The sequence below is a fragment of the Hyaena hyaena genome, unplaced genomic scaffold (assembly GCF_003009895.1).
Source record: "Hyaena hyaena isolate Hyena2069 unplaced genomic scaffold, ASM300989v1 scaffold_6, whole genome shotgun sequence".
In the NCBI taxonomy this organism is placed as follows: Eukaryota; Metazoa; Chordata; class Mammalia; order Carnivora; family Hyaenidae; genus Hyaena; species Hyaena hyaena.
Genome location: NW_024080638.1, coordinates 8,596,377 through 8,668,465, shown reverse-complemented (window position 1 = coordinate 8,668,465; position 72,089 = coordinate 8,596,377). Strand labels below are relative to the sequence as shown.

General features: G+C 42.8%; 1 protein-coding gene across 1 annotated transcript; it reads left to right on the top strand.

Moving 5' to 3' along the window:
• The first annotated feature begins 36,005 nt into the window (after positions 1-36,005).
• Positions 36,006-61,871, top strand: TNFSF8 (TNF superfamily member 8). Its single transcript, XM_039241002.1, has 4 exons — positions 36,006-36,464; positions 47,872-47,914; positions 59,601-59,672; positions 61,291-61,871. Exons 1-4 carry the CDS (start codon positions 36,270-36,272, stop codon positions 61,683-61,685), a joined length of 705 nt encoding a protein of 234 aa, XP_039096933.1. The 5' UTR covers positions 36,006-36,269; the 3' UTR covers positions 61,686-61,871.
• The last annotated feature ends 10,218 nt before the right edge of the window (positions 61,872-72,089 follow it).

Sequence of the window (72,089 nt, the reverse complement as noted above, 5' to 3'; positions counted from 1 at the left end):
GAATCCTAGATTGTTAGTTCTGGAATGAATTCTTAGCAGAGACTTCTAATTGTTCTGCAATATCCATTCTCCTCTTCTCTCAAAATGAGGAAACCTCAATTTTTAGTTGGCATCATAGCAGCTAAGGATAAAAACTATGTTCCCCAGTCAACTTTGCAGCTAGAAGAGACCATGTGACAAAATTCTAGCCAAGGGGATGTGAGTTGAAATGCTGTGTACAGCTTCCAGGTTGCATATTTAATCTTTAGGGGTGGTATGTTCTTGGCTTTTTATAATTTCCTGCTTTCTGGAAAAACAAAAGTCTGAGTCCTGGAGGATCTCTTAAAGACATTTTGCAGCACACAGGGAATGCATACTCTAAATCAGTGACTATGTCTTTGAAGGAAGAATATATGTATTGGCCAACAGCCAACCAAGGGTCTTAAGACCTCTCCATGAGGAAAAAGTGGATTTCTATCATATTTAAATCCCTGCTTCATACAACTAATTTAGTCTTAGTTGCTACAGATGCTTTAAGACCATTTTTCTTTAACACTTCTATATCACAAGACAATTACATATCAAAGAGGGCTGGAGGACCCAAATTCATACAGCAACTTAGCATGAGAGCAGGTTCTTGGACCCAGAGCTTCTGTTTACCCTTTCGTACCACACATTGTACTCATCCAGCTCATCCAATTACAGTCTATAAAAATACAATCCAGCAGATACAGTGCATAAGTGAACTGTTTGCATTGGATTCAAGACATTAGAATCTCCATTTGCTCATATAATGGCTATTTTAAACTACTTCCTTAAAAGCTCAATGATTTGTGTAAAGTACCAGCAATGCAATAGCAGCTTCCTTGAGCATGATACAGACAGCCATAAAATAAACTTATCAACGGCATCTTGCTGGAGGCACCAGAATAATGAAATGCAATCTTGATGTTACTTGCTTCCTCCCTGCTCTCTAAAATCCAGATCAAGTAAGCTGAAATCATTAATTCCATGCTCCACAGAAAACAGAGGCTGTAAAATTTCTGTAGATTTCCTGGGGGAAGGGGTGTGTGTGAGGGGGGTGTGTTCTGATGTCTCCAAATGTGGGTTCCTGATTCTGCAAGTGCTGCTTATGACACATTGCTACAACCCAGACAAGGAATCCAACTTTTCCTCAATGTCTACACACACACAGCATCTTGCATAGAGCTAATAAGTACAACACACTTACTTGAAGATTTACCTAGGAGACAGGAAAAGGGTCACATACTAACAACTTCAAATCGAGTATTTGACATGTCCCCTGTGAAACTTCTTTATGTCCAGCCTGCCCCCAAGGAATTCCTGTGAGATGCTTTTCCCAAGTTCAACACCTGGACAGATTATCCATGTGTCATAGACCAAGGGGGCATTAGTCAGAGAGCAGAGCACTGGTTCATGGTAGCCCCAGCCTGCCCCCTCAGCCAGCCTGCTTCAACAATGGCACCCTGAACAACCTGCACCCAGTTGTTCTGGCTTTTACCCAGGTAGTCCTCAGCCACAGGCCATCTCTCTAGTCCCTTCTCCCCCACTCCTTTACACACCCAACCTCTCCTCTTCCTCACTGACGTAGAGATAGAGACATCCCTCTAAGCTCCTCTTATATCCCCAGTCTGGACAGCTTAGTCTTTCTTTTCCTTGAGCTCCTACCAAGCCCTTTGTATGTGGTCTGCCTCTGTGAAGGGAAGCCTGATCTTGAGCGAGGCAGCTTTTTCTTGTGGAGGCCAATGACAGGCGATGGCTGATTCCCAACAGGATTCCTCACTTCTGAGGAAATAGTCTTGAAAGGAGATCTGGGTGGCAGGCACAGCATGGCATTCATAGAGTCTACTTCTTGTGCTGTTTGTATCCACTTCATGTAAATTCTGAGAACATTCCTTCAGGAGTCTAAAAGGCTTATGGGAAAACCACAGCCCCTACCACACTACAGATTGTCTCAGGGCTTTAAGTGATACCCGTCATTTCCTGTTCTGCTACGCATGCTAGATTCCCCTTGCCCGCAGCTACAACCTCTGCTACTCTTGGTGGCTTACCCAATGGCGTGACATACTCATTCTGGAACAGTCTGAGGCCATGGCCACCATGTCCTTCTTAATGTGACTGCTGCATTTGTCCACTTACTATCAGGATGGGGCAAAGGAACACCAAGGGAATCCAAAGTGGATCACCTGGAGACCAAACCTTCCTTCTTACCCCTACTGAGCAACTCCCCTTCCCATGATAAGAAATTATTACCCCTAACAGGATGGTGACTCCTATTCTTCTTGCCTGACGGTCTCTTGGCACAAGATGCCCAAAGCACCCTGGAAACAATTGTAAGATATTTCAATGGGTCTCTCCCTGTGTTCCTTTGTAAGTATTCTCCTTTGACAACCAAGACCTTTAAACACTCAGAATTCAGATTTGCCATGTATAAATTTGTATAAATTCCCCAAATGAAGATTACCCCCACAGGTACTCCTTTGGTCACCAATCCATATATTCTATCTCTGAAGACATGGTAACATAGAAAGATCACAAATGTAGAGAATGCATTTGGTATGATTTTGCTTTCACTCACTGAGGATTTTTACAGAAGTTTGATGAACTTTGCAAATAGAAATATATTTTATATTTACCATTTATAGGGTTTTTCATTCCTTTCTGCATATCCAAATTTCCATCATTATCATTTTCCTTCATTCTGAAGAGTTTATTTTTTTATCTTATAATCCAAGCCTACTAGCCACAGACTCTCAGTTGCTTTCTGAAAACAAAACAAAACAAAAATAAAAACACCTTTATGTTGCCTTCAGTTGTTGTTGTTTTTTTTTAATGTCTATTTATTTTCGAAAGAGAAAGACAGAGCACGAGTGGGGAAGGGGCAGAGAGAGAGGAAGACACAGAATCTGAAGCAGGTTCCAGGCTCTGAGCTGTCAGCACACAGCCTGATGCAGGGCTCAAACCCATGAACCATGAGACCATGATCTGAGCCAAAGTTGGACGCTCAACCAACTGAGCCACCCAGGCATCCTTGTTGCCTTCAGTTTTGAAGGACCTTCTTGTCATATATAGAAGTATAGGTTTACTTTCTTTTCTCTTCCAGCACTTTGCATTCTTCTGGCATGCACAGTTGCTGATGAGAAACTGAATTTATATATTTGTTCTCCTATACAGATTTTTTCGGCTGATTTTAAGATTTTTCCTTTCAGCATTCATTTTTAGAAAAAAAAATTTTAATATTTATTTTTGAGAGAGAGACAGAGCATGAGTCAAGGAGGGGCAGAGAGACAGGGAGACACAGAATCTGAAGCAGGCTCCAAGCTCTGAGCTGTCAGCACAGAGCCTGACACACGGCTTGAACCCTGAACCACAGGATCATGATCTAAGCCAAAGTGGGACACCCAAACCAACTGAGCCATCCAGATGCCGTAGAAATTTAATTAATACATTTCTTTGTGTGATTTTGTGTTTTTCCATCTTAAGATGTGTTGACCATCTTGAATTTATATTTTTTATCTAATTTATAAAATTCCTAGCCATTAGTTTTCTAATACTTATCAACATGTAGAAATTTAATAGATGGCTATTGTGTCTTTTAAACGAATGACAAAAAATATATGCTATGAAATAAATGGTTTGAAACAACAGGTTATCTTTTCATTTTTTCCTCAACCTCACTCCACTCATAGTAAATGAGTTGCTTTTATATTAACAAACTCATGTAATGAACTGAAATATAAAATTTTTTTAGTGAAAGTAAAAGGATCAGTTGAGAAACATGGTGTAAAATATTCAAGTTGTTGCCCTAGCAAAACTTGTATGAATTTATACAAAAATTGCTGGCCCTGCAAAACATTAACTATTGGCCAACTGGGTAGGCATTCCCTGGCCATCCCCCAAATCAGATACACTGTATATAGTTGTGAATTTATGGCAACCATCCTCAAAATACTTTTTTATTAGCTGCTCTTTGAAAGAATAATTATGAAGATCATATGTTTTAACATTCTCTTATATTTTGTCCAGCTATTCAACAAATAGTAAACCAAAACCAATAATTTTTAAAACAAAATAGAAATATTCTTCTGTCCCATGTTTATGTTAACATAGCAGTTCAAGGGGCACCTGGGTGGCTCAGTCAGTTAAACATCCAACTTCAGCTCAGGTCATGATCTCATGGTCCATGAGTTTGAGTCCCATGTTGGGCTCTGTGCTGGTGCTGATAGCTCGGAACCTGGAGCCTGCTTTGGATTCTTTGTTTCCCTTTCTCTCTGCTTCTCCCCAATTTGTGCTCTGTCATGCTCTGTCTCAAAAATAAATAAATGTTAAAACACACACACACACACACACACACAAACAGCATACCAATTTCAAGACTTGAATATCATCAGATACCCAGACTCCACCCTTTTTAGTGCTCTGCAATTCTCAACATATAGCATCCAGCTTGTGATCCAAGAGCCAAATAGTTTTTTCCATATATCTGTTTTATCTTAGTCAGCAAGAAGGACAAATAGGAAGGAGAAAATCACGTTCCTCTCTTTAAGAATATTTCTTGAAAAGCATGCCAACACTAATTCCATGTACATTCCATTGGTAAGAATTTAATAACGTGGCCACATTCAACTCACAAGGAAGTCTAGGGAGTGAAATTTTGTCCTGGACTACTGTTTCCAGTAACTTTTATATACCACATTACTGAGGGAGAAGGGGAGGATGGATACTAGGAGACAAGTAGCCCTTCTGCCTTTCATTCTTTCCTTCAACAAAATAGTTTGGCCACCTATATATAAGGCACGAGTGACAGACTCTGAGATGTAGGATGAACAAACATACCATCCTAGGCCAGTCCCTCCTACGTGAATCGTACAGTTGAATGAACTAAGAGCATGCATCTATCTCCTATGCCCTTCCTACGGCCTTTTTCCAACCACTTCTGTGTGTAATGCTACTCTGTTGATTTAATTCCTTCAAGTCACAAATATCACATTATCATCGTATCGTATCATCATGAAGCTCCATAAGAACTAAGCATCACATTAGGCAGTACAAGAGATCCTTTCTAATTAAGGAAAGCTTCAGAGATTGTGAATCTTTTGTGGTTAAGAAAACTGAGGACCAGAGAGAAGGGGACTTACACAAGTCCCTCCTCCAATCTCTTTGTTGGCAAGGGTTCAGATGGCTATCTGAGCATCTGTCAGGACTCTGAAATTCAAGAAGTAAAAGCTGAGCTTCCCTCAGGATTCCCCTGCCGTGTATGAGTCATAGGGAAAAACCCCTGTGGATAGCCACCAACTAACTAAGGCTGCTGCTATAAAACTGTAGCTTGCTACACACTTGAACTTCTTACTCTTAAATGGGAACTGATCCCACTACACTGCTGAAGTACCTTTTGAACCAGCCTCTGTGCCTGGAAAGAAATCATGCTTGAGAAGGAGATCATGTGGGATCTAACTCCCTGCACCAACACTTACAAGCTCTGAGTCCTTAAGAACATTATTAAACGTCACCGAGGTACAAGTTGTTATCTCTAAGTTGTGGATGCTTATCTCTAAGCCCGAGCCCTGAAAGGATCCAGTGAAATACATTAGATGATACCTCTATATACAAGTACCACACCTGGTACTTGTCAAATGTTATTTTCATTCACTTACATGTATGTATCGTTGGTTCTTGAGAGAAACTCCTCTACCTCTGTTTTAACCACTTCAAATCCTTCAGTGGCTCCCAGTCACTTGCAGAAGAAAGGAAAAACCACTCGGCATGATTTTCAAGCTCCTTTCCTTTAAAAAAAAAAAAAAGAGAGAGAAATTTTGGAAAATCAAAGATGGAACTAAAACATAAGTCCACTGACTCCTATCTGAACAATCTCTGAACAAATAACTATAATAAATAGTTATTTACAAAGAGTTATGGAAGAAATAATTATAGTAAAATATAGAAAGTTCTACAAGAGAGATTTATATAAAGCACAGTGGTAGAGGAGGCTCATTTATCATAATGATGCATATGTCTTTTCAGCCATTCTCTCCAGGGAGTGAAATACATTCTAAAACATGAACAGGAATCATCTCTGGGTGACAGAGTTGTGGGTGGTTTTTAATAATTTGTTATCAGTTTGAATATTTTCCAATTTTTCAACAGCAAAACCTTTTTCACCTGTGTACTAAAGGTAAAATGGTAGTGATAGTTGCATGCTGTGCCTTGCTAAAAATTAGATAGGCGAAGGAAGTGATAAAGGGGAAGTTTCTGAGTGAAAGCAAAGGCCAGGAGACTTAACAACTAGATGACTCCAGTGGCCCTTGGGATCATAAACAAGTATCTGTCACACAGAGGATCTCCAGCAGTATATTTTGTCTCAAGTCTCAAGGTCCTTTTTTGTTGTTGTTCCTGAGACTCTACGGCTGTCTCTTGAGGCAAGGCTTGCATTTGAAGGGCATTCCCCAGTTCTCAGATAAGCAGCTAACAAGAGATTAATATCTAAAATATTTTAGAAAATCATGCAAATCAACAAGAAACAGAGAGCTGCCCCAATAGAAATACGGCAACAGGATGTGAATAGTCAATTTCAGAAAGGGAAGCCTCAAAAGCTAACGAACTGATGAAGAGGTATTCAAAAGCATCAGCATTGAGTGCCGCCTGGGTGGCTCAGTAGGTTGAGCACTGACTTCAGCTCAGGTCATGATCTCACGGTCCGTGAATTAGAGCCCCACATCAGGCTCTATGCTGACAGCTCAGGGCCTGGAGCCTGCTTCAGATTCTGTGTGAGTCTCTCTCTCTCTGCCCCTCCCTCACTTGTGGTCTGTTTCTCTCTCTCTCTCAAAAATACATAAACATTTAAAAAACTTACAAAACAAAATCATCAACATTTAAAGAAACACAGAAGACATTTTGGACCCAGGAAACATTATAAATGTTTCACACTAGCAAAAACTAGAAAATGGTGTTTTAAAAACTTTGTCAGTGAAGATGTGGAGAAATTGGAATCCTGTACAATATTCACTGTTGGTGGTAATATAAGATGGTGTAGTCACTATGGAAAACAGTATGGAAGTTCCTCGAAATATTGAAAAGAGAACTACCGTGTAATTCAGCAATCCCACTTCTGGGATATATACCCAAAAGAATAGAAATCAGGATCTTGAAGAGATATCTGCATTCTCGTGTTCGGGACAGCATTACTCACAATACCTAAATGTTCACTGATGGATGAATGGATTAAAAAATATGGTATGTGTGTGTGTGGGGGGGTGTACACACACAATGGAATATTAGTCAGCCCTAAAAAGAAAGAAATCCTGCCATATGCAACAACATAGAGTAACTTGGAAGGACATTATGCTAAGTCACAGAAGGATAAATACTCCATAATTCCACTTATATGAATTATCTAAAATAGTCAAATTCATAGAAGTAGAGAATAGAATGATGCCTGGGAGGAGGGGAAAAGGGGATAAAGTTTCAGTTATGCAAGATGAATAAGTCCTAGATATCTATAAACCACAGTGCCTATGGTTTATAATACTGTACTGTGCACTTAGAAAATCTGTTAAGAGGATAGATCTCATTTCATTGTAAATATTCTTATAAAATAATAATAAGAATTAAGAATAATAATCTAAAGAGACACAAGAAAACTTTTGGAGAAAGAAAGAAAAACAGGAAGGAAGGAAGGAAGGAAGGAAGGAAGGAAGGAAGGGAGGGAGGGAGGGAGAGAGGGAGGGAGGGAGGAAGGGAGGAAGGAAAACTGAATTAGCAAGGATGTGAAAATACTGCTGGCATCACGTCTCAGTGATGAGACATTACGAAGGGCAAAGTATCAATACTTAGTCCCGTTACATATCCACATACCCAGCAATCTCTCTACAGGGTATAAAGCACAAGAAATTCTCACAGAGTTTCATCAGAGGACATGTCTGGGGGGATATGTATTACTGTTTTTCTTTTTTGGGGCAAGTAAGAGGAGGGGGTGGAAAATAATTTTGATGTCCTTCCCTGGGACAATGGGTAGATAAAAGTAGGTTAATACACACAATAAAACACCACAAACTATCAAGCAGGAGTTTAAAAGAGTGGCTTAGCTTATTATCATAGCAACATAGATCTTAAAAACATTGCCTTTAATTAACTGGAATTTAAAATTTTTTAATAAAATAAAATAAACATTACCCTGGTTTGGGGGGGCAAAGAAAACCAGAATGGATATGTTTATGGAGATTCAAACTACGTGCATATGTTTTGAAAGAACTCATGCAAAGAAAGAGAGGGACATAAACTGAATAGCATCTCTTTGGTTTACATCCTCCCACACTCCCTGCTTGTCTATACTTTCCAGGCCAACAATACTGAATTGCCTATAGTTCCACCAAGTCAGCATGCTCTTTCACTACCATCTGCCCTTGTACCTGCTGTTCCATCCTCCAACCTTCCCCTCTAGTATGGGGGGTGGACACACTGAATCGTCTTCACCATGGAATCGTTAGAACTTATAGCTTGCTCCATGGTGCAGGTACAGCTGCTCAGTAAATAGTGCTGGCAGTTTGGACACCGTCATTAGGCCTTCCCTGCATCACAACCCCCTCCATCCTTTGCCAAGTCTTTTGTGTAATAGCTATAGGATGTTGAGTCCCTTCTAAATCCCAACACCATACTGCTATCTGGAAAGCACACACTTGAAGGTCAAGAATCTGGGAGCTCAGTATGGGAAGAGGACTGGAGGTATAAAAGCTCCATATGTGGACTGTCATTTCATGCCCCCACCCATTTTCTAGAAGGTACTCCTTCTTCCAACTGGTACACACTATTTCAAAGAGTCCTCTTGACTTGCTTCCTTTATGAGTAAATCTCCTGCTATGGGCCAGGAGTATATGTCAGCTGATGTGGTTGGGGGTTAGGAGTGGGAGCGGGCATGATCTAAGGACCCTTTGCTTTTACAGATTTTCTTTTAAAAAAAAAAATGTTTTTTTTTTCCCTAGGAGAGAAAGAGAGAGACAGCGTGAGCAGGGGAGGGTCAGAGAGAGAGGGAGTCACAGACTGAAATAGGCTCCAGGCTCTGAGCTGGCAGTCAGCACAAAGCCCGACGCGGGGCTCGAAACCACGAACCGCGAGATCATGACCTAAGCGAAAGTCGGACGCTTAACCGACTAAGCCACCCAGGCGCCCCGCTTTTACAGATTTTCAACCAGTTGCCTGTTTCAAGGTTCACCTTTACCATTTGGAAGTCCCAGAATCTAGAATCCTTCAAGGGCTCTATGGTGTGAATGAATCTCTTTGCTCTTGCTCTTGTGCTCTGCCAAGCTTACACATCAGACTCTCGGGTCTGCCAGGACCAGGTGTCTATCTGCTTTCCAGCCTCTGATGTTCTTCCCATCCCTTCTTCTCTTCTTTTTGTCTTTGGGAGTTTATGCCATACATTATGCTAAAAGCTCAGTCACTGTCATTTTATTGGTGTTTCAGGAGAGAACAGGGATAAATGAGTATGTTCAGTCTATCATCATTAACCAAAACTCCCCATTTTCACATAGTTTAAATAGTTTTTAAAAAGTCTAGCTTCATCTGAGACGAACGTAGGAAACTCTGGGAAACTTAGTAAGATTCACTTCCTGTTCTTGTCTGGACACAACAGATATTAAGATGTTAGAGAAAACCTTGATTTTCCTCTTTAGATTCCTCTCTTCTCCCAAGTAAAACAGGACTCCCCACTCTAGTATTCATGAAATTATTTTGTATGTGAGCAATGGAAACTACATCTAGCAAACATACACACAAAAAAAGGTTAAGGGTAGATGGGTACATCAGAAGAAAGAATGCAGAGATAAGTCAGTTGTGTATGCTTAGATGGGTGATTTTCAGTGTGAACTCTCAGGCTAGCAGCATCAGTATGCCTCGGAATTTTCTGAATTGCAAATTCTCAAGCTCCACCCCAGACCTACTGGATCAAAAACTCAGGGGCTGGGCCCCAGCAATTCCTGCTTTAACAAGGAGATTCTGATGCACGCTCAGGTTTGGAAACAACTGCCTTAGATCAGCTATGGCCAAGGGTACAGGGAGATGGAGAACACGTCTGGCCACTGGGCTGCAGTCAATTATAGTATCTGAGAAAGAATGACTATAAACTGAAGGCCCTCGCAATTGATACCAATTACACTCCAAACTTCCAGTAATTAGTAGTACTCCTATGGAAGAGACAGCTAACCTCAAGTCAGTCTATATTAAAAATGACTGCCCTCCATTTTTGTCCACTTTTGTCTCATGGTTTCACTTGCTCTCGATACATCCTGTGCATGAGAGTCTATTCTAAGACAGCTGACCCAGATTTTCCCCATCCCCTCCATTGGGTATCCTTGGGGCTACTCGTAATTACAGGCTGGAAAACAGCTTAGTGCTGAAGGCGTGGCTGAAAGCCTCCAAAGAGCTTTGTTCTCAGGAGCTGAAGCTTGCGTTTTTCACCAAGAGGTAATCTACAACAACGACAGTGAATCTCTTACCTTTGGTTTGATTTCATTCCAGCCATAGGAAATGGAGGGAGATGGACTCCAATGGAAATGTTTGACATTGATATCTGAGTTACCGTGATTCAGACAAGTTTCTAAGGTGTTTCAACAGGCTGGTTGAAAAGTTGTACATAAAATGTAAGAGTCTACTAACTCTACTAACTAACACTAAGAGTCTACTATACCAAAGATCCAAATACTGAAATGAAAATAATAGTTTCAGTACTGTATCCAGCAGTGTACAAAGCCTTTACATATATTATGCCAATTCACTTAAAATTTACAACCTTCCTGAGTTTTAACCTCTTTGTCAATGTAAAGAAGCTAGGGCTCAGAAAGGATGAAGAGTTGACCAATGCCGCAGGGCTAGTAATCAGTATAAACCTATATCAGTGCTACAATACCTATGGTCTTCACCACCTGTCACACTGGCTCCATGACGACAGAGAGCTATGTTTCAAGTAAACCAGCTCCCAGTTCAGACAGTTCTGGGTCACTGCAAAAATTGTTCTAAAATTTTCTGTGCCCAGAACACACTCCTAATCTGCCACCCAACAATCTTTTCTGTCTGACACATTACTGCATGTCCTTTGAGACCCCATATACAGTCACCTCCTCTGTGAAGTCTTTCCTACCACACCCCAAATCTGAACCAGTCACTTATTTCATTCTGCTGTTATGTAATTTGCCCTTCTGTCATCTCATGAAACTGTGAGCTCTTAGAAGGCAGGACTGACTTGATGGCTTGTTTTGCTAGCACCTAGGACAGGGCTAAACACAGTGTATAGTTAGTGGTTGTTGATTCAAAAAATAAAGAATGAGGGGTGCCTGGGTGGCTCAGTCAGTTAGGTGTCTGACTCTTGATTTCAGCTCAGGTCATATTCTCATGGTTCTTGAGTTTGAGCCCTGCATCAGGCTTCTTGCTGACAGCAAGGAGCCTGCTTAGGATTCTCTCTCTCTCCTCTCTGCCCCTCCCTCACTCCCTCTCTAAAAATAAATAAGCAAACTTAAAAAAAGAATCAAGGGATGGATAGATGGATGGTGGGTGAGTGGGTTTCAAAGAAAAGTGATAGCGGCAGATTATATGACTTTAGTATCCTGTTAATTAAGGCAAAACCAAATATTTATCTTCAAACACTGGTGCCTAAGCCCACTGAATCTGGCCCTTGCTGTGTCTTTTTTGTCTCTGTCAATTTTGCGTGTCTTCTATCTCCCCCTTCTCTTCCTTCTTCTCTCCCTATCTCTCTCCCTTTCTCTCCCTCTTCCATTTAAATGCCTATAATACAGGACAGAAACCATACATGCAATATTTTCATTTGCTGTAATATATGATTCAGATATAAATAATGTTCCCCATTCTTAATTTCAAGATCCAGTGGATGGAACATTTTTGTAATGTCTAAAAATAAGACCCAAAACACAAACACCCACAACTCTCTCCCTTGAATTAAGAACATACACTAAACTGATTTCTTTCTTTCTTTTTTTCTCTTTATTTTTTGTGAGTCAGGGACTAGCAATAGGAAAAAAATTATCCAACTCTGTTCGATGGTAGGAATTAACATGATTTCAGTACCTAGTAATTACCAGCAATGCATTAATTCATATACATATGAATTATATATACACATACATTACATTATGTAATTTATATATATATGAAATACATATACACATCCAATAATTAATCATAGATATAATATATAAATAATATATAAATAAAATTAAAAATATATAATAAATAAATTTATATGTATAATGTATTAAATAATCTATATACATGTATTCTTTTTTAAATTATTTGAGAGAGAGAGAGAGTACGCAGGCTGGGGGAAAGGGGCAGAGGGAGAGGAAGAGAGATTCCCAAGGATGGAACATGGAGCCCAAGACAGGGCTTGATCCTCTGACCCTGGGATCATGAGTCAAAATCAAGAGTCAGACGCTCAACCGAATAAGCCACCCAGGCTCAGAAATATTCTTCTATAAGATGTTTTCTCCATCTTCTTACTTCTATTTATAGGGAGACCACTGAGGCTCAGAGAGGGTAAGTGATTGTCAAAATATTACCCAGAAGGAAGAAGAGGAGGGATTCAAACTCAAGACCCATGCTTTCTCACTGGATTAAAGATTTTTTTACATGAAATCAAAGAGATCGTATTGGTAAAAGAAAGGAAGAGGAAATACCCCAGCTAAAAACAAAAACTGAGGATTGAGGAACACGTTTTTCAAGGAGAATATCAAACACTCAGCCATGGTTTTGTAATAATGGGTGTAGGGCTTGCATGCTGACACTCCCTATGATTCAGCTCTGCCGTCTTACTCGGCTCTTTGCGAAATTAAACCACATTTTAGAAAAGGAAACAATATCAGACTGATAATAATTTCTGTTTAAAATCTGATAATTTAAAACAAAGGTGAAAGCCAATGGAATGACATAGATTTCTATCACCCCTTCTAGTCACAGAAACGTTGAGTGTGAAAAACATTTGAATTCCGAATTCCAGAAACAAAACTTTCTTTGCTGGTTCTGGAGGTTTCTCATACGGTTTCACAACCTACATGCCCCACACCCCCACTCTCACGGCGTCTGTTTCCTCTTCCTCCCTCAGCCCATGCCATGAACCCGAAGGCGTGCTACCAGATGAGGCTAGGTGGGGAGAAACCCAGGAGTCCTTCCCTGCATGGACCACTCCTGAAAGTCTCCAGAGGCCACTTTCTCGTGATTCTCCCTGGCTGCTCTGGGCTGAGCAAGAAAGGAGGAAAACAGGCAAGATATTAGCTCCACTTGGATTTTGAGAATTGCTATTTGGCCATAGTTTTCTCTGATTTAAACCATAGCAGCAGGAAGGGTAGAAAGCATAAGAAAAGAAAGTGCTCTTGGGAAAGCCATCAGAGTGAAAGCAGGTGGGATCTGTGGTAGACCTCGGCTCTGGCCATGGCCAAGTTGGCTGAAGCTGCCAGGCCTCCCTCCTGCCCAGACCATGGGTCATCTCCCAGTGCCAGTGTCCTTCTCTCACACCCTGTTAGCTGCTGAGTGCATTTTGTACCTTCATTCCTTAGAAGTCACGTATCCCATTAAATGTGAGCTCGTCCAAGGCCAAAAGAAAGCCTGTACTCTTCTGCCTCTTGACAAAGTTTTAGACTTAGTGCAGTCTGAGGTTGAAAATAAGCTATAGATTTAGTTCTAGATCTGACTTCAGATGCAGAGTCTATCTATCCCCATCTATGTGCCTTTGAGCAAGCAACAATTTTCCTTCATGGGACTCTCTCCTATGACTTCTCTGTGAGAATGACTCCCTAACCTCCATCTTCATTTCCCACTGATATAGCCAACTGCCTGCTAAACACATTCACCTGGAGGTTCCTTTGATGCTTCAAATATGAACAAAAAACCATTATCTCCCCCCCTCCTTCCAATATCCTTTGTCCTGTTCTTTCTTTCTTCCCATGGACCCTTAGTCATGTTGAATCAGAACATAAATCCTGCTGGTTCTTCCTCCAGAGCTCTACAACACACCCCCTCCTTCCTCACAGGTTCTAATCACTTCATGTCGTTTGATTCCCTTGCCTGGGTACACCTTTAAAATTAGCCTTTAAACCATAGCCAGAAAAATCACCTTGACCAAAATACCTTTCCACCACCTCCACCATTGAAAAGCCATCAATGACCTTCTGACCAGGAAAAGAGTACACACTCTTCGGCCTGGCCTTCAAGGCTCTTCATAATCTGGGCTCACCTTCTTCCAGCATAATCTCCCAGGGCTCCCCCACCCAAGGCCTCTGTTCCTGTCAAACCATTCAATCCATATGCATGCATTCATTCCATTCACTAAGTATTTGTGGAATATCCCCTGTGAGCCAGGCATTAGGAATATAGTGGGTGAATAAGCAGAAACGGACTCTTTGTGGTGTAGACAGACAAATGACAAATTGTGAACTACTGGTTAAACATGAAAGACTGACTACAGCATTTACATGTTTTCCTTCCCCTTGTGAAATGAAAAAAAATGTTTATGGTATGGAATACTACATGGCAATGAGAAAGAATGAAATCTGGCCATGTGTAGCAACATGGATGGACCTTGAGGGTGTTATGCTGAGCGAAATAAGTCAGGCAGAGAAGGACAAATATCATATGTTTGCACGTATAGGAAGATTAGGAGGAACTTGACGGAGGAACAAGGGGGAGAAGAAGGGCGGAAATGGTGGGGGAAAGGGAGAGAGGCAAACCATGAGAGACTCTTGAATGCTGACAAAAACTGAGGACTGATGGATGTGGGGGGGAGGGGGGGATGGGTATGGAGGAGGACACTTTGGGGATGAGCACTGAGTGTTATGTAGAAACTAATTTGACAATAAACTATTTGTAAAAAAAAAAAAAAAAAAAAAACAGGGGAAAAAAGGTATATGTGAGTATGTAGGAAGGACAATGGATTGTAATCCTATGCCTCCTAAAATATTTTAATAATAAATTTAAAAAAAATGTTTATGGTATAAGTGGACAACAAATTATAATGAAAGTTTGGAAGACAATATAGAGACAGATGAGCAATGATCAACTTAGCAGAATGGAAAAAAAACTTCAATGCAAAAGCCTGAAGACATGTATGCTGACAAAATTCAGTCTTGTGCCTTGCTGAATCAGGTCTCTGAGGGCAAAGTGGGGCCCTCAGAGACCTGATGCTCTACAGAAACAAGGAACAAGACATGAGGCTGCCTATCTGAGCACAGGAAGGAAGAGTAAGACCTTAGATTCCCCCCTTGGTTCCTGATGGCCATCCTACAGGCAGAACACAGAAGAGATAGTATCTGGAGAAACTGTTGGAAGCAGGTTCAGACTCATGCACATTAGGCACAGAGCAGAACAGAGATGATGCATGGGGCTAAAAATAATCATGCCACAGCACATCACCGTGAGATGTACTGATAAAAACATGATCCTAAAAATTCCTAGATGGGGGTCGGGGGAGAGAGAAGAAGATCACATACAAACATATACAAATAAACACAATTGCATTCAGTCATCTACCAGAAATTCTAGAAGCTGGAAAATAATGGGAGAAAGCCTCCAAAGTTCTGGGGAAATTTTTAATCTAGAACCCATGACTTAATTCCATCATCAACAAACCAAGGGGTGGGGTATATAGACATTTTCAGACATAGGAAGACTCAGAAAATTTACCTCCCATACACACCCTCTTTTTTAGGAAGTTACTTGAGAATGTCCTCCAGCTAAGCAAAGGAATAAAGCCAGAAAGAGGAAGATGCAGAGACCCAAGAAATAAGGGGTCCAAAACAGGAAAGCAATGAAGGGAAATTCCAGGATGCTAGCAGGGCAGGACATAACGAGAACAAGTAGACAGACAGCCTCAGGGTGGAAGGCTCCAGGACAAGAGATGCAAGAAAATAAAAATAGCACACATTAATAGCTGATGTATTTTATCATTTAGGACAAGGGCTTGCAAAGTCTCACCCACAGGCCAATCCTACCAACCCTACTTGCCACTTGTTTTCCATAATAAAGATTTATTGGAACATGGCCATGCCCATTCATTTACATACTGTCAGTAGCTAAATTACATGTTGTACTTGACCTAGTTCCCTCCGTAACAGCACTGAGCTGAGTAATTGCAACAGAGACTGTCTAGACTGAAAAGTATAAAATTCTTACTATGCGATACTTTACAGAAAGATTTTGTCAACCCCTATTTAAAAGGGAGAAAAGGGGGGGCACCTGGGTAGCTCATCTGGTTAAGCAACCCAAACTCTTGATTTTGGCAAAGGTCATGATCTTATGGTTTGGCTCCTGGGACCCAGCCCCACTCCCAGCACGGAGCCTGCCTGGGCTTCTCTATCTCCCTCTCTCTCTGCCCCTCCCTCATTTGTGCATGCTCTCTCTCTCTCTCTCAAAAAATACATAAATAAACTTTTTAAATTAAAAACAAATTACTTATCTGATAGAATAGGTAAAAAAAAAAAAAGATAAGAATAGGTGTAGAAAGAAAAAAACCACACAGATTAGGGGGTCAAAAGGCCATTATAAACTCAGGACATACAAAGTTGTGCAAGAAGAGAAAGGAGGCTAAGATAGTACTTGGACTGTGCAGTGAATAACATTTGTATGATTGTAAAAACATATGCACCGATTCTGGTTCATCCAAAAATTATGATATAAATATTCAGGGAAAAGGAGAGGACAAATGAGATGTATAAAAGGTCAAAATTGTCATCCTACTATAGCAGGAAGTCAATAGAAGTCTAACCTTGATAAATCAAGAGATTAACAATATAAACATATTTCCTGGAAATATAGAGGCACATGCCATAGGGACTGGTAACCAGGGCACTGCTCTTTTCATTATAAATCTTTCAATGCTGTTTTCTTTAAACGGTGTATACATATTATTCGATGAAGTAACAACTTTCAAAAATACACAATATCAAAAATTACAAAAAATACTAGGTTGGAAGCCAGCCAGCTAGGCAGTTTAGGTGAAAGGGCTTCTCAGACAGGACTAGCATGTGCAAAGGGACAAGGGTAACATCAAGAGCATTGAGTAAAATGACTGGAAGTGGATGGAAATGGTTGGAGTTGAAAATGTGAATATTGGGGCGCCTGGGTTTCTCAGTCGATTAAGCGTCCGACTTCAACTTAGGTCATGATCTCATGGTTCGTGGGTTCAAGCCCTATGTCGGGCTCTGTGCTGACAGCTAGCTCAGAGCCTGGAGCCTGCTTCGGATTCTGTGTCTCCCTCTCTCTCTGACCCTCTCCTGCTCATGCTGTCTCTATCTCTCTCTCAGAAATAAACAGAAAGACATTAAAAAAAAAAAGAAAGAAAGAAAGAAAGAAAGGAAGAAAGTGTGAATATGGAAGGGTTCAGAACCAAACTAACAAAGACAGCAATAAAGAGACCATGATACGACCATGAAGCACCCAAAGGCATTGTTCAATCACTGGCTGATAATATCACCAATGGATTCACATAAAATGACCAATATTTGGAGCACATTTCTTCTTTTCATGATTTTTGCACTAAAATCCATGACCTAATGATAGAAGCTACTGTACAATCATTAAGTAGAGCCAGGATTTGTTTCCTTCAAGAGGCTATGTCCAATTCTTCTGTAAGCAATGAAGGGATCTCCCAAGGTCCCTGTCAGCTTTGAAGTGACTTGCCTTTCTCAAGTCAACTCTTGCTCCCACACCTACCTACTCCATCCCCTTACTGTTCCCTGGAATTTTAGATGCAGAATTCCCTCCTTTTTGAGCTCCCACTTGACACTCTTCCACTGAGTCCAAAATCCTAGTCTTTGCCATCATTTGACTGATTTCCTGAGTGTCCTGTTCTCCATTCCCTTATCATTCTGTTCTAGATGTCTTCTTTCAAGGAAGGACCCAAGAGATGCTCTCTCCCTACCCTCATGAGATAAATGGGCCCCAAGAAAAGAAATTATTTTCCCTAACACCAGGCAGCAAACTGAGGGCAGAATCAGGATCACAAGGCAGACTACACCACTTTTGGTTTGTGAGGGCCGCCCTTGGGACTTCAGGGGAAAAAGCTACTACACATAAGTGGGCAAGAGCCTGAGAATGGGAAATTCTCCAAAATGAATTTCCTTCCCCCCCTGCCCCCAGAGGAAAATCCAGAAGATTTTTCCTCCATTAAATAAATAGCAATTAATACTTGGGGAAATGTGTTCTAATTATATTTGACAATTTATGTGCTTGGGTTAAGGTATACCCAGATGTAATTATTTTTGTGAAATAGCAGTTAAGATTCTGCATATTAACTCCTACTTCGTTTAGAAATAGCAGGAGGCCTCCACATTATTTTGCTGCTGACGATTTCTTGTAGGAATTCCTAGGACTTAATTACAAATTATTTTTATTGGACTGGGATAAGGCAGTGCTGAATTAATAATGTGTCCTACATATTAGTCAGTGGTGTTCAGTCATTTTGGGTTCAAAGCTCTTTAGTGTTTTAGGCATCAAAGACCCCCAAAAAACATGTGTTGCTATGGGTTTATCAATTGATATTATTTGAAATAAAAACTGAGAAACTTGACTTATTCATTCATTTAAAAATACCAATGATAAATTATGTGTTGACATAAATGGTATTTCTGTTTTTACAAAGCACTATATTTTCAAAAAAATAGAAGAGTGGCATTGGTTTTACATTTTTGCAAATCTCTTTCATGCCGGGCTTAGTAAGAAACTGTTGGAAAATCACATCTGCTTCTTCATTCAGTCTTTTGCAGATATCCCACATCATTTAGCCTCTGCAAAAACACTTACATTCATGAGTAAATGAGCTTGAAAGACACCAACAACATCTCAGGATTGTTCTGAAAAATAGCTTTGACTTCATGGGAACCCTAAAAAGTTTCCAGGGATCCTCAGGGCTCCCTGAACCACTTTTTAAGAACCTCTGGTTTAATTAAAATTAAAAAGGAAAATGTATTTAGCGACTCAAACATTTGTGTTTTTACATGAGAGGTTTCACTTATCCTTCCCAACCAGAGAGGAAATATGTGTATATCCCACTACATGTAAGAATGTGTTTGTTAGTAAGGACATTGGTGAATTTGTTTTTAACCATTTAAAAAAATTTTTTTTAATGTTTTATTTATTTCTGAGAGAGAGAGAGAGAGAGCGTGAGTAGGGGAGGGTCAGAGAGAGAGGGGGAGACACAGAATCCAAAGCAGGCTCTGAGCTACCTGCCCGCACAGAGCGCCATGCGGGGCTCGAACCCACGAACCGTGAGATCATGAACTGAGCCAAAGTTGGACGCTTAACTGACTGAGCCACCCAGGCTCCCCTGTTTTTAAACATTTTGGATGCATAAGCCATGACTCAGTGTCCGTGGGACTTTCTGGGTGGACACCCAATGGCCAAAGTTAGTAAGTATTTCTTGAATATTCATTTTGGGCAATTCATTTGGATCCATCACTCATTCAATAGCTTACCCCAATTCTATTCCATCTGTGTGAAGTATAGATTCCTATTTCAGGAAGCAAGTATCTTATTTTGGAGCCTTCTCTTTTCTTGTTTGTGTCACTTTTGGTGGGGAAGCAATGGCCTAAAGTTGGCACCTGCAGAGCAAAGCAATAATCATACCAATAGTAAGCTGGGCAAATATCAATTTGCACTTTGCTGAGTGCTGGAGTTGAGGGTGAAGAGGACCATGGCAAGAAGTAATATGTACAGTATAAGGACTGAAGTTGTGCAGTGAGATGGAACTGATTTCCAAGCCCTTTCTGCCACTTTCTGTGACTTGTGCAAGCTACAGGATTCTGGGAGCCTCTGTATCTCCCTTAATAAAACTGGGATGACAATGCCAGTCTCCCAGGGTGGCTGGGAGGTTCCTATAGGGTGATGCATGGAACATGCCTACCTCTGCACCTGACCCACAGGAGAGATCTTCGTCAGTGGCAGCTGTGATGATATGGTTCATGGTAATGATGATGCAGCAACAACCCTGTGGTTGGCACAGCTGGTTGACTCGAAGACCCATAGAGGGGTTTCAGTGCAGAAAGAAGCCTCCCTCCCCTTCTATGTTCTAGCCGCGAAAGCCATCTTACAGATCCTCAATTATGCCAGGCTCCTTCCATCTCAGGGCTTTCTCCTTAACACTAATCCCTCTGCCTGGAAGAACCCCTCTGTACTCACAGTCACCCAGTCTGCCATGTGTGTTCCACAGGAAAGCTCTTCAGGTTTTCCAGAAAATCCATAAACAACTAGAAAGGTTTTCTTTGACCCTCCTACCCAGTATCCTCAAGGACACAATCACCCTGACCTAACTGCTTGATGCCAGCTGATCTGTTTATCGAAAAAATATGCACATGAGAGCCCCTCTTCACAGACAACCTCTTGGGGATTTGGGCGTGCCCCAAATCTCTCCCTGCCCCTTTTCTTCTGAAATCTTGTTTGGGAACTTTGTTAATCAAAATGACTGATCTCTTTTGCCTACAAATAAAGAGAGTGCTAATAATTCACCAAGTATCTCTGTATAATTCTTGGACATTACTCCAAAGGTGATGAGCCATGGTAAAATTCCGTGATTTGTCCAAGCTTCCACAGGCCATGGGGCAGATCACACAGCCCTCCTCTTCTCCATGACCCATAAGCGAGCTAAAAATCAGCAGACTGCCATTCACTTTGGTTCTCAAGACTTCTGTTTCAGTTCATTGAAGGCTCTTGGCTGTGTCCCAGCATATTGAGAATTAGCCTGGAAAGGGAACAGGTGAATAGCAGCACATTTAGACCACAGGCATCATTTCAAAAATAAGACAGCTCCTGTTAAACTGATAAAACCGCAAGAGGGAGAACTGAATCTCCACAGTGGCTTCCACAGTGATTTTCTGATCACTGCCTCACACTATCTGACTTGGGTTATCCACCCCTATCCTGCTATATTACTTATTTTTTAAAAACAGGTTTTTTTAAGTTTATTTGCTTATTTTGAGAGAGAAAGAGTGAACAGGGGAGGGGCAGAAAGAGAGAGAGAGAGAGAGAGAGAGAGAGAGAGAGAAACCTAAGCAGGCTCCACTCTGTCAGCACAAAGCTCAAACTCACTAACTGTGAGATCATGATCTAAACCAAAATTAAGAGTCAGATGCTTAGCTGAGTCCCACAGGCACCCCTAAATTACACATTTAAACACAGCTCTAAACTTGCCACTTTTCTCAAAAATGTCGAATGTGCCACCACTGCCCGCAGCCTAAAATCTTAACTCCTTACCTTGATATTTGCATCCTGGCTGCATCCCACTTCATCCAATTTCTCTTTATCTGCAACTCCACCTCCCATGTACGAATGCCAGGTGGCCCAGTGTAAGACTGTCGTGATAAGGGAGCAATGCGCTGATTTACATTCAAGCACAAGCTACTCTCATTGGTACACAGACCAACTACTTTGAATAGCACTGCCTCATACAGTTCTCTTTCCCTGGAATGACTTCCTCCACCAAAGGTAAGATCTTCTGTCTTTTAAAGCCCATGCTACCCCCTCCAGGAAGTCTTCCCTATTCATCCCCACTGAAAACAATCTGTCATTCATACTCCTTCTTATACTACTTTCTATCATGTCTTACATTAAAATGCTATATAGTCGTATCTTAACTCTTCCAATAGGCAACTTGATAGAGGGCTATGCCTTATATGCCTCTATTTCTGCCTCCCTCTCTCCCATAATCTGTACAGGTCCTGGCATACAGTAAGTGTCAATTAATGGCCTTAAGGCAAATTAATTGATAAATAAGTCAAATCTGATCATGAAACTCTCCTGTCTAATCTCCTTCTACTTCAATGGCTTCCACTGCACACAGATGAAATCCAAACTCCCTAACAGAAGCTATAAAGCTAGATATGTTTTGTCCCTGTTCACTTTCCCAGCCTCATGTGGCAGCACTTCTGCTTGCTGTCTATATACATATGTCTCCCCCATACGTCCCTTGAACACATAAAATTCTCTCTGGACTTGGGGCCTTCATACATGCTCTTCCTTCTTTCTAAAACCCACTTCCTCCCATTAATCTTCCAGTCCACAATTTCTGACATCTCAGGTTTCAACGTAAAAGCCACATCCTCAAAAAGACCCTCCTGAGTATATTTTAGTCAGGTCCCTGGCAAGAAACAAATGTCACATATCAAGTGGGTGAAATGTTAATAAAGAGCCTATAAAACAAGGTATGGACAGGGTTTAGGGACCCCAAGAGATAGCATGGTTCTCCATGGCTAGTAACAGCAGCAAGCCATTACCTCACCTGGGCCTGAAGCAGAAGGGGAGGGAACATGTACCAGAACCTGGAGACAGCAGGTGTAAGAAGAAGGCTACCTTACAGAAGTGGTGGTCTTCACTGGAGGCTCACTACTAAGCAGCGAGATCTGGTAGAAGAGGAATGAAGGAAGTAAATATCCCAGCCTCCTGCTTCTCCCACTATTCCAGTGACCAATCCCCAACTGGGAACAGAGGAGCCCTTTGAAAGCAGTCCAGCCAGGCCAGCCTCCCAGGTATGGTGGAGAAGTGTGGGAAGAAGGACGACAGAAGCTACCCAGCACACCAGCCATTCCCAGGTAGACCCTCCTGTTATTCTGCCTCAAAGCCACCTGTTCTTCTTCTCCTTAGTGTTCCATAAACGTTCACTCTCATATCTTTTTGCTGAAAGTCTACAAGCATTTTTCAAATTAGAGGTTCCATGGCTGTGAAAGGCATGAGTCTTGTTTGACGTGCTCACTGTAGCATTCCCAGAATCTAGCCTACCATAGATGCCGGATAAACACTCGCTAGTAACTGTGTGAACATGCAGATCCGTCAGACATAGTGATACATGTAATTAGACACGTACACATCTCACTTTCAAAGGGAGAAACCTCCTCTACAGAATTAAGAAATGCCAGGAAATTTCACATCAAAGTCAATTCAATGAAAACAAAATGCTGCCTAGCATAGAAAATCAAACTCTAACTTCAAAAAGAAAAAAAGCTGATCATTTTCTAAGAAGAGAAGAAAAAAGTCTTTCCTATTAACCTGCTGTGAAAACACTCTGAGCCAGACTAGATAAGCTATCGTTGTGTTATACCGAATTGTTCTCTTCCCCAGTCCACACTGCACATTTAAATAAGGTCAAGTGCAAGTATTCCTTCTTGAACTCTATTTCCGGCAAAACCATGGTGGCTCCCAAACCCAATTTATAGCTTCAAGAGAAGGAAAGTGCTAGTAACCTCTCTGTTCCCTCCTCCTGGTCTTAAGTTTTCATGCATCTTCCAAAAGCCTAGATTTCTCTGAGCTCTTGTGGTAACATTATGAAGAATACAAATACAAAACTTTAAATCAAATTTGACTTAAGTTTGTATTACATGGCAAGTGTATTTTATAGATGGCTGAATTTCATACCCAACCACAAATGTCTACAGTTGCCTCTCTCCTCTGTCCCCCAACACATTTGCACTTTGTTGAGGAGGGAGAAAGTCTTCTTCCTTACAGCATTTTACACAGTATGATTTCAAATACTTCATTTTTCTTTCAGTTCCTCAAATGTGTCATGTGCCATGTTCTCCCCAGCCACAAGACTTTTGTGTTTGCTACTCCCTTTCACTGGAAGATGCATCCCTCTTTTCTCCAACTAATTCTGCAAAAACAGGCTAATATTTAGACCTAGATTATAGAGTGGTTGTGAGGGCTCATCGAGATAATACTATAATTAAAATAGTACACATAAGACATGTAAAGCAACTCCCAACACATAATATGATCTTGTTTGTTTGTTTGCTTGTGTTAGTAATCTCTACACTCAATGTGTGGCTCAAACTCTCCACCCTGAGATCAAGGGTCACATGTTCCTCCAGCTGAACCAGCCAGGTGCCCCATGAGCATGATAAATGCAATCATCATCAACATTAGAGATTACTTCCAAATTAATCTTCAGATCTGTTATCAAACTTTACTAGCTCAGGAAGATTTTATGTCCCCCAGATTAACTTGGGTATCTCAATCATGTCCATTCCTCTGACGGATATCTTATTACAACCCATAATTAGTTCAATTAAAATGCTCATAAAATAATATTTATATTCATGATAAGGCAGAAGAAAGAAATAAAGGAAGGAAGGAAGGAAGGAAGGAAGGAAGGAAGGAAGGAAGGAAGGAAAAGAAACTGTGAGAATCTATGCAGCAAGCAAATATATTGATCACCATTCTATCTCTAGTTTCGAGGAAAATGTTTCACACTTAGTGGTCAAAATACAAGTTAAATGAGATGAACAGACATCGTCTCCTTCTCTGACTATGGTACTATAATCACTGCATTTTTCCACACATTTCCTTCATATTCATTATTTCAAGAGCTTTAAAGGTAAGTATTTGAGGGAAATGCATGTATCAAGAACCCAAATGACCAGAGATAGAGTTCCCAGAGTCACAGGTGGATCAAAACCCAAATATCCATACTTCCAATCATATAACACACTGCATGCAAGTAGCAAATAGCAGAAGGTGTCTGTTATGGACTGAATGTTCATGTCCTCCCCAAATTCATATGTTGATGCTCCAACCCCTAAAGTGAAGGTCTTTGGAAATGAGACCTTAGAGATAATTAGGTTTAGATGAGATCATGAGGGTGGCATCGTCATGATGGGATTGATGCATTTATAAGAAGAGACCAGTGAGCTTGCTTTCCTTCTCTTGGTCATGTGAGATACAGTAAGGAGGCAGCCATCTGCAGCACAGGAAGGGAACTCTCACCAGAACCCAATTACGGCCGCACCCCGATCGTGGACTCCATAACCTTCAGGGCTGTAAGAAATAACGTTGGCTGTTTAAGCCCCCTGGCCTATGGTATTTTGTTACAGCAGCCTGAGGAGACTAATACAGTCTTCTGTGGAGGACAGGAAGGTGTGGTGCTCTGCTGTAAGCAAGAGGCTCTCTTCTTTCTATAGTTTCCTATACAATTGTTAGAGCCAACTGTTAAAGATAGTTCTGAGAGAATGTGTGAAGAAAATGCTTATGTTTACCATACTATTTCTTCTTCCTGGACATACAGAAAGACTGCATTTTCCAGCCTCCCCTGTTCTTATATTGGGGTCATATGGCTACTTCTAGCCAATAGAATTCAGGCAGTTGTGGTATAAGCCATTCCCAGGCATGATCTATACGAATATTCCATGCACAATCTTCCACACTCTCTTTCCTCTCCATAGCCAACATGGAGGCCATAAAGCTTACCTGTACCCTGATAGACTTCATGTAAATGAGAAATACGTTTTTGTTTTCTCAAGTACCTGATATTTCAGGACTAACTTGTTACCTCTGCATATCCTAGTAGTCTCCTGACTAATACAAAGAGGCAGAGTGGGGTGGGGGGTGGGGGAAAGGAAGGAAATGAAGAAGCTAAGAGTTTGACATCAGCTTATAATATGATATTGGAAAGTTGTCTCTCTGGATTTGAATTTTTCATCCATGTTACAGAGAGATGAATGTATCACCATTGGATGGTCCTTAATATTGCAAATTACCTAGAGACTGGACTTAGTACTTCATATAAGCCTCTCTCCTACACATACACACACCTCTGAAACTGATGGGAATGCACACTGTTTTACTAAAGAATTGTTGGGCAATAAAATGAATCATACTTAGAGCGACCATATGTATTATGGTTTGACTAGAACAGTGCCCAGTTAGACCCATTGTCCCAGTGTAATTCAGTGTAACTATTAATATAAGAGACCCTTTGACCTCTAAGGAGTCCTAGATTAGACAATAAATTATAAGTTAAGCTGGTTATATTACACACAACATATAGCAACTCTTACCTGACATGTGCACCCTGAAACTCTACCATCACCCACACAGCTCCCTGTAGTCTTTTCCTGGATCTTCTGCACCCAGCTCATTAGCTGATAAAGAGCTCAGAGAATTATACCAACTCAAAATTCCTCATCATATTTCATTGCTTCAAACTAGTCACATGGCTCCACCCTAACTGCAAGGGAGACAGATCATTATAGACTTCTTGGTCATCTTCTGTGCTCAGAAAAAAAAACAAATAAGTAAGAATGAGTGAAAGTTTAACAAAATTCCTTTGCCTTCTCTTTAGGAAAATGACTATGGCCTAACCTCAAAGCACTATCCCCTGATAAAGGTGGGATGGTATGGCTAATGGGGAAAATGACCTCTGACTGATAAACGGCCTCTAGAGGGACAAACTGTGCATGAACTATATATATCCAGTGGACAGCCATAGATCTTGGACTTGGAAGCTGTGAAAATAGATGCTGGTTCCAACAGTGCTTGGGGCTTTTAAAACAGAGTGGCCCATATACCCAATGGTATAGTCTGATTTTGAGGACACCAGTGTTGGGGGGGGGTGCAGGGGGAGGAAAATAGACATTAGACTGTCATGAAGGTGCTTTCTTGGTGCTGTGGTCTTGGCCTGTTGTGTTTCCTCTGCTGTGTCCTTCAAAGGGAAGTCATGCGGGTTTGGTGATCTACTCTCTCTATGCAAAGTATGGTCCTTGGACAAACAATATCAGCATGACCTAAAACTTGTTAAAAACAATCAGCACCTACCCCCCACCCAGACCTACTGAATTAGAATTAACATTTTCACAAGATCCCCAGGCAATTCCTCTGCATGAAGTTCAAGAGGCAGTAGTATAGATGAACCCAGGATCAGAACTGGTGGTCACTCAGAATGGGCAGAACAGTGGACACGTGCCAATTCTGCCACTCTTACTCATTTTCATGTCAAATCAATATCCATGTATATTTTCCTCTTGGTGTTTCTAGGTTTTGCTTGTAATCACAAAATTACTGATTACAAGTAAGAGAGATTAGGTCCTGTTATTTTAATTTACAATTAATCAATTAGCCTTCGATCCCAATGCAGCCACAGCAATAGCTTCCACAATGTTCTAAATGTATTAACTTTTAAGCATTATTTCCTCTCCCTCCAAAATGCCATCGCATTAAAGCAAGAGAAAGAGGAAAGAAAGGCAAAGCCATGTGGCCTCAGGGGTAGAAGCCAGTTTCGTTCAGCCCGTTCCTTTAAGGGACATTCACAGGGAAACCAAAGACAGGATCTCACAACAGGAGCTCAGTGCCAAGAGCACCTTGCCAAGCCATGTCTGAGTGCCAGTCCCCTAGGGCAGGGGACTCATCTTCTAAGGTTTTACCAAATGGTGGCATGAGCCCCTTGGACTGAAACCTTACACTCTTTCAGTTCCCATTGAGGGTTTCCAGCTTGTCCAGCTATTCGTCAGCTATGCTCACATTTTCTGATGTGAAGGACAAAATGGGATATCCCAGAAAGCAACTTCACACAGCAAGGAGTAAAGGGCACACAGGGCTGTGTCAACCACTCTGTGGGCTGGTTTCAGATGGAGAGATTTAATTTTAATTCTTATATATTCCACATTCCCTGGAAAGAGGTAGTGAAAGGTAGTACATGATATTAAGACAAAGAAATAATAGATTTTCCTGTGACCTATAGGAAACTACATATATTAAAATAGAAAACAACTTTGCATGTGCAGTATCATCCCACAGTATTACTTGTGATCTCTCCTTTGGGTACAGATTCTAGGTTGTTTCTAGTCTCGTCTGTAGAAAAAGCAGCACATATTCATTGTAAATAATTTGGGACAAACATAAACATATATAACATGAAAATAAAAGACTTAAATATGCTTACCGAGATTGTAGCTGGGAAGTCAACAGGAGGGAATAGAAGAAGGAAGGTGGGAATAGGAATAAATGAGAAAAGATGGAGGGAAAGAGTTTAGGAGGGGAGACAGAGGGAGAATGGAAAGGTGTAATGAGGTCTTTGGTGATTTGACCCCGGATGGAGGAGTTTGTTTGCCTAGATAAACTCAGTGATTTATATATCTAGATCAGTGTACTAGCACTTCAAGTCAACAAAAGGAAGGGTCCCAATCCCTTCCACAAATGTAAACCAAGTGCTCACCATGCACCAGGAGGTGTTCTAAGGTGTTTTATTTTTTTTATTTTTTATCTTATTTCTAGGAGAGAGAGAGAGACAGCGTGAGCAGGGGAGGGTCAGAGAGAGAGAGAGATACAGACTCTGAAATTGGCTACAGGCTCTGAGCTGGCAGTCAGCACAGAGCCCGACGCAGGGCTCGAACCCACAAACCGCGAGATCATGACCTAAACGAAAGTCGGACGCTTAACCGACTAAGCCACCCAGGCACCCCTAAGGTGTTTTAAACACAATATCAACCCTTTGACCACCCTGAAAGGGAAAATGATTGCTGTCCCATTGCTGATGACAAACGAGATGGGGGGCCAAGCAGACCCCCTCCAAAAAGTTTCAAGCATTCACCTCACAGTAAATGCTCAGCAAACATTTGCTTGAGCAGAAGGAAGAAGGAGGGATGTGAAGTCAGGTTTGTATTTCCAGGACACTGCTCTGAGCCCTTCTCCACCCGAGCATACTCTACTATGTCTTCACTGAGGGTATATTTCCCACCAAGGTGATCCACACATTTTTCCATTCATTAACACTGTTTGGGCTCCCTCTCATTGATTATCCCTCTTTGGACACTCACATCTTGGTCTTTCAGTCTCTCAATAAACCCCTTCTTTTGTACATCTGAAAGTTTGATGTTAAGAAGGCAAGGTGAGATTGGGAATTTTTTGTTCTTCTTCCCAGTAAAAATAACAGCCACAGAAAGTGAATTGGTGCATTCTGTTGTGGTTGACATGTTTTCTCCTCTGCTTCGTGCTTCACAACTGCAAACATGTGGCATTGCACAGCTAATGCACCTGTTCAATTTGAGATGGTTTACTCCGGGAATAAATCAATTTTTACTTCAAAAGCAGGACCTATTGAGCTTCAAATTTCTTAGAAATAAAAAAGAAAGAAAGAAAAGAAAAGCTAGCCCACTTTAAACAGAAAAGAAAAGGTCATTTCCTGATATTGCTAACATCAGGAAACAACACTTTAGGACATCTTTCAGCGTTAACCTCAACCCCCAGCAAAGTCCATAAATCTAGCACAACCAGAAGATAGAGGTTGTATTCTACATAAAAGAAGTCTGAGTAACTCAGAAATGAGCCACTTTTCTCTCCAAACAAAACAGATCCTAAACTTCTGAAAAGTTTCCAAATTTCTTTTTCTCCTCTCCCTCCTCTTTCTATTTCTCCTTTTTTTTCCTCCCCAAATAACATTTGTTCATCACCTTCTTTGCCCACCAATTACATTCCATCACTGTTCCAAGAAGACACCAATTTCCTTAGATATCTATGTGTCAGTTTGTCTGCCTCTATTTGAGACATGGGTGTGCCCTTCCACTTAGGGGCAAGGATAGAATAGGGAAAGAGACAGGAATTTGGAGAATGGAAAGCAGCAAGAGGGAAGTCATCAGGGAAAGGTTCTCTTCCCTGAAAGAGGCTCAAATTTAGCCTTCATTTAGGAAAATGGCACAGAGTCTTAAAACAAATGGTGTTTTTCCCAGTGTTAGGTATTTGAAGTAGATTTATTAGGTAAATGTACAGTCTGAACATTTATTGGGAGTGTGCTAGGTGTGGACACCGGCAAGCTTTTTATTTACTCCAGGGACATGCTGTGTCCTCAAGGTGATTACAGTGCAGCTGGGGGGACAGAGCCCTAGGTAGCTACCTAGAATACAGGCAGTGGGACCTCCTGGTGTCCATAGCAACCTGTGCTGCAGTCAGGCAGCTCTGGATCAGAATACTAGCTCCATCGCTCAATACAGTATGAGCTTGGGACAACCATTTGGCAGCTCCCAACCTTAGTCGCCTCATCTGCAGGGGGAAGTAAGAGCACTCATGAGATAATTGTACAAATTAAGTGAAACTATGAATGTAATATGCTTGGCACACAGTATGAGCTCACTTAATGTAGGTGGTGGTTGTAATCATGAAACCATTACTCTCATCACTATTAACAAGAGCTAGAAGTGTGCTCTGAAATCTTAAAGAGCAAAGAGAGATAGATTTCTTTCTTTTGGTCAGGGGTGGACGCTCAGAGAAGGGACGGTATTTGAACAGCAACTTAAAAAAAATGTTTTGAATTGCCGGAGTAAGAGATATAAGAAAGGGCATTTGGTGTAGTGGAGAGGATGTTGCCTGTGTGAAAACGGAGTCAGGGAAGGGGTTAGCAGGCTAGGGGTTGGAATAAACAGTGCACCTGGAGTGGGGGCTAGGCTTTTGGTGGGATCAGAAGCTGACAACGAGGCTTAGGAGAGGGCCAGGGGGGCCGTGCAAGGAAACATGACTGGGACTCCACAGACACGGACGGATGCTGAAGGATTTTAAAGTGGAAGAGGAAGGGAGCAAAATGACCAAGTACAATTTGAGTGGGTATTTATTAATTAAACTAATGTACACATCAAATATATCAGCTCAAGGAAGCCTCCCTGGAGAATGATAGATGAACTGGGGTTTTCCCACCGTGCACATAGAATGCCCTGAATCATCTGTTGTTAATATCAATTATGTTGTATTGTAATTATGTATTTAATTGCCCATCTCACTCCCCCCGGTTGTAAGCCTCGAAAAGTCAGGGATGACGTGTGGCATTCAATGCTGTAGGACAGTGCCTAGCACATAGCAGCACCCTCAGACGCCCAGTGGGTGATGTGCCATAGAACGAATCATCCCGTCTCTCCTTACTTATGTTTTATCTATATGGAAAGACCTTCCCCAGCTTTGCAAAAAAAAAAAAAGCAGATTCTCCTCTCTTCTTTGAATGACAACAGATTTCTTAAGGACCATCTAATAGTCTTCTAGTTCTTCAGCTCTCTTGGAAGCCCCTAGATACCAGGAAAGTGATGCTTTTTTTTTTTTTTGCCTTGAATCCTCCAGTGCCCTAGTGTTTGTTTATCTCTAGTTCTGCATCACTGAAAATCATAAGACTATGTTTTCTTTTTAAATATTCCAGCATTTTCACTTGTTAAGGTTGGCTCTGATCCTGATTCATTGTGAGGCCATGCATTAAATTCATAGATTACCATCAGCCATTTCAGAATATGCTATATATTTCAAAGCACCTATACGAGCAGCAAAGCGTCCATTTTTTCTTTTGAACTCATCTGCTTTTTACGATCAAAGAGAGTTATGCAACCCAATATGTTTTCTTCTTTGCCCTGGTTACCAAGAAGCTCTGAAGTATACATGTTGTGCTCAACCGCTGAAAACTCTCATCCGCCTGGGTTTCTTCATCTGTAACTCCTTTTGTTTTACCTTACCTTTCCATCTTGGCTCTTACCTTTTGCCCATTTTAATGGCTTCAGTTCTTATATATCTGTGCATTTAACTTGGCTCAAAACCTTTTTGAAGTGGGCTGGAATAACATATGTGTGTGTGTGCACACGTGTGTGTGCATGTGATGTATATATTCATATACATATATGTATTGTACACATGTACATTACAGATCATGAATGAACACACACACATATTCCCAATGCTGTCTACATATTCTCCAGACCTCCTCTGCCACGCCTCTCTCTTAGCCCCTGTGCCCTCTCCAGGAGTTTACTTGGTCACACACAAATAAGGGCACCTAGCTCCTTTACAATTCATGAATCCCAGGAAAGAATCTTTTCACATGAAAACATGAGTTGGCAATGTAACACAAGTGCAGATGTTGTGGAGGAGTCTGAAGAAATGTGTTTCTGTTCTTTTCTTCAAAACCCTTCTTTTGTAATCCTGCCTTAAGTTGAGTTTAATTTAATGCTCTAAATCAGGGGTCAGCAAGCTTTTTCAAGAAAAGGCAAACTAGTAATACTTTGGATTTTGTGGGCTATAAGGCCTCTGTTGCAACTATTTGACTCTGCCACTGTAATACAAGCACAGTGATAGGGATGCATCAACAAATGGGCACTCTCGTTTTCAGTAAAACTAAAAATAGGTGACAGGCTGATTTGACCCATGACTGTAGTTTGCCGTGACTCTAAACCTTCCACATTCACCGTGTCTACAGTCACTAGATTCTCTCAGTACAGTGTCACCCTGGCCAATGCCTATGTCCAATCTACTCAAGTTAGCTCCAGCTAAACAGAGGGCTGCCCAGTTACTGGGACCAGATCCTTCCTGAGTGTTTTACTGCTTGAAAATACCCTGGAGGAGTTTGCCCATCTCTCATATATACCAATAGTTTTTAAAAATATGTCTTTCTACCACGTACAGTGATCACCACAAGATAACTTTAGATAAATATTACAAATTGTCTCCATCTGCAATAGTATATTTACACCCTACAGCCATATTTGAGTTTAGAAAGTGGACCCAATCAAGAGACAGAAAAATGAGCGTTCACGTCAACATTCTCCAGTGACATGACCCTGATCGCTAACTTTTCTATGCCTTAGTTTTCTCATCTGCACCATGGATATAGGACTCCAACGCCCAAAGTGCAGAGCTTAGACCCAATGATCCCTTATAGACTCTTTCCAGAATTTAGACAGATTATTTTCCTAAACCAATGATTTCCAAATGGCTTGAGGAATTGCAATTCCCTGGGATATTGTTAAAACAGATTGCTGGACCCCAGCCTGAGTTTCTGATTGAGTAGGTCTAGAGTAGAGCCTAAGCCACCAAGTTCTGCTAGTGTTGGCCCAGGGACCACACCTTGGGTCTGTATGATAGAGAACTTACAGTTCTTTATGTGGGGAAACAATGATGAGGCGGGGTGGGGGGCAATCCTACAGCTGGCTCCTCTTCATCTATCCAAAATGTGGTTCCTTTTTGAAGGGATGAGAGATTAGATCTGTTTGTCCACTGAGTCTCAGATGCTACAGCCACACCTCAGCAACTAACTACAGGCTGAAAAGAGGCTGGTGATGACCCTAGTGGGGCCATGTTGGAACATAAAAGCTAATGGGAAGCCAGCTAAGCCCTGGAGAAGGACAGGGAAATGTGGAACCATCACGAAGTGAGAGACAAATTTCCCATCACATGATTCCTTTGTAGAAGCCAAACTTCTAGAACCTTCTCTTTCCATAAACACAATATCAACACAAGCATTGACTGAGGGTTGATCACACAAAGGTCCAACACCAAATAGTGCAGGGTGGGAGGCAAGAAATCTGGAGAAGACTGCCTTCAAGAACTCTTAGTCTTATGTCGAAGGCAAAAGTCACATGTATTCACACACTTGACAGAGGTCAAAACACGTAGATAATTGCATACAATGTTGTATGGCATGACCATGGAGTGTTCTGAAGAGAGGTTGTTGGCAGGCACCAGAGACTTGGGCAGCCTTCCCCAAGAGATGGAGGCAAGAGGCAGGAGCAGGAAGGCTCTGAAGCAGTGGAAGGGGGAGGAGCCTGGCAAGCTGGTTGGAATATTAGCCGGGAGGGGATGAGAACAAGCACGTGACTTTATTCCTCTCCGTATGAATCCTCTCGACTCATCTCCATCTCTCTGCCTCAGTTTCCTGATTTGAGAAATAAGGGTTTTGAGCTAAATCACAAGTTTACAATTTGGTTCCATTCTGAAGAGACCCCAGGGCATTAAAAGGTAAATGAACATGCTGGGCCCAGCCCTGCCCCCAACCTGCATCAGCCGGAATAGCTCTGCTTTCTTATATTTCTACCCTCCCTGTACAGCTTTGCTTCCAGGAGGGGTTTGAGAGTCATTCTACGAGAAACTCTGTAGAAGCTCTTCTCATCTGTACATTGGGGCAGCCACATGGAAAGGAGAGAGAAGCCAGATAGCACCAGGGATGAGATCACCAGGTTGGCTGGGCTACAGTCTGGAGCTGCTGGGCAGCAAGAAGGGGGTGAGACCAGTGAGGTGGGAGCCAGGGAAGGTCACAAGCTTGCGTGTGGCAGAGAGGCACGGGGACAGCAGCAAGATTGGGCCCACAAGCTGCTGGAGAAGCAAACGGATCTAAAAATCTCAACTGTTCAGAAGGTTCTGAGTCAAAACAAAGGGTGATTTTTTTTCCCCCTTGTCAGCCTTCCCTCTCAGGACATTGTACTATATGCAAAATGTGTAACTGTAAGACAAACATTTTTTTCCACTGCCCTTCTCAGCCCCACGGGCCTTCAGGAAGACCTGCACTTCAAGCAGAGACCTTTTATTTCTCAACACCTACAGCTTTCATTCCATAATCAGAAGTTTTCCACTTTCATCAAAGAGACTGAAGACAGGCCATGGGAGCACTTCGTTCTCAGCAGTGCCTGGCAGGTTACAGAGCCCCCCGCTACCCACTCATTGCCTGTGCTCACCACTGGGCACGAACCCTGAGGACACTGGCTTGCTTCACTCCCACCTCAGTGACCAAACCGGATGAATGCGTGCACCCACTTCATCCAAAACCAAGCCCGACTTGGGGTCCAGGGGTTGTCAGCTTCCTCGATTGCAAAATAGGTATACTTTATACCATTCGAGTTAGCCCAAGAAAATAATTTACCTCTTGACGGCTCTTCTAGCTCCAGGATCTTTGATTTTATAGAGTCACAGGGAAGGAATATTCAGGCCAGTCCCTAGAGCCTGACCCAATTCAGGTGATGCTCTCAGCAGTCTGGGATCACTGCAATTGTGGCAGTGGTAATAATCCAAGCTGGGCTTTGGATACAGGACATTTCCTTACCAGGATCTGGGATTTCTGCTGGCTCTCATAAATACACTGCAGCCAAAAATGAGCAAGAAAGGCAGAGGAGGGCGGGCACTACAGAGAATTGGGTACTTCCGAATTAAGTTTTCAAAGAGCTACCTCTGGAGGCACCAGCTATGCAGTGATTCATATTTTAAATGGAGTGTTGAAATGGAGATCCTTAGTAACCGCAGATGTGACAGCTCTGTCCCCCAGAGAATCTATCTCTTATAGCTGTCCAAATTCTAGACTCAGCCCCAAGGGACACTGGGAATGTTTAACCAAGATGGGCTAATGCCTTTGCCAAGTCTATCCCCATTCATGAGTTCCCTTTCTAGACTATCTGATGTGATGCCTATGTCAAGGTATTGGGGGGAAAAAGGAAGGGCATTGGACCTGCACAAGGACCCAAGGTCAATAGCAGGTAGGGCTGAGCCCAGACCTCAAGTTTTCTGCCTTCAAGCACGGTGATGATTGAATGCTTTAGCGTGGGCGGGGGGCGGCCACACAGGTAGGGCTCTGCACCCAGGTGATTTCACCGATCAACATTTGCCACTTCGGTTGAGACCGTTTGCATGCTCTCTGATCCTCAATTTTCCCATCTGTAAAAAGGAAATCATAGCTGCATCAGAGGGCAGAGATGAGGATGGAGTAAGGCAATGTGTAGAGTACTTCTGGCACAAGAGCACTGTGCCTGAGACAGTAGAGGCTCAGCTGTAGCAGGCACACACACACACACACACCACACAATATGCACCACACACCACGTGTGCACACCACAAGTGCACGTCACGCACAGACCACACGCCCAGCGCCGCGCACACACACAGCACCCAGAACACGCCCCACACCATCTACACTGGGGCGCCTCCCCACCCCCACCCCCCAGTCCCTTCCCCTTTCTGTGATTTTTTTTTTTTTTTTTTGCAATTCCAGGTTTATCGGCAAGCTTGACACGTCCCAATCCAGTCGGCAGCAATTTTTGTTTAAAAGATCAGTGTGTCCAGATTCCTGCTCTCTTTGAATTTACCCCCACTTTTCACACTGCCAAGGTCTTGTCCCCTTTAGATAAATCTCCACACTTATGGGTCCTTCCTCCCCAGATATCCGGCAGCATTTCCAGTTTTCAGGAGAAGCTGATAGGGTCAAAGGGAACCCTTTGGAGTCAGTAGACTCCGGTCCAAGGATTCCAGCTTCTCCATGGCCCCGCAGAGAGACATTTTCTGCTGAGCTCTTCTGAGCTGCAGGCCTCACCAAAGAGAGTGTGCAGCTTCTCAAGCAGGAAGACGTTTTGTGGCTGAGTCTAAATGAAACAGAAGTTGCTTTGTGCACACACACAGGCGCACACACACACACACACACACACACACACACACACACACACCGGAGTAGGGAAACCGTCATTTTCCTACTCGCCCTCTGACATCAACAACCTTCTCTGTCGCTACAGTTTCTCTGCACTCAAATTCATCCCTGGTAATGAAAAATGAGCCTCTCCCCTACCCCTGCTGCTGCCTTTCGCCTCACGCCCCCAGAGAAGAGTTTCTTCGTGTGGCAGCCGGTGAAGGTTTTTTTCCAAGTCACATGATCCAGGATGCAGGGGAAGAATCCTTCTTGGAACAGAGATGGGCCCAGAACCGAATGAGATGAGGAGAGATAGGGTGTGCTGTGGGAAGACTATATAAGAATGGACCCACGGCTGCAGCAAGCACTCAACCGAGTGGCCCCTTCTCAAGACACAGCCATGCATGTGCCAGAGGGCTCCGTCGCCAGCCACTTGGGAACCACAAGCCGTGGTTATTTCTATTTCACCACGACCGCGCTGGCTCTGTGTCTCATCTTTGCTGTGGCAACCATCATGGTGTTGGTAGTTCAGAAGACGGTAAGTGGACTTCTCTTCATCCCCTTTCCTTTCTGATTTATGTCCGGTTTTCCCCAGAGAGACAGCCTTGAGGATAAAGTAATATATTAGTTGAGAAGAAAAAAAAGAAAAGTATATTTATAGTGTAGAAAGAGGGAGAAAAGAAACAGGAACTTAACTCTCGGAAACAATTTGGCTTTTAAGAGAAAATGTGTTCAGCCATCAGCTCAAAACTTTCCAGACTTGTATGGGCCCTAAAGAAGAGAGAGGAGCTATTAGCATTAAGAAATTAAGATTTAAATTTTGCTGGGCCAGAGATGTATCAAAGAAGGAAGCGATAAGGAAATCTGATAACAGATTTGCGCAACTTGTTACCATGTCTTCAAGGTCTTCGGACCCAATTGTAAGGTTCTATATTCTCAGTACAAATGTTCCTGAGATCTCTGGGGCCTCCTCCATTGCCAAGAGCTTTCTCAACAGGGAGCTAAGTTTCAGAAGCCAAGGTGCAAAGGGGAAGGAGCAAGACAGAAACCAGGCTTAGCTCCTCAGAGCTAATTAAAGCCCACAAGACAAGTTCAAAGCCAGCTCCCGAGCCACTGCTTGGAAGGCCTTAGGATGTCTCAAAACACATAGAGCAGAGGTACAGAATATAAGAATGTTCTTAACACCTGTTCCCTCTGAGACTGCTCTGAATACTAAAACTACAAGCAATTATGGGTACCCACTGTAGAGGCAAACTGCCTCAAGAAACTTACTTTCTTTGGAGGAAATGGTAATATTTGTTGTAAAAACAGAAGAGACCAAGGAGGACACTTCTTCCCATTTTAGGAAATTGGTGTTTACAGACAGTCCGCTAGTGTGTGGTTGGTAGAAAATACCGTATTGATGGTATATGTTGCTCACGAATTTTTTTGATCAAGTGAAGTTTTGGTCAATTTTGATAATTTGAAACCCAATCCCTCTATACACCCTGCCAGAGTGAGAATGTTTCTACTTCCTTCATAGCTCCTATTTTTCAGGACAATCCTGTGGAATGTGTTCTGGTTTTCCTTCAGTTGTCTTAGGCTGAACTTTCTATAGCTTATAGATTGATGAAAAGAACTAAGCTTTAAAAGATTTCCGTATCTGTTTCTCAAATGTCATCAGTTTTCAAGTTTAAATGAAGCTTTGAGGCTCATCTCTCCATAAAGGTGAAAGAAAAGAGAATTGCCAACACTTGATTCAAATAGTAGAATTTAAGAATAACACTCTTGAAAATATTCTAGGGCATTTTTAAAATAAAAGCTATATAATTTCTGTAATTCTAACTTGAGGTAAACCAGAAGTGTAACATTTTATAGCAAGGGCCAAAAACAGAAAAGAAAGAAAAAAGAAACTGAAGTGGCCTTTAAGAAGTTTTTAGTTAAATGTTGCAGCTAGAACTGCTAAAAAGGAGGGAAGGAAGGAAGGGAGGAAAGTAGGAAGGAAGGTAGGTATTGGAGGTGATGGGGATATATAAAGCTGGAGAGAGTTCTTAAAGGGTCCTTATTCAAGTCCATTCTTTCTAGGAAGGAACTAGAGCAGATCTTTCTGCCCCATTTTTGTGTATGTGGAAAATCAGGAACAGAAAGGAGACAGGTCTTGCACTAAGCCATCCTGAGAAAGTAATAGAATCAAGATTGTGCTTGATTGTTTAATGAGACCAGCATTCCTTTGGCCAATACAGTCAATCACAAAAGCACTAAAAAACTTTGTTCCTGCTCTTCTCTTGAGAGCTTTATCTCCTTGTGTTTCCATTTTCTTGGCTTACTCCTCATATTAGGATATGAAAAGATTCACTTCACAGTCTGATTTGTATGGTGTGGTGTGCTGTAGTTTTGTAGCCTGGGGAACATCAGTTACTTGCTTAAAAGCTAAGGCTTACAATACTAATTGTGACATTAAGTTTTAAGTGTTTTGAGCATATCATTTCCAATAAATTACTCAGACATTAACTCTTGCAAGAGCTAAGGAAAGTAGCACTTTGAGTTATCAAGGAAGGCTTCCTGCAGGAAGAGGGAATAGGGCTGACTTTAGGAAAGGTAGAACTTAGATAAACAGAGATTCTAATAGGACCCTTGGTAAAGAAATCAATGGGAGAGGCTCAAGAAAAACTCACATCCCAATTATCAAAAAGTGGAATGAGTTGATGGTTATGTAGCCTTCTGTGTGAGGTTGGATGGGGGCAGGGATGGAGTACCATGAGAATGGTTTTACTGGCCTAGAAAGTCACAGTTCTAGGTAAGAAGCACATGAACAGACAAAATTTAAAACAAGATAAGTCATAATACGTAATAAGTGTTGGAAGATGGCCACATAGTGTTTCCATGACACCACAAATTAAGGAGACAAAGTGTTTTCCCAGGTTTAAGAAAAACTGCATTGGAGATTGGAGTTCCAGACTGGCTTAAGAAACTTAAAGCTGATGGGGTGGGGGGAGGCAAAGGGGGGTGATGGGCATGGAGGAGGGCACTTGTGGGGATGAGCACTGGGTGTTATATGGAAACCAACTTGACAATAAACTATTTTAAAAAAGAAGAAATGTAAAGCTGGTGAGGAAGAGGATATGGAAGAGAGGGCACTCCTGGCTAATGGAATAGCGTGAACAAAGTGTTGGAGAAGGGAAAACCCAGGGCATATAGGAAAACTAACAAAGATTGCCTTAAGATTTAGACTGAAGATCAAATAACTCCAAGGTCAAACTCCTTGGGAGAGACATAGAAGGAACTTAGGTTTCAATCTCAAATATTTATTGGGCATCATCTATATGCAGGACATTGTTCTAAGCAGCGGGGATATAGCTTGAACAAAGCCAACAAAACTTGTTTTTGTGTTGCATGTGCAATTTACCATCTACTAATGTCTTTAGAGTCCCTGCGATGGCCTTTCTTAATCTACCTTTAAGCCAGTGTATTTATTTTCAGATATTATATTCCTATGGCTTAAGAAAAGTAAACAGTTATGTGGAAACCAACTTGACAATAAACTATTAAAAAAACAAGAAAAGTAAAGTAAACAGTACATAAGGGAATAGAAATTAAAACTCACTCACACCCTGCCCACCCCACCACTGATCCCTCTTTCCTAAGATAATTACCATTAACAGACTCTTCCATGTCCTTCCAAAACTATGTGCATCTGTAAATGTACCACATGTCATTATAGTAGACTCATGATTTTGCACTGTGTTTTATTGGTTTGACAGTCTATCTGGAGATCACTCCATGCCAATACATGAAAGTCTGTCTTATTCTTTGGGAGAGTCACATGGTATTCTATTGTATGACTCCTTTGTAATTTATTTTATCTCTGTCTAGTGAGGGACACTTATGTTTTTCTTTAGAAGTGTTACCGACCGCACACGTCCTTAAGTATATCTGTTGGATAAATTCCTAGTGACGAGAATAGAATGTGTATTTTTCACTTCAGTAGATATTGTCAATCAGCCTCAAAAGACATTGTATCAATATACTCTTGAGGAAGTAAAAGTCCTACCAACAAAGAGACACCTATTGACATCCATATGGAAAGACAGAAAACTGATTTGTAACATTTTTTTTAACATTTATCAATTTTCGAGAGACAGAGTATGACTGGGAGAGAGGCAGAGAGAGAGGGAGACACGGTTTCCAAAGCAGGCTCCAGGCTCTGAGCTCTCAGCACAGAGCCTGAAGTGGAGCTCGAACTTGAGGACCACGAGGTCATGACCTGAGCCGAAGTTGAAAGCTTAACAGACTGAGCCACCCAGGCGCCCCGAAAATGGATTCATTATTAGTAAACACAACAGAGTACATGCATATGTCAGGATGAACTATTACACAATTTATATAGCAAAACAAATGAAAAAAAAAACAATAAAATTTATCTTATCCCCTCCAGAGACAAAAGGTTATATAAGGAGATAGGCTGTACAGTTGACAGTTAGAGGTGTCATTTGGAAAAGCTCTGAAGTCTTCAATCTAAGGCCATCTCTATAAACCTAGAGACTGGACTTACCCAGTCCCTGAAGAGATTTATTTACATTCCAAAAGGTTAGAACAAGGGCTCAGGATTATTAGGTTTTTAAGGAGACTCTTTCTGGAAAGAAGAGAAAGCAGCTGCCTCCTTTCCCTTTATAGGTAAAGATACTTTCTTTTTTTTTTTTTTAATCTTTCTTAAATGTTTTTATTTAATTTTGAAAGAGAGAGAGAGAGAACATCTGTGGGGGAGGAACAAAGAGACAGAGGGAGAGACAGAATCTGAAGCAGGCTTCAGGCTCTGAGCTGTCAGCATAGAGCCTGATGTGGGGCTCAAACTCGTGAACTGAGAGATCTGAGAACTGAGATCTGAGCTGAAGTCGGATGCTTAACCGACTGAACCATTCAGGTGCCCCATTTCTTTTCTTTTTTTTTTTTTTTTTTAATGTATCTTTCCAATGTCACTTTGCCTGCCTACCAAGAGTGGACTGAGCATCTGGTTAGGAGTAGTGAGTGCTGGTGACAGTGGTATGGTTTTTTGGTTTGCTTTTATGTTCAGATACAATATAAGGGTGAGTTGAAATGACCCATGATGCTTGTCTCTACCCCTGGTACTCTCCCCAATGCATTCAATTCATCAATTTTAAAAAATCCACTGGAAGACTTCTCAGGGGCAAGCCCTGTGCTAGGGTTGAGTGGGGGAGGACCCAAGTGGACAGGGGAGGACCCCAGTTTCCTCAGAGTTCTCTAAGTGAGGCCCAAACACCCAAGAGCTTGAGTTCAGGGCAGAATGGCACAGAAGGCCATACATAGGAGGAGAGGAAGAGTTTCTGCTTAGGATGAGGGCACGGCCCACAGAAGAACGGAAGCTGAGCCTCCTCATCACCCATATAACCTTTCACCTAAATTGGCCATGTTAACATTTTGCCCTATTTGTGCTTTTTTATATGTAAGATGCAGACAGTGTGGCCTTTTACCTGCATATGCCTCAGCACCTATCTCTTCCTTACTGCAATGCCACTATCACAGCCAAGAGAGTCAATGTCAACTCAGCGATATCATCTACTAATGATGCACAGTCCATATATCAATGCCCCATCCTTGTCCAAAAATATCTTCTACAGCAGTTGTGCCTTGTTTTGCTTGGGGATCCTAAATCCACACTCAAGTCACACACCACATTTGGTTGTTTGTTTCACTCTAGAACATGGCTGTTTAAAGGGTGGTCCTGAGAGCCTGTTGGAAATGCAGAATCCCAGGCCCCATTCTAAACCAACTAAATCAAACCCTACTTTTTAACAAGCCCATCTGCACACTAAAGTTTGAGAAGCAACAGGTAGAAATCTTCCCTGCCTTTTGTTTTTTGTTTCTGAGGACGTTGATTTTTTCAAAGGGTCCAGGCCAGTGATCTTGTAGAATTGGCCAAGTTTTGGATTTGTCTCAGTGTTTGTCAGAATTATATTCAGATTAAACTTTAGTGCAGTAAACAATAGTTCATAAGCAGTGCTACATTCTTCTTACTGCAGCATACCTAGAGGCACGTATTAAGTTGTCCCATTATTGGTTATGGTGTTTAGTTCCTTTATTAAGCTGGTGACCACTGGTGAACACTTTTTTCCTTCTTATTACTAAGTAATCTATGGAGTAATATGTTAAAGACCTATAAATATCTTCCACTCGGCAGTCTGAGCATTCCATGATGATCCTTGTCTGAATCAGGGATCGCACTGAGGGTTGAAGAATCATGGTTGCCTAATTCTATCATTCTTTCTGTACTTATTAACTGGCATTCTTCAGTAGACAAGAGCTCTCCATTGGAAGGATGGTGGCAGGAGGAGCTGGGGCAGGGCTTTCCAGGTGAGGCAAAAGAATGAGCAGAGGCACAGCCCAGAGAAAGGCAAGTCCAGGTGTCAGGAAAGGAGTGGCGGGGCCAGAACTGAAGTCAGCCCACACTGCACAGGAAATAGCAGGAAGTAGAGGCAGCTGGCAAGAAGGATGGTTAGAGGTAGATAAGAGAGTAGGATGTTACATCCATCAGCAGACAAGAAGATTTCCTAAACCCATGTATAAGCCCAGCCCCCCATAGCCACTCCCCATTCCTTGGGGAATGAAGACCTCAGGTGTTCTGATTGCCTGTTGAGTAATGCCTTTAAGCCCTGGGTGCCTGGGTGGCTCATTCGGTTAAGCATCCGACTCACCTCAGGTTGTGATCTCGTGGTTTGTGGGTTCGAGCCCCGCGTCGGGCTCTGTGCTGACAGCCAGTTCGGAGCCTGGAGCCTGCTTCGGATTCTGTGTCTCCCTCTCTCTCTGACCCTCCCCTCTTCATGCTGTCTCTCTCTCTCTCTCAGAAAAAAAAAAAAATTAAAAAAAGGAAATTTGCTGTTCTAGGATTAAAAACTTAAGAGACAAGCCAAAATACAATGTGAGAACTTTAAGAAAAAATAAAAAGGTGGGGGGCGCCTGGGTGGCTCAGTCAGTTGAGCGTCTGACTTCAGCTCAGGTCATAATCTCACGGTTCGTGCGTTCGGGCCCCACATCGGGCTCTGTGCTGACTGCCAGCTCGGGGCCTGGAGCCTGCTTCTAATTCTGTGTTTCCCTCTCTCTCTCTCTGACCCTCCCCTGCTCATGCTGTCTCTATCTCTCTCTCAAAAATAAATACAAACACTAAAAAATTAAAAAAAAAAAAAACTTTGCTACTCAAAGTGTGGTCCATGGCCCAGGAGCACTGGCATCATCTAAAAGCTTATTAGAAATGAAAAACCTAAGGGTCCATCCCAGACCTACTGAAACAGAGTCAGCATTTTAACAAGATCCCTTAGGCAAAAAGCACTGCTTTAAGCCACTCTGGTCCAGTTCCCTCTTATACTACCCATACTAAACAAAGACTGCCCCTCAAAATTGTCTTTCTCCTGAGGACTTCTGTGACCTTTACTTTCTCACTGACTCTCGGGCAAATTTACTGCCCCGGCTTAATCCTGCCCTATCCTAGAAAGGCAGCACAGTATGGTACTAAAGAGCACTGCCTTCCAAGTCAACACACTTGATTTGACTCCCCTGCTATTCACCATTTATAGGATCTCCTGAAATCATTAAGTCACTTCTCTAAGACTTCATCAATCACTAACTCTTGGGGTAAAGACCAAATGAAAGAATGCATGGAAAATGTTTAGCCCTTGAGAACTAAACACCCTAATGAAGTGCCTACTCATGCTAGCTTGAAAGTAAGGGAGACATTCCTGGAAAAAAAAAAATCTCCAGAGCTCACCTTACAAGACCATGTGAAGCCGACAAGGAAGGGGATTTGGATCTCCCCAGCACATTCCAAACATTAGTTGCCTTTGGCCATTTTTAATCAGAGAAGACATCTTTAATCAAAAGCACATTTGGGATCTGCTTGCTTCTGTGCAGCATTACTTCATGAAAGAAATGAACCTTTCAAGGTATTGGGACAAACTAAGTACATCATCAGGATCAAAAGAGTAACCAAAATAGCTACCATTTTCGAGTACTAGCCAATAGGTTTTATATAGTACCTTATTGTGTCTGCAACAACCCAGTAGAGGACAAGGTGATTAGCCTTCTAATCACAATGATAAAAGGAAAGTAGAAAACAGAATCCTAGGCAGGGAACATAATTAGAACTGGGTCATTTCACCTGGGGACAAGCAGGTTAAACATGACCGTTCCTCCCTCCATCCACAGAAACATTGTTGGAAATGCCCATCAGATACATGGAGTCTGAAACTAAAGTACAATGAAAGAAGTGTAACTGGTTGGTAACCATGGAGATCAAGTTTCCTGAGCTACTCAATGGAGCTGAGAATGATAGCCTGGGAGGGTCCATTAGTTTATGTCTATGTCCAGCCTATGTGCTATTGACCTGAAAGGCAAGTCACTGGGCAAGATGGTCCACATTTCCCCAGCCAGGACCCAGAACACCAGGCAAGATTTGGGAGACAATTCTGGGACTGAGAGGCACCTTTGCCAAAGAGGAGTTGATGGACAGCACTAGATCATGCCAAGGGCATTAACGACTCTCAGCACATTGTAAAAGTCACCATCTCTTTACAACTTGCCTCTCTATCTCCAAATGCAAGGATTGCCAAAGGGAGGGAACTAGAGGGGAGAATGAGGATCTCCATCCTTGGCTTCTGAAGCCAGAATTTCTCTTGGGGCAGTGGAAAGAACACCAGAGAATATCAATCCAAGATCTGCCCCTGACTCATGAGTATTTTGATTTCTTGTTCTATTAAATTAGTTTGATGGACTGAAAGATGTCTGTGTTCCCCTCTGGCTCTGCTTCTCTGATCTTTTCTACCATGGGAAGCCAGGGGAGCTATGGAGACCTCTTCCCAGGAGCTCTCCAAGATAAGAATAATCACACTTGTGTCTTGGATGCCCTGGACCCTGGATGAAGGGTTAAGCAACAGGATTCTTTCTTATACTAAGATGTGCTGTTTTTTACTTCCTCCTGCATAAAGTTAGGAAACCAGAAAGCCCTCAAATGACAGACAGAGGCCTCCTCTGACCCCCATATGAAGGAGGGCCTCCTCTCAGATATTATCTCTTACAACCCTGCTATGTACATGAAGTGTGTTCTGTGGACCAAGAGCCTCAGCATCACCTGAGAGTTTGTCAGAAATACAGACTTTGGGATCCAGCCAAACTCACTGAACCAGAATTTGCCTTTTAATCAGCTCTCCGGGTGATTCACATAATGCATTAAAGTTTGAGAAGGGTTATCTTGAAACACTCTCTTCCTTCATAGCCTTTGCCTCAACTCACAGTTCAATTATATATTTATGTGGATGTTTTAAGTGACTGCTTTAATGACTAAGCCATAAAGTTCACAGGATGTCTTCCAGTGACTAACGTAGTTCCTGGCACACACTAGATCAGGTGTTCATTCAACATGTGCTGAATGTGTGACTCTGGTATTTCCCGGACTACTTGTAGAGGCTGGAAATGGCCTCAATGATTCTACTGTGCCAGCCATCTCTCACTGTCCATGGATACTTTCCTGGATGGCCAACAAATTCAACTATCTCAGTATTGCATTTCAACGTAGGTGTTTTCCTTTGTGCATCTGCACATCACACTAATTGGTGAACATACTTGGTAATAAATTAGCTGTTCATTAGATTTCGAAATGTTATTTGCAACCCTGCAGAGACAACACAGAGGGGAATTTTGTGATGTCAGGTTTTCCTATGAACTGCATGCGTAATTTATGAGAGACCACAAATGTACTATTGTTACTTAGGTTAAGAGCTTTCAACTAAAGCACTAAAGTCACAGATTAATAGAGCCGAGAGGAAAGGATCTTCCAGGCCAAGTTCACTTCCTTTGCCCTGGAAAGCTGAAGCCCAGAAGTTTATACTGACTTCTGTCATCTCCAGACGAGGGCTAGGCCAGGGCTTTGCCTTCAGGAGACTCCCTCCACTCACTACGACCCACTTGGACTGGAGAAGAGATCCATTTATCAGAAGATGAACCATCAGTGGAAGGCAAAGGATAGAGCCTCCAGGGAAGTGATGGAATAAAAGGGAAACTCCAGAAAGTCCTAGTTGTTCAGACAGAACACTAAGAAAGTAAGATGTGCACAGCTGCTAACTTCTTGCTCTGGACAAGGTTGGGGAGTTATTTCCCCATGTCAATGTCACACCTCTGTAGGTCTTTGTTAATATTTTAATCCAGTACTACAGGAGACCCCCACCTGGACAGGTCAAAAGAGAAATAAGATACCTTATTCCTTCTTGACAAGACACCTGAGGTGCGGCTCTGTGGGTGAGGGGGGCGGGGAGGGAGACTAGGGTAGGAATGTCAGACTCTAAGGAATGTATTAGGAGTGAAAAACTGCCCATCTGCTTCTTTTGCCTGCTTGCTTAGAGCACCCCAACAAGACCTCCTTATCATTCCCTCCAATCCTCAGCACATAGGACCTCCCCTTGAGAAGACAATCAGTCTGCCTCTATCAACCTCTTACTTACTGTATAAATATTTATGTATATATTTATGTTTATTATAGAGTAAATAATACAAAATATAATGTGAATGTATAAATATATAATATTCCTTTGTGTTTGTTTATTTTATATCATTATCAATATTTGGATAATCATATCTAAATTTTTTTTATTTTTGTTTTGTTTTGTTTTGTTTTTTTACAAATAGTTTATTGTCAAATTAGTTTCCACATAACACTCAGTGCTCATCCCCACAAGTGTCCTCCTCCATGCCCATCCCTCCCTCCCCCCCACATCCATCAGTCCTCAGTTTTTGTCAGCATTCAAGAGTCTCTCATGGTTTGCCTCTCTCCCTTTCCCCCACCATTTCCGCCCTTCTTCTCCCCCTTGTTCCTCCATCATGTTCCTCCTAATCCTCCTATACGTGCAGACATATGATATTTGTCCTTCTCTGCCTGATTTAGTTCGCTCAGCATAACACCCTCAAGGTCCATCCATGTTGCTACACATGGCCAGATTTCATTGTTTCTCATTGCCACGTAGTATTCCATGGTATAGATAAACCACATCTTCTTGATCCATTCATCTGTTGATGGACACTTAGGCTCTTTCCATGTTTTAGCTATTGTGGAGAGTGCTGCTATGAACTTTGGGGTACACGTGCTCCTATGCCTCAGCATTTCTGTATCCCTTGGGTAAATTCCTAGCAGTGCTATTGCTGGGTCATAGGGGAGTTCTATTGTTAGTTTCCTGAGGAACCTCCACACTGTTTTCCAGAGGGGCTGTACCAGTTTACATTCCCACCAACAGTTAATCATATCTAAATTTATATATAAATTATATAATATGTAATTATATTATATATAAATCATATATAAATTTATAATATAGTCATGAGGGCAGGAACCCAATTTAATTATTTATGGTAGTGTCACAATGCTTGGTGTACAAACATTCAATTAATTCAGAATTTCCAACCACAGGAAATGTGTGTAGAAGAGATGTACCTTCCCAGGTATGTTTACAGCATACTTTCACTATGTGATGAATCAAATATGGAAAAAAAACCCACATGTATTTATACATTAGACTTGCTTGTTCTTTTGTTGACCAAAGGGGGGAAAAATCAAATGCGGAGGCGAAAACAAAAGCCCTGGACAGGGCGGTGAGTTGTCGATTCTGGTACCTGAGCTGCCATAAACTTCTCATTTTACCTTGCTCAGCTCTGACTTCCTCACCCGTGAAACATGGACCTTAAACACTGGCCTCACCTTGCATTTCTGGTAGGCAAGCTATCAAGCAAATGGATGAGAAAACCTGATGTAAACTAGGCCCGTGAGTTTATTTTTTTCTTAACTTAAGAGTCAAGTGGAACACAGATTCTAAATTGCACAGCACTTTGAAGACCAGAACGGAAAAGAAAAAGATGAGTTCTTTCCGTTGGATGACACTCTCACACTGCCTCCCTCTTTCTTTCTTCTCTTCCAGGATTCCATCCCCAACCCACCAGGAAAATTCCCCCTTAAAGGAGGTAAGACCTTGGAATTAGGAGTAAATGTGTAGTGAATCATCCATGTGGCATCATAGCGGAGTAACAACCAGAAGCATCATGACATTGCCCCACAGAAAAGTGGGTGGAGGCGAAGGGGGAGGCTGCTCAGATCTGAGCTGGTACATCTGGATTCATCCGAGCAGCCTCTTTTTGGCACTCTGGCGCCTACAGCTCTCCCACTAATGAAAACTCTACCAGTGACATAGACTATCACGTGGACATGGGTAGGAATGCTAAGCAGTGTTGTGTTACGAGCTTGACATCTGGAGTCAGGCGGGTATGAATCTTGGCTCGACATCTCACCTGGGAGCCTCAACTTTTCATCTATAAAATGGGAATAATAATACCTGTCTCATGAAAGTTTTGGGAAAGCCAATCAGATCTCATCCGAACATTGCTTGGGGTGGCCACTGGCATATAGTAATCGTTAAATAACTGGTAGTAGTCAAAATACACAATGAGGGTAGGATAGTAAAAACAGACTTCCTCCTCACCTCATATGTTTCCTATCATTGAAGTCACTAATTAATTCACTATCTCTACGAGTCCCAGAGTTAGCTTAACATTGAGGATGAAAAGCTTTGAGTTCATCTGGCGAATATTTTCCTTGCACAGAAGAGGAAAAGTAAGACCTAGTGAGGTGTCATATCCAAGGTCGTATGGAGCCAGACCCAGAACCCAGGTGTCCTCGTCTCTCATCCAATGTTTTTTCCACCCCAGAACATGAACCCGTCTCAGTCCTCTAAACTCTAGATCCTAAGTAGCAAGCACAGCTGGATAACCAGACAGCTCAGAGAAAAAAAGTGAAAGATAAAGGGTGGGACAGCATAGGCATCCAACTAGAGACACCAGGGCACCTGTGGGACCAGAGAACACAAGTGTCTGAATGCAGCCCCACATCCCAACACTATCCCACTAGGAGTTTTGTTCAGGATGCATCAGTAATGCCTTCTTTCTATCTGCCACACAGACATTCAGATAGTAGAAGCAAAAGCCCCAAACAGACAAGCATTCTGGACCTTTCAAGGAAGACTAATAATGACAGCTTTGCCAACAGTATGTTAAACTTGGCCAGAATTGCTCCCATAATGCCTCTGTAGTGCAGAAGCAGCCACAGGCCATGCAAATGAGCAGGCAGAGCTGTGGGGCCATAAAACTTTATTTACAGAATGAGATCCCAGAGTTTGGGACCCTGTTATGGAAACAGCACAGGCTTTGCCATCAGAGCATGTAACGCACGTTCTCACGGAGCCTTGCAAAAACACCAGACACACTGACTCAGTGTCATTTTTCCTTCTCTGCTCCCACCACAGCATCTACCCGGATCCTCCAAAGAAGACCAGAACTTCTCATTTCTTAAGAGACAGAGGTCATCTGTAACAGGAACATGATTCAATGACAAGGATAGTGTTGATTAGGCAATGGGACCTCAGCCATTCTGGATCTTGGTTTTTGTGCCTGTAGAGCACTGCAGCCACGGGGTTGCTGACCCCAGGGGGCTCTAACCATGGGTTTTGTCCCTATTATGGTTTTCACCAGTCCAGAGTGAAATAGGAAAAAGAAGAATGAGGTAGCCCCTTTTTCTCATAGCCAACTATTTTTAATGTAAGGGGCACTCTTTTTCTCTGAGAGTACATCCTTCCCTAAAGCATTAAAATGTCCTTTCTTAAACAATATGAAGCTCATATGGATGCAAGTTAAGTTGAGTTATTTTGTCTTGGTTTAGTGGTCATAATTGACAAAAGCTGTCTACTCTATTTTGGTCACTGAATTTTCATTTGGGGTAAATTTCTTTGGTCCATGAACCCCAAAACTGTGGGAGCCATGGACTAGGTCCCTTATCAAATCCCTTCTTATCTTGGCCGTCCCTGTTTCAGAATATACACTAATCCAAAATCACCCTCAGTTGGCAATTCCATGTTTCTGCAACCAGATTTTAGAAATGTTAATAATAATCCTTATCAGGGCTATGAAACTTTTGTTAAAGATCTTCCCATGCCTCCCCTGGGTTGATCTTAGCCTCAAGCCTGTGAGCAAACCACACGGGGGTTAGTATTTCTATATTGCAGGTAAGAAACTGATGTCCAAGCCATCAAGGTGACTCGCCTAAGGTCATCCAGGGAGCTGATGGCAGAGCAGGGATCAGAATCCAGGGATCCTCTCTGTTCCCTGCATGGTGTGCTTCAGGCATGAAATGTTAGTGACCAGGTACGCATCGTCCCTGACTGTCTCCTACTTGTAATGCACATCCACCTTTCTCTTCACTTGGCAAACTGTAGACACAGTAGCAGGGTGAGGTGGAAGGTGTATTACCATGGAGCAAGACGTGGGATCCAGAACTGATTTTCATCCCAGCAGGCTGTGTGTCTCTGGGCAAGTCTGTTCTCCTCTCTGGACCTCATCTGTAACATAACAATGTGCTAAAATGAAATGAAAGGGAGCTTCCAGCTCTGACACTTCATGATGCTCTGATTCAGTATATAAATATGTAGAAAAAAAGTCTAACAATGATCTTGAGGAAATCTGTAGCCAGAGCCTCCTATCTCCAGTAAGCCCCTCTTAAAAGATACAAGCAGCTCATTCCTCCTTTTAAAAAGCCATTGCAAGATATCTGGCAGAGGGGAGCCATCTCCCAGAACCCCGTAGGAGGAAGCTCCAGAGGTGGCATATGGTTTGTCACTGGGGTGGACAAAGGCTGAAGCCAGACGCTTTCCAGAAAGCTCTCTGCCCACTAATGCACATCATACATCAGGAGCAGGAAGCCGGCAGCAGCCCAGTGCCTGGGAAGCAGGGCTAAGATACCTTAACACAGAGGGACACTTAGCTGCAGATTAACCATAGGAAATCGAGCCTTTTTGTAATGAAAGGATTTCTGAGTCCCAACACAAGCTTCCCATTCCAGCCAGGATACTGGTCACCAGCAGAGTTCTGCCTCATACTCATCCCGCTGTGCTTAGGACACAGCGGACTATTCTGTGAGGTCGCAGGGACTGTGGGCCGGGAAGAGCACAGGAAGGAGAACCTTGGCCCACATCCTTCTCCTCTCACCTAGAAAATAGAGTTAATAAGAACCCACACACAGAGCCACCACAAGGGTGACATGGGACAGCAAATATGACCCTCGTCTGCTCCCCGGCTGAGCCTATGTCCTTTGGACACAGAGTCCACTATGTTCTTTCATCCCCAAATAAAATGTCTCTGTCCCATCTCACTAGGGTGAGGAACCCAGGTAGGGCTCTCCCCAGAGAGCTTCTGGGGCTTCTGGGCTTCTTCTTCTCATTTCTTGTTCCAAGTGTCTGCTTCTGCCACATTCTGAATCTCGCACATGCTCATGTTATGTGGCATATTTGCCCAAATCACAGAACACAGGCATCTTTGCCTTGAGTTCCAACAGCACCCCACCTTTGTGGATAGTTAGGTTTGCCGGACCATCTGGGGTACGGAGAGAAGACGGTGGGGCAGTGCTTTCCGTCACAGAGACGACTTAAATTGAGTACTAGATCCCTCTGTTGTTGTAAGACTTCTGCCACCCCAGCCCCTGGGAATTTCTCAAGGGACAGCTCTCCCCCTGGGGTTCAGCCCTCCACCCCCTGCGTCTAGTTCTCTCTCCTTCTACCTGATTTTTCCTCCCTGTTTTCACTCCCACCTTCTCCCCTTCTCCTCACAAACTCTGTCTTTATTTTATGCATGTTTTTGGCCACCTCGGGGTCAGCCACAGGCTTTCCCAACAACCCAACAAATACGTGACCATTCTTCTCAAACCACAGAAATTCTGTAGACAACTTTTCAACCAGTTTTTCTTTTATTCCCTCACTACATTCATAGGAGGCTCAGGCAGAGTGAAAACTGTGGACACTGACGGGGCACCCACCTTGTGCCAAGCATGGGGCTGAGTGCTTCGACACTGGGAAGTTCTCACAACATGCCCCAAGGATATTACTCTCCCTGTTTTATAGGGACGGAATCTGGAGCACAGAGGGGTTTACTCACTTGCCTAAGATTGCACAGCTAGTGAGGAGTAGAGCAAGACCTCAAAATCCAGGCTGCCTTGCCTTGCGCTTTTGCTTATCCAAGATTACATTGCCAGATGCTTAGTAAAACTTCACTGTGCTTCCTGCCGGCACCCCTACCAGTTCTCCAAGGCTGGGCTCCCTTCCAACACGATGGCTTCCTCATCACCTGTTCCCACAGCTGTTTGTTTTCTTGTTATGGGGCTCTGGAGCTGTGGGGGGCTAAAAGAGCCCATGGCAGGGAATCTAGAAGCCAAATTGAACCCCTAGCTTTGCAGCTGAAGTGATATGAGGCCCTAACTAGTTAGAGTTAGGGTTCTAACTAACCCTCTACTTAGAAGAAGTTGGCCTTTCCTGTGAGTGTCATGGGGGCCCCTCATATCCAGAGATTCCTAGTGGCCCTGAGGAAGGGGAAACAGTGGATATACCATATGTGGGTCCAGACAGCCCCTTTAGTGCCTTCCCCACCCTCATCTGAATACCATCTCCTGAATCCCGCCCCCAGCTGGAGATGGGGCAAAGACAGAGAAGGGGGTTGCACTTTGGAATATGCACATTCCTGTCCCAGGACTTGAAGCAACACACTTTCCCTCCAGGGAGCTGGAGTTTCCTGTTGTCTAAAATATCAGGAATGAGGGGAGAGAGCCAGATGACCTGACTCTGGCATGGATTTTGCTTTGAGTGTGACATTCCTGGAATTAGACAAATTGACGATTTTACCATCCTAACAATTTACGAGTTTTACATGGCTTGGCACACTACCTTCCTCCCCATTCCCTTTGCTAAAGAGAAAATGTGGGCATTAAAAAGGATCAAGCAGGTTTGGCTTTTTAACTGTACCTCGTGAACCCACCCGCAAAGAGACAATAAAAGCCTCCCATTGGAGGCAATGAAACCAAACCACTGAGGCTGGCTACTCACCCATCCCCCACCCCCACCCCCAGCTGTCCCTGATGCCATATGGCTATCTATGATCCAGGTGGTCACAGCCACACCCGGACGCTGCACCAGCAGCAAAAGAGGCAGGTAGAGAATCAGCAGCCTCTCCCATCCCCCAGAAAGGCTGAAAACAGCAGAGAGCTCACTTCCATCAAATAGATTGATCTGGTTCTCAGTTGCTCAATTCAGCACTTGTGGTGTACCTTTTTGTTTTGCTTTGTTTTTTTTAACTTCTCACAGCAAGAGGGGGTACTTCTGCTCAGGGAACAAATTGCTTTTCAGATAGTCATAGTCCTCAAAGAGCCTATTTGCTTCTCCATTTACTTTAAACACACACAAAACCCACTCTTAACACTGTCTTTTTCTTAAGGCAGAGCTAATGGGAATCGGGAATCTCTCTACAAGGAATAAACTAGAAAATGAGCCACTCAGAATAAAGTGGAGTAGGATCCTACAGAGGCAATCAGAGTGCTACAGCCACTTATATATAATCTCTACCCCCCCACCCCACAAAGAAAAGGGAGGGGGAGGAGAGAGGAGATAAGGGTGGGTAGGGGGGAGAGGAGGAGAGACAAGAGGAGAGAAGAGGGAAAACTATTCACATCATTAAGAAACATTAAAATTTATACTTGAATTTAGCACATACAAATTACAAGGCTCTAAATCTAGAGGAAATCCTCATCTTTCCAATACTTTGGGGAAGGAAAAAAGGAAAGAAAAAGAGGTAAAGGAAAGGAAAGAGGAATAGAGGGAAGTAAGGAAGGAGAGAGGGACAGCAGGACTTGTGTGATATATTCTATCCAAACTCTCTGGATGCCACCTGTGTTGGCTTGAACTTCTACAAGCCCAGCAGTGCGAGCCCTGGACTAGGGAACAGGAGCCAATCATCACCTAGCATCCTTTGAATGGTGGACGCCAAGCTCATGGCTATGCATTATCTCATCTGACCTTCCAGCAATTCTTAAAGGAAGATTGTAATTATCCTTGCTTTGAGGAGAATTCAAGGAGGCTGAGTGACTTATGCAAAGCCACATAACTTAATAAAGTAGCCAAGGTAGAATTTGAACTCAAGCCTCTTTAATCCTTTTTTTAAAAAAATTTTTTTAAATGTTTTATTTATTTCTAGGAGAGAGAGAGAGACAGCGTGAGCAGGGGAGGGTCAGAGAGAGAGGGAGTCACAGACTCAAACAGGCTCCAGGCTCTGAGCTGGCTGTCAGCACAGAACCCTACGTGGGGCTCGAACCCACGAACTGCGAGATCATGACCTAAGCGAAAGTCGGACGCTTAACCGACTAAGCCACCCAGGCGCCCCAAGCCTCTTTAATCCTAAGCCTAACTTCCCAAGTGTGCTGTCCTACTTCTAAATAGCTAGGAGATGTTTTTAAAGTTATTTGAAATGTTAGCAAAGTTCATCACGTAACTTCAGATTCACCTTGCCATTAAAAAATTGTTTTATAATGTTTATTTTTAAGAGAGAGAGACAGACAGAGCATGAACAAGGGAGGGGCAGAGAGCAAAAAGAGACACAGAATCTGAAGCAGGCTCCACACTCTGAGCTGTCAGCACGTAGCCTCATACAGGTCTCGAACCCACAGACTGTGGGATCATAACCTGAGCTGAAGTCAGAGGCTCAGCTGACTGAGCCACCCAAGCATCCCTCACCTTGCCTTTTAAATTATAGACTTTAAAGATGCTTATTCAAATACACCCCAATAACATCAATTCCACCTGCATTTAAATTAAGTGAATTCCAGGAAGCCCACACAGACAGTCAGATAGGTTTACCTTACATACTGCAACGGGATTAAAAAGACACCAAAATTCTAAAAAACTGTCAAGAAATTCAAATGAATTCCAGTTTGATCTCAATTTGTATCTACTGGTCACTTTTTACGGGCTTAACACCAAGCATTGTAATCCAGAGTCACCTGTTTGTTCTCTGTTTAACAAATAACCCATCTTGGACCTTTTCCACTAGTTGGCTTTGTGGCATCAAGGAAATGTCAAGCTGAAGCCAGTTGAAATGACCCTTAGGTTAAGGACTCACTTTGATTCCAAATTGTACTGATAATGGAGAGACTCTCCCCTAGATGTCACTGTTGGGACTCTCTTGGATATTCCGCCAGACGGAGGGCCTACCAGGACCTGGTAGATGCAGTCATTGAGATAATGCCTCTCCTTCTTGGAAGGCTTAAAATATTTCCAACAGATGGAAGGAGCATTCTACACACTTTTCTGGAAGCGTCAGATGGCCTCAAACATTTATGCACATAGTTGAGAAACTTCAATCCATCAGCTAATGCCATGAGCTTTGCTTTAATGAGCATTTCATCAGCCAGCTCACTCTGCTAAGCAGCATGGCTAAGCCATCTTCTATAACCGGAAAAGGGAGTAGGGGAGGAAGGGGCTACCACGTCCTGAGTGTCTCCTCTAAGCCACATGCTGCACTGGCCACTTGACATCCATTGCATCTTTGCAACAACCATTCGTTGGGGTTGATTGTTATCATCTGATTTTACAGATGCAGTAATTGAGGGTCAGTAAGGGAAGGTGACAGTTAAATGCCTTGACCAGAGCCCAGGTGCTCTTTTTGAGATGCACTGTGTCTCTGTCTGCCTAACATCCACCTGGAAGGTGCCTGGCACTCTGACCATGTACCATCTGGCTAGAATGGTTGGCGTGGTATCTTTTGCTACCTTGGGCATTATTACATCTTGATAGAAGCCCCATCAAGGCTTTTGACTTAGGATTTGGCAGAGTTCGACACATGGGCCTGAAGGCACCTTCTGGCACTCCTCTGCAAAAGGGAACTCATCAGTGCTCTTCTCCCAATACCTCTAGATGTTTTGTCAGTTTTTAGTCCAGTGTGTATGGTGGCTGCAAACCCACTTCTTCCTACATTTAACCCTCACCCCTCCATGGAAAGACATATAAACAGAAGACATAGCCCTAGATTAAGAGTAAGGAGACGTGTGCTCTGGACCCAGCTCTGCCACTAATCTATGGTCACTTCTTGGGCCAGACCCTCAGTTCCTTTGGGTTCAATGTCCCCCATCACAGAACTAGGGTCTTGGTTAAGTTGGCATCAAATGGCTCTTTCTAGTCTAACATTTTGAGATCTCAGCAGCGGGGAGGTGGGGGTCGGGAGGTGGGGGGGTGGACAGTATTCAGGCTGCCATTATTCTGATTTCTAGAACATGATCCTTTCAACCACCTTAAGCAACATCTGTGTATCCCTAGTTCTGTCTAGGTGGTCAGTTTGTCACACACAAAACCCCTCTAGGCATCACATTCATCTGGGAAATAAATGAAACAGTGGTGTGTTCTGTTCCCTGTGCTCCCAGCATTCAAAATTCCAGGGATATCACAGGATTCCCACTACAGGTAGCACCACCTATTTATAAGTCACTCTTTCTTATCTTCATAAGCAAAACAGAAAGTCATATCTGGGACTCACAGGGTGACACACGGCTGGTGACCCATGAAATGTCCATCTGGCTCTTGACAAGAGCCTCGTGACCCTCAAATCAGCCCAACGTGTTTTCAAATAGCACTCACTGGTCAAATATTTGAGCTGCCAGCCCTGTGACTTACAGTGTGATGTGTGTGTCTTTGGAGACGGTCTTCCCATTTCTTATCTTCCCCTTTCTCATTGGAGAAATAGCGACAAGGGCAGTGTTTGTTATTAGCCGAATACATCATCTCTTGTAACTTCCACGTGGAGCCGTAGTGTTTGGGCCCCACAGAGCAGGCTGTACGGCCTTCCTGCTGACAGCCTGTCAGATGTGAAAGGCCAACAACCGCCTTCCTCTGGGCTCCTCTCCCCATTCAACCACCCCCTTTCTCCAACAGCTCCCCCACTGTCCTGTTCCCCATCCCCCCTTACTTCAGGTGGCTCCAGCAATGCCAATCTTGAAGAGGATTGCCTGTGTTTTTCCTTTTGTTTGAAGCCATCTAAAAGATTCTTAAAGAAAAACTAAAACATACCTGGCCTTTTGACTTCAGGAAATGCAAATGCTTCAGAATGAGGTGTGTTGTTTTTTTTTCCATCCTTGGGTTTCTCAGAATTAGAGCTGAGGTCAACCACCCAAACACACAAAGATTGAAGGGGAAAGGAAAAACAGAACGTGCATGTGTGAGAGGCCAGCCCAGGGTTGTACTTCTCCAGCCACCTGTTTACAGAAGGTTCCTTGACAGATGCCACCACAAGTGACATGATGTGAGGGGGCCTCCGACCAATGAGCAGAGCCTGTTCTTGTAATTCTGATTCTCGCAATGTGTGTTGGCCTCAGTCCAGGGCATGAGTCTTATCCTCCCATTTAATCTAAGCTCAACTGAAGAACTATGGGAGAATGAGGCTAAATGTTATTCCAGCCCCAAAGGGAAAGCAAGCCAAGCATCCCCATTCACCTCACTCCTGCCAGAACTCGCCTGACATCCACGGAGGGAAGTAAGAGGGACAGACTAGGTGATTCAATTCAACAAACATTTAAAGAGCATCTTCAGGGGAGAGCACTGGGGATATATAAATAGTGGTCTCTGCCCTGAGGGTTCACAGTCTAATGGAGGAGGCAAATAGGCAAACAGAGGGAAGGTCAGAGATGATTTCCAGGCTATGCGTTAAATAAGGAGTAACCCCTGGTGAAGGGAGATTCCAGGGGAAGAGGCAAATTAACCAGTACGGTGGTCGGCAATCTACCCAGGAGTTAGAGTCAGATAGCCTAGGTCTGAATCTCACTCCACCACTGACTAGCTATGCAAATGTGAACAAGTCATTAACCTTTTAAGGCCTTGGCTTCCTTATATGCAAGACAGAAATCATTGTAGTACCTTTCTCATGGGGTGGTCGCAGAAGTGAGAGACGGAATGTAACACACTTAGCAGAGTACCTGGAAGATCGCCATCACTCATCTTGTACTAGCTATTGTTTTTGTCCACACTGCTACCGCCATCGGGATCAAGAGTCTGAGGGAAGGAGGGAAGGTGGGGCATGACACTTGAAAATGCGGTAGGGACAGAATGCTAGGAACCAGGAACACCCCGTGGAGGGTCTTGGCCCCGATCCTGCAGGCACAGTAAAGTCAGAAAGGGACTTTGAGCAGAGAAGAGACCCAGGCAGGTATGCCTGGCCGAAATTTTTTCCGACTTGATGTTCCACATGCCCAAGAAGGGGAGACTGGCCAGAGAGACTCTCTTAACGCACTCACAGTTCATTAGAAAATAAGCAGGCTTCATGCTGTCATTCTGATTCTAACACCTCAAGAGTGTGGGCTGTGGCGGAAACAGGCAGGACCAGAACACCAGGTAAGAGATGGGATCAAACGAATGGCAGCTGGCCCACCAGCCCTCATCACCAAGGAGAACTTTGGGTCAGAGCATCTTTATGGGTTAATGGCAGACAAGGATGAAAACCACCCCCTGCTTTTCTGGGGGGAGGGGGGTGTTATGTGGGGTTGCTGCTGGCAGTGAGCTTGTACAGACAGCAGAGGGACCTCTTCACTTAACTTTCAACTTTTCCAAGGCTCCATGGGGACATGAGGAAGGCCAGAAGGGATTTCCTTAAGCCTGGGGCAGAGAGGGAAACCTGGAAGATTGTAAGCCCCACAGACGCCAATCAGAGATCCAGGGAGAAAACACATCATGGTACGGGCTACTTCAACTGAACAGGCCCATGGCTATCTAGTATCTGATGGACAGAATGAATTGGTCACTCTGGGGACTCCATCAAAAAGATGTCAGTGTCAGGTCTTAGATCTCCCAGTTTTATAATAAGATATGAAACCAAGATCCAAAGACAAGAAGGAATTTACACAGAGTAAGTTGAATTCATGAGTCATTGCAGGAAATGTATAACTTGGTTCTTTGCATATATAATAGTTTCTATAATAAGAAGCTGCTAAGCCAGCCTCACCAGTGAATATATTAAAAATATTTTTATTTCTTAAATACCATAATGACATAAACACTGTCATTTTCCCCTGCCAAGGGAGCTCCAGATAGCAGGCTTTCTACTTAGAAGTCTTTAATTCTATATCCTCTTAAAATTGAGCACAAGACTGTGTTTATCGCCACTGTCCAGCAAATGATGTTGAGGAGGAAACCTGGCCTCTGGAATCAGACATGGGGATGAATCTCAATGTTATCACTAACCTCCTTGACCTTGTATCATTGACTATGTCTAGGTGTCAGGATCAGCCTTACAGAGTTATTCTGAGAATTACACTAACAGAATATATAAGAGTACACAGACCAGTATCTGTTGCATTCTCAAAAGAAGGATAGCAGTAATTACTATCAGTATTATCGTTCTGACCATCCCTGCTTGGCCGAGGAACATGGGACAATGTACTTAATCTGTCTGCTCCCTAGACTTTTTTCTATCTGTAAAAGGGACTTAATAATACCACTCTCATATAGTTGCTGCAACATGAATTGAAGTATGTAAACTGACAGGAATGGCACCTGGCACATAGGGGAACTCGGGTCTTATTAGTTTTCTTCCCTCAATTTCCAGTCTTTGGTAAATGTCCAAGTGGAAGGAATCAACTGAAAAGGATCTTATGGAACCTGATGGCAAAATGAGAAATAAACAGGTGTCCTTTTAGCCCCCCAAATGGAAACAGAATACTAAGTGTCTCCATCAAAGGGTTATGAAAAAAGATCTGATGTCTCCAAAGTAGAGAAAGACATTTAATGTGTGATCTCCTTATTTTTAGGAAATTGCTCAGGGGACATCTCATGTATACTGGAAAAGGCTCCATTTGAGAAGTCGTGGGCCTACCTCCAAGGTCAGTAACTGAATCCAGGAACTCCAGCCACTTGAGGGCAACTTCCTGTGGCCTTTCTGAAACCTCTAAGCCAGAGGTCAAAGGAGAAGCCCATGGCTAAAGCTGACATGCAAATGTAGTCTCTAGCCTGCATGCTATTTTTTATAATTTGATTTTGAAGGCCTTAGGGGGAGGGGGACCTGGATGGCTCAGTCAGCTGAGCATCTGACTCTTAGCCTCCACTCAAATCATGATCTGAGATCGAGCCCCACATCAGACTCAATGCACTGACAGCACGGAGCCTGCCTGGGATTCTCTCTCTCCCTCCCTATCTGCCCTTCCCCTTCTCTCTCTCTCCCTCTCAAAATAAATAAGTGTACTTTAAAAAAGTGTTTAAAAAAGGCCTTGGGGGAAAAGGGGAGAAAGCCACAAGACTCCTCCTTTCTCAGTCTCCTTCCCATTTTCCATTACTAACTTGGCCTCCGAAGGCATTTGTGCCTCACCCCCACGCTCCCTCTCTATTCAGCCACCTACAAGTTTTGGGCCAAGTGTACAGTACTTTTTCCTCATGAAAGAGAAGCAGGCTTTTAGTCTCTGCCTCTGTCGAGTTATTCAAAAGGGAGCCACAAAATTGCCTTGTCCCCAGATTGACAGCTTAATGAACATGCTGGCACATAGCCTATTTGCATCTTGCAGCATGCATCAGGTAAGAGGCCCCTTATAAAGGAAACAATACAAGGCACTTACACGGGGAAAGCCGAGATACGGAGAGGATGGCCAAGATTCTCTGAATAGCCATTCTGCCTGTTTTAAAAATTCAATTTTGCAGTTAGATTAGTTCTCACTCTTCAACTGAATCGCAACGAGGTTTAAAGGGAAGGCAATTAAAACGAATGCCAGCTTTCCAGTTCTGAAAGGCACCCTGACTAATCAGTGCTGATTTTCACTTGTTAGGACTCAGAGAGACTTGGCTTTCCACACGAACATGTCTGCCACATCATCAGCTTTTCTATAAATCCCAGCTGGGAAGAGCCCCTTAATGTACGCTTGCGTGATCTATACAGTTATGTTTGGCTGCCCTTTTAAAGAGAGGAAGACATTAAAAAATTCAGACAATGAGTTGTTAAAGACACATTTTAATATGAAAATCAACAGACTGAAATTCTCCTGGAAATCTCGATGCCTGAATTGGTTACAAACTGAAACAAACTATCATATCTCAGATACTTTATGCAGTGCCTACCAAATAGTACTCCCTTATTGATGAAGCATTCATTGATTGATTGGTCCAGGACTTGTGGGGAGTACAGCATAGGAGCTCACAGTCTCAAGAGGGAAATATAATAATTATAATAATAATAAAATAAAATATTAATTAAGTGGAAAACGCTTCTATAAGAGGTAGCAGTCCATTGCCATGTGTGTTCTGACCCTTCAGCTTTAAGCATAGAACATCCCTTGAATGTTAAGCAGTACCTAGAATGAGAAACATGGAAGACATTCCAGATGGTTGGAACAGCAGGCAGTATAATAGAAAACACGAGTCTGGAATGGGAAACCTTGAATAAAAACTTCACATTTTCCAATCTGCCCCTGAAATATGCCCAATAACCCTGTCTTCTTGTCCTTCTCTTTATAGTGTCAAAGCATTTAAACAAATCCGAGTTGTCTTGGAACAAAGATGGCATTGTCCGTGGAGTCAGCTATCAGGATGGGAATCTGGTAATCCAGTTCCCAGGTTGGTACTTCATCATTTGCCAACTGCAGTTTCTCGTGAAATGCCCAGAACATTCTGTTGACCTGAAGTTGGAGCTTCTCATCAACAAAGATGTCAAAAAGCAGACGCTGGTGACAGTGTGTGAGTCTGGAGTGCAAACCAAAAATATATACCAAAATCTCTCACAATTCTTGCTGGAGCACCTCCAGGTCAATACCACCATATCAGTCAAAGTGGATAAATTCCAGTATGTGGATACAAACACCTTTCCTCTTGAGAATGTGTTGTCCATCTTCTTATACAGTAGTTTAGACTGAATGAACCACTTCTCCTGGCCTTCAGGAAGAAAGCCACTCTCTACCATACAGTATTTTATCCATCAAACACTTGGGCAGAAAGAAAACTCTAGACCAAGACTAAAACCACAAAGGGTATTAAATAACATGCTTCTCCTTCTTGTCTCTTGGAAAGATACAGCTCCAGGGTTTAAAAAAAAAAAAAAAGAGAACAATTTTGAATGAGGTATCTTTCAAATAGAAGGCAGGGAAGCAAGGCAGTGAGTGTGGTGGGAAAAGTCCCACATAGGTGTCAGAAGGGATGGATTTATACCCTGGCCCAACCACTAACTCACTGTATAACCTGGAGCTATTCCTTTCCCCTCCCTGGAACTCTGGATCCATGTCTCAAAAGTGAAGGGGCTGGATTTGAATTTCTCCAAAATCTCTGCCATCTCAGAAGACCAGGATCTCTCACCCCAGACCTGTGACCTAAGATCCCAGGCAGTGTTCTAGAAGTCCTGCAATCAAAGGAAAGGCCCTCACACCAGTCTAAATCCAATGATACTAGAAGTATCTGGCTTCATGTCACCTCAGCACTGTCAGAATTTGGGGACAAGTCTCAGAGTACCTTGCCAGATGATGTGAGCAGTGAGATCTAAAATGTATAAAAGAAAGGGTTGCCCAACTGATCATCCTGAATCTAAGAGGCCTCCTGGTATTTGGAAAACTACCTGACTGGGCTTGACTCCATTCAAGTTAAGATTGACAATAACTCAACAACAGACAGCTTTTGTGTCTTTTTGGGAAGGGCTGTGCATTCTGCAAACACTCCAACAGTGGGCAGTGGTCATGGTGATGCAGCCATTTGGTCAGGCAATGCTGCCGCCATTTCTCACATGATCTCTCTCAGGGAACCATTTCTGTGGAGGGTTATTAAGGCCCCAAAGTGTTGTTGATAAATGATGATGTCCCTGTAAATGATGAGAAGGCCTTCTGAACAATGGCAACCTCCTCTCCTGAGTTGGGCAACCATGAGATTTCTCTAGCTATGTCAACCTACCTTTACATCCATCCATCATTTCCGAAGGAGCACCTTATCTGTTTGAAAGAAGGACTATTCAGCTTGAAGTATAAATCCCCAGAGCTGATGCTTCAGAAGAAAAAAGGGACCCTTAACTGCATGCAAAAGACTGGAGCAAAATTTGCATTTTTCTCTAAAAAGGAGGAGGGAAAAGAAAAATGTTGGAAGTCGGGCGTGTTTGTCAGAGAAAGACTAGGAAAAATTTAAAAGAAGAAAAGGAAAAAAAAAGACTCAGTAGTGTTGGTATGGATGAGAAGGACTTGGGAAAACAAAACAGCTAGGGAAAAATGTAAGTCATTTGCTGAGCCGCATACTTACTGTCAGCCTCCTCCTAGGCCTCCTCTATGAAATATTCAGTAAAGTCTACATTTCTCATAACACTTTCTATGAGTAGATTCGTTGGGAGGAGCAGGCATTAGAAGAAGTGTTGAATACAGCAAGCCAAGTATGTAGTAAACAGAGACAGATTTTGAGGACCCAAAACTAGAAAGTAAGGGAGTATGTGGCATTTGAGTTATAACCTAACTCAGAAGGACAAATGAACCTTGCTTAAGCCAACTCATGCATTCTTGAAAAGGTATCTCCAATCTATGCTGTATAAACTAACCAAATCTTCTACCATCTCATACTCAAAGTTCAGAAAGATCCCATTCCTTCTCTGAGCAGAAACACCTGACTTTTACACTGAGAGTGGCTCCTACTCTCAGTCTCTGTCAAGCAATGCTTTGAAAGCCGACAGCTGAAGACACAGGGGACACAGCATTTAAAGCAGTTCTGTAGCAAGACAAAGTAATCATTAGTAACTCCACTGAAAATAATACGGAGTGGATAATCTGGAAAGTTTAAACCCAGATTCTCTTACTCCCTGAAGGTTAACCAGCCCCTGGGAATGTGGTAGCATCTATGCAAGTAAAACAAATAATTTTTCTAACTAGGAATCCAGACTAACCAAAACATATGCCCCCTTGGGCAAAACCAAACTGGAGCTCACACATACATACACACACACACACACACACACACACACACACACACATAGCATACATGCAGAACTTGTATAGAAGAGAGATATGTGAGTTGGTAAGAAACAATCAGTATAGACTAAATGTGTTCCTACCCTTGAGGAATTTATAAGACTTTCTTTCTCCACATTTGGTAACTTTTTCTTCACCCAGTCTACCACCCACTGATGCCTCCTCAACTTACCCCAGTTCCCTCTTAGAATTCTCCAGTCACACAAAGTTTGGCCCAGAGGAGAGCGCAGCAGCCCCAGGAGGGATGATAGGAATAGTCTGTAGAGGGAGGAAATACTGAGGGAAATTAGGCAGAATTTACCATACAGGAGAGCCTTCCAGAATCCCTGGAATACCGCTGATTATTCTGGCACTGGGGGACAAAGCCCTTAAGTTAAGAGGATTGAGAAGTCAGTCCCTGTGGTCCCTGGAAAAATCCTGAGTGACGAGCTAAGCCAGTGTTAGAATGCAAGCCCAATAGACGGCAGAGACTTAGAAGTCCTCACGTGTGGTTAGTAGCAGAGCTGAGATCAGAGCTAGCAGCTGAGCCCAGCCTCCTGACTCCCCTGTCCATTATTTCCTACCACCCTTGATATGCTTTGTCCTGTAGCCTTTCTGTAATTCCTCAGGTCACATGTTTCCGGCCCTGCACCAGGGTGGTCCCCAGCATTTAGGGCTTCCTCTGTTCTTCTTTGCACCACTTGGATCCTCCAGACCCATCATTCAAATGTGAGACACAGATAGTCTATAGATTCAGTACATGATCAAATCACAGAAAAAGGTCAAGGTCTCATATAGAAAAGTATAATCTCCCAGAAACTGGAAGAAATAATTTAAAAATTAAAAGCTTACTGTTTTAATTTGAAGCTATGTATGTGTGTATGTATATGTGTGTGTACATATATATACATATATACGTGTCATATACGTGTGTTTTATATGCATGTATATGTGTGTGTGTGTGTGTGTGTGTGTGTGTGTGTGTGTGCACCTGCTTTGCTCTAGTAGTTATTTTACAGATTATCTGCTTAACCTATTGTCAGAGGAGGAAGCTTGATTCTTGCTCTGGGCATTGCAAAATGTGTATACACTTCTATTTATTTTTAATTATGAAAAGAACAGAAAATAATTTCTCCCAGTGCCTCCTTGCTTATTTAATAACTATTAATATTTTGCCATGTTTGCTTCTGCTTCTTTGTAAAAAGAAAATACTGCAGATAGAGCACTCTCACTCCCCCATCCTTTTCCTTGTAGCCTCTCCTTAGAGAGCTTCTGCCCTGAAGTTGTGTGCCCCTTCACTTACATAATTTTACAGTTGTTTTCCCATAAGTATATATAGTACAATTTTCTGTGGCTTTAAAAATTTCAATAAATGATATCATGCTTCATATTACATATGTGACTTGAAATTTTTCATGTAGTGTTGATGTTTTCAGATTGATACAGAATGACACATGTGGATCTGGCTCACCTGTTCAACTGTTTTATCGGATTTCATTGTTTGACTATGCCAGATGCCCTGTGCTCCTATGAATGAACATTTAACTTGCTTCTTGATATTGCTACAATGAACATATTTCCCTGAACAGCCCCCAGTCCTTACTGCTATTTTTCTATACAGCAAAAATTATAAATAGTATCTTGACACTAGTGAGTCAACCTTGGCTAATGAGGTTAGACCCGTCTATGGTCACAGCTTGTGAGCTGGAGCTTTGGAATCTAAAAAGCTCTCTCCATCTTTCCTAGAACTTCTGTGCTCTGCACATCCATTCCACACACAGCTCCTGAGCACCAGCGTGGTGTGGCGCTAGGACCCCATGCCAGGTGCTGGGTTATCTCCCTGCATGGGATGAGCCGTGGCTCTGCCAGACTGCTACAGAATCAACCCCAATTAACATGGGGTTTGAAACATACCTTCACAAGGCGCTCTGGGGCTGCCCTGGATCCAGTCCTCTCTCTAGAGAGTAAATAAAAAATACCACAAGGTATGAAGGATGAGTGCAACGCCGGGAGGAAAATTCTCCCCCAAGACCAAATGTCTGTATTCCTTGGGGTCCCTTCCAGATCTCTTTTCTCTTCACCCTCCATGCTGTCTCCCTGAATGGCTTAATCAACTCCCCCTGGTTTCAATGGCAGCTTCTTGCCAATGACTGCCTAACTTATATCTCCAGCTTTGATTTGCTCCTAAAATTCAACCCCACATATTCAGTAGCCACTGGGCTCTCTACCTATTAGTTCTTTCTGAGACCTTGCAATGGAAGATTGGCACTCCACATCTAGTATAGTGACTTTCAAGTGTGTTTCCCATGACTCAAGAGAAGAAATGCTCTCCTTTACAAACAAAGATAATTACACACACACACAACCCTAAGACCAAGGATACATTAAGCAATGCTGACCCTAGCTACTCATGACTAAGAAAAAAAAAATTCCTGTTGTGACCACCTGAATAGATTCGATCATGCTGTCATGAGTCACAACCCACAGTCTGCAAATATTATTCTAGCATGACTTTCCTTGCTCCACAAGTTGGAAGGCTCAAAGTATACTTTGCTAATTCTATTGCAGCTTGAGTTCTAGAAGAGTGTAAGTCCAAGATGGACAAGATTTTAGAATGTGGTCCACTCTGCTAGCAAGCAGACGTGTTGGGTTTTCTGCAGGTGGCATTTGCAGGGGCTCCAGTATTCCCACGTGAGATGGGTGGGTGCAGTGAGTCTGAGCACAGGGACGGGAGCATCCATTCTGCTGACGTGTTCTGTTGCAGATTAGTGGTGGTTCTAGATCTGGCAGCAGTAGCTGCTTCCTGATTATGGTGGTTTCCTGTTTGAAACAGTGGTGTTGTGGCTCTAGAAGGGTACCTTCCTGACTGCAAGGTTGTTGAAGAGGCAGCAGCCACCCTAGCAGCCCTGTTCTGTGGGGAGGCATTCGAGGTTGCTCCTGAAAGTTCCACCTAGATTCTGTGTCTTCAGCCCTCTCGGCGAGTCTGTAAGCCACTTGACACTCCGTGATAAATACCTTCCTGCTAAGCAAGCTGGAGTGTCATCTATTCTCTGCAAATGATCCCTGATTTTGGATACAGTCTCAACATGTAAAGCCGACTTCACAATACCCAAACTTGTCACTGTTCCTATGTCCTAAATCTCAAGGGCAATCTGAGTCTGTCATGACCCTCCTTTCCTATCATCCATCCAACCAACACCTGTCCAGTTCATTAAGCTCTCTTGTTCCCCGCCAGAACCATTGCACCTGGATTACCCTTGTCACCTCCTGACTCACATCCTGGCTCCTGTCTTCCCTCTTACAAATCCCATCTCTAGATAGAGAGCACCATCATTCCGGGGGCTGAGTAATAATGACCAATAATAATGATGATCAAGCTCTTCCATGTTCTGCATTTTTCACAAACACACTCATTGAATCCCCCAAACAGCCTTGTGAGGCAGGTATTTTTATCCCCACATCGCACACAGTGACATTGAGACTCTGAGACATCAGGTAGCATGGCCACTAGATTGTAGAGCTGGAATTCAAGCCCTCTGGTGTGAATGTCCCCCGCTCCAACATTCCATTTTCCAACCACTATGGACCCAGCCTTCCTAAAACCTAAGTTCCCTAAACCAGCTCCATCCCCATCGAGATCTTTCTTTCCTCTCTCACTTCATGCCACCTCCCACCTTGTGCTTGATACAAATCACACCAAACTTCTTCCCGTTCTTCAAACCTTCCATGCTCAGCCTTGCCACCAGGTGTTTGCAAGTGTTCTTCCTTCAGCCTGGAATATTCACTTTGCTCTCTTTGCCTGGCTAACTCCCATCATTGTTCCGATCTCCTTAGAGAAGTCTTCCTGACTCTTCTGGCCTCACCTAAGTCCCTGCTGTCTTCTTCCCTATTTGTCCTGTCCTTATGTGCATGATGCTCTTTACCCTGGCTCTCTCTCTATATTTCCTCTCCAGCATCTAAGTCCCTGGAAGACAGATCCTATCAATCTTATTCAAGCACTGGGTCCTCACAGCCCAGCACAGCCCCTAGGATATAACAGCCATTCAATGACTATTTCTTAAATGAATAATCAAAGAAAATCTCTTTAAACACAGGCCATATTCTAGGGGAAAGTTAGCAAACAAGCCATCCAAAAGAGAAAAAAAGGACTAAAAATTCTTTAAAAAGTATGGAAATGTGAATTGAAAGCCACTTTTTCTCCTGAATGTTTCTCAGCACTCAAGAGACGGAAGAGAGCTATTAAAGAAAGGGCAAGTGTCCAAATGCCAGAACTCATCTGTGCCATCTGAGAATTTGGAAGGCAAAAAAACAAAAAACGAACAAACAAAAAAACCCAAGATGTTCACTTGGTTTATTGAACCCTCTCTATGAACTAGGTGTAGTATATTTGCTGTATAATCTATCTCCTTTCCTATCCCTATGAGATAGCTATATGCTGTTCTAATCGTTTTATAGGTGGGTATACTCACCCTAGAGTATAAATCAAATTTTGGTGCAGCTTAGAATTAACTGAAAGACTTTTTTCAAAAAAAATATAATGCTTATTTGTTTTTGAGAGAGTACAAGCAGGGTAGGAGAGGAGAAAGGGGCCAGAGGAGCCAAAGCAGGCTCTGAACTGACAGCAGAGAGCCCATTGCAGGGCTTGAACCCACAAACCATGAGATCGTGACCTGGGCCAAAGTCGGAGGCTTAACTGACCGAGACACCCAGGCACCCCTCAATTAAAAGACTTTTTAATGTCTGATCTCCAGCCCACAGCCCAGGCCAATAAAATTAGAATCTCTGGGGTTGCCACTCAGGCATCAGGATTATTTTAAACTCCCAATCTTTAAGTTAAGTTGGAGAGTTAGTGGTTTAAATCCTAACTATCTGTATTGTGCCCTGAACCTACACCAGAGGGCTTGCAAAAAATACAGAATCTCACATCCACCCAGACCTACTAAAACAAAACCAACATTTTGATAAAATCTATGAGACTGTCATTCAGGGACACCGAACAGTTTGAGGACTGTTCGTTCAGATGACTGTCCCTGGTAAGTGTAGAAGAGGTCTCTGAATCCATTGTTCTTCCCCGTTTCCCCCCAGGTGATTTTGGGAAATGCATCCTCCCTCCCCTTCTGCCATTTATGCAAATATGAGGGTCTAGACACTACCAAAAACAATGTTAAGTCACCATGATGGTATTCAATTGTAATTATCACTGAGTTTAAACAAAAAACTGCTTTTGGTCCAGATCTTTCCCTTGGGTAGCTTGGGCAAGAGCTGGGACAGGATTGTAACCAATATGTTGAAAGCTTGGGACGTAGTCCAGTGTAGGGGATGTACTTTCCCTATGATGGAGGAAAGCGAGAACCAAGTGTGGGGGTGGCACATGGGAATGGACAGTTTGGAAACCTGAGTGTGAATCCTAGCTCCGGCAGTGATTAACATGAGGATCTTGGTGAGTCACAGACACTCTCTATGTTTCCTCAACTGTAAACTGAGAAGCGTAATCCTTTCCAAAGCTGTGGGAAGAACATACAATAAGCTTGAAAAGTGTACAAATGTGAGGTCTTTTATTACATTCAGTATCTGCAAAGGAGTTTCACTGTGGGAGAGGAGCAGGAAAAAGCTCAAGGGCAAGTATGAGAGCAATGATAGTTCCCTGAAACTCACTGAAGCCGTCTCCATCTGCGTCTGGAAAAACCAGCCACTGGACCAACAGAGATGTTCATGAGGCAAACACCCAACGAGTGCTTTCATACTATAGGGAAAATTAGCCCGGATAAGCCTACTGAATATTTGAGAGATGGAACCTTGGGGGCCGCCTCCCTGTGTCTCCCTCACGACAACACTGTTCACATACTGGAGTGTTGGTGTTTGTGTGTCTTTTTTTGTTTTTTCCCACTTAGGATTGAGCACCTAGAAGCAAGAAATTTACCCCAATTTCCAGCACTTGGATCAGTGTCTAGCACAAGGTCAGCACTCAAGAAATGTGTGGATTCCCTTGCAGTGAGACAGGGAATTACCAGTTGAGGGTATCGGCTCAACTAGTCAAAAACGTGCTGCATTGCAGTCTGATCCAGCCTCGCGAACAGAAAGCTCCAAGTGAAAACCAGCTGACATATCTCGTCATTTTGTTCCTACTGCTGGGGGCCCAGAGAACATAACTGCCGTGACCTTTCTGACTTTGCCTTCCACTATCACAACTAGTTCCATTTTAACAGCTGGCCTGTTGCTCACAGCAACAGGGGCCCAAGTAGTCAAGGGAAGAAAGGCCATGACCCATCATGGGACTGACACACCAAGATGAAGAAAAGGCGAGAAAATGCTTAAGGAAGCTTCACTGCCAAAGTTACTTGCATACACCAGCCCTGAACCGAATCTGACCTTTTCATGCTCCTTTTTCATTAGTTAGGGTGTGTTTGCTTAAATAGCCTGATATCACATAAGTATATATCATCGCTAACACTGACTGAGTGCCTCTTTACCAGTTCCAGGCGTCATTATTGGAGCCCTCGATACTGTTATTTCATTCTCGTGCTGTTTTATGAGATAAAGGTTCCCATTCCCACGTTACAGATGAAGAAATGGAGGCTCAGAGAAATGCATACAGACGTCTAAGTAGCTCAGAAGCCAGGGTGTAAATGCTCACAGTCTGAGTCCAAAGTCAACATCCCTAACAACATTGCACTCCTCCCTCTGGGGCCACCTGACTTTGCACATGCTGATCCCTTTATCTACATGGTTCTTGTCCTCATATCTCTGCTTGGTTAATCTGACCTCATTCATAAAATCTCAACTCTAACCTTATTTATTTATCAAGAACCATTCCCAGGCTAAGGTAGGCATCCAATTTCTGCCTTGACATCCCCACTTCTATCTAACTACTTACCATCCTGCAGTATATAATTGTTAGGTTGCGAGAACAACATTTAAATATAGTTCACTTTCTGCCAATATCTACAAAATAAAGTAATTCTTGCTCCCGAACTATTTTGGTTTGATCCCACACCATTCACACCCTATTCTGGATTCTGGAAAGGACCTTGCTTTTTTGAGGCCAGCGACCCTACAACCCTGAGCCTTCACACAGGCCCCTCTAAGAGGGAAATCATGAACTTGATGACACCAATATGCCTACTTCTACATAGCAAAGAAATGTCTTACTCCCCCACAACCAGAATTACCTAGGCCTTTTCATGACTTAGAATCTTGGCCCAGCTCTTCCTGGCCCCAGAGAGTGAAAGAAGTGTGACCACCCCAACCCAAAGTGCCAACTCATTTCCTGCCCAGAATTAACCACTTCCCAAAATGAGTGACTATATGAACATCAATTCCCTTCAGGGGAAACCCCCCCTCCCACCAGGCTGTCATCTTACCTTATGACCCCAACCTGACAATCACCCAACAGCCTGACATTGATACCCTTCCCAAAGTCTATGTGACTCATCCTTATCTACTAACACCTTGTTGTTCTGGGACAGTTCTTGACACACAGTAGGCATTTGATATGTATTTGTGGAATAAATGAATGATTGAATGAATACCATCTGAGATGTCTGCATACTATTTTAGACCTTATAAAAATTATTCTTTCAACAGACATGAGAGAATTAAGCTGTGCACTCAGGCGGTAAGGGCAGAGCTGGGTTCCCCTGGCATTATAATTTCTTGTCCAGACTATACTATATTTTGAGGTCAGCAAACTATAGCCTCTGGGGTGTCTGCATGTTTAATAAAGTTTTATTGGAACACAGTTGTCTCCTTTCGTTTATTTACAATCTATGGGCTGCTTTTGTGTCATGGTGACTACAAATTAAGTAATTGTGCCACAATGAAGGACAGCCCCTATAACCTACAAAGACTTCATAGAAACTATTTGTGGGGCACCTGGGTGGCTCAGTCAGTTAAGTGTCCAACTTCGGCTCAGGTCATGATCTCACGGTTCATGAGTTTGAGCCCCATATCGTGCTCTATTCTGGCAGTACGAAGCCTGCAACCTGCTTCGAATTCTGTATCTTCCTCTCTCTGCCCTTCCCCTGCTCTCTCTCTCTCTCTCAAAAAAAATAAAATAAAATAAACCTTTTTAAAAAAATTTTTAAAGAAAATATTTGTGTACTCTACCATATATTACTGATGGCTCCATATGTGTTCAGATATGCACACTTATACACCATACATCATAAATTCACCCACAAAGAGAACCCTTTGGTGACTGCCTTTACCCAAACTTCTCAATGTTGTCTATGAGAGGGGAATGTGAAGTGTATTGAAATCATATAGAGACCATGTCTGTAAGTCGAGTAAGAGGTTCTGTGGACAAATGCATGGGCTTTGACCATGGTAGTATCTATTCTAACAATATGA

What these genes read in the sequence shown, in the direction of transcription:
- TNFSF8 (XM_039241002.1), top strand. Translation starts at nt 36,270, where the DNA reads ATGGACCCACGGCTGCAGCAAGCACTCAACCGAGTGGCCCCTTCTCAA. An exon ending in AAAATTCCCCCTTAAAGGAG is followed by an intron (nt 47,915 to 59,600) that starts GTAAGACCTTGG and finishes CCTTATTTTTAG; the next exon opens with GAAATTGCTCAGGGGACATC. An exon ending in GTCGTGGGCCTACCTCCAAG is followed by an intron (nt 59,673 to 61,290) that starts GTCAGTAACTGA and finishes TTCTCTTTATAG; the next exon opens with TGTCAAAGCATTTAAACAAA.